The sequence below is a fragment of the Numida meleagris genome, chromosome 3 (genome assembly GCF_002078875.1).
Source record: "Numida meleagris isolate 19003 breed g44 Domestic line chromosome 3, NumMel1.0, whole genome shotgun sequence".
NCBI lineage: Eukaryota > Metazoa > Chordata > Aves > Galliformes > Numididae > Numida > Numida meleagris.
In genome coordinates, this window is record NC_034411.1 from 97,515,410 (window position 1) to 97,587,498 (window position 72,089).

The window sequence follows — 72,089 nt, forward strand, 5'->3', positions numbered from 1 at the left end:
CTGCTCGTGGCTCAGCAGCAGCTGGGGGAGCAGAGGCTGCGATGGGCTGGGGCCTGCCGTACCTTGGCAGGCTCATGTCCGTCAGTGCCACTGCCACGCATCGCCTGAAAACCTGCAGGGATGGAGCCTCCACCATGCCCTGCACAGCTCTTTCCTATGCTCAGCCACCTCTCTGTGAAGAAACTTCCCAATGCCCAAGCTAAACCTCCCCTGGTCCAACCTGGGACATCTTTGATGTCTTCTCTGCCTGGTCTCTGGTGCTGGGGGCTGCAGCACTCCCCCCCCGGCACGTTTGGTAACCTTTCCTGTGCCCTTCAGCAAGGCACTTGTCATCTTCCTTGCCTTTACACTGTGTCTGGCCCACAGCAGCCTGACACGGGTAGGTCAAGGGTACGCCACGGTGCATGGCAGTGAACATGACACATGACAGAGAATCATAGGATCACGAGGGTTGGAAAAGACCTCTAAGATCACCTAGTCCAACTGTCAACCCAGCGCCCCTCAGTGGCACATCTACTCTTCTCTTGAACACTTCCAAGAACAGTGACTCCACCACCTCCCTGGGCAGCCTGTGCCAATGCCTCACCACTCTTTCTGAGAAGAAATGTTTCCTAATATCCAACCTGAACCTCCCCTAGCACAACCTGAGGTCCTTCTTGTACTAGACATCCTGCATGGGTGATCCAGGTAGGTTCCGGTGGTTCCTTGGGATCTGGTTTGTCCCTGCTCTGCCCCAGCACTTGGGATGTGTTTGCATCACAGAAAACAGCAGAACCCTTACAGTCCCCCTCCTCCTCTTCATCTTTCCAGCACTTCCCTGGTCCCCTCTCAGGGTAACTCATAGTTCGTGCTGCAGCTGGTGGCAGGCACAGCACAGGCAGCTCACTCCTCAGGGAAAGGTGAGCACAGAGCAGCTGCATTCATTTGCCATTAATAACCAGAAACAAAACACAAACACTGTGCACTCTTTCCTTGGAGAAAATAAAATAAACTCGGCCAATTCAGATGTCAGTGTTGCACAGCTACGGTTATTCCTCTGCTGCTTCCCTTCTGAATTATTGATATTTGCAAGCACGCCACTCTGGTGCTGCTGAGGGACAAGGGCTGATCTCAGAGCCACCTCTCTGCTGTGCCTTCGGCTGCCACCAGTCCCACTGCCATTGTCCCTGCAGGGCTGAGCAGTCTGGCAGAGCACCACTCCCCTGCCAGGATCTTTTCATCCAAACAGATTTACCTACCTGAGGTGCTCTCTGCTCTGCTGCAGTGTTGGGAGGGCTGCAGATGGGCGGAGCAAGAACAAAGCAGGTTGGATGGACCTCTGGGAGCAGGGTGCCCAGCACCAGGTTCAGGGGCTTTTTGAGAGCTCCCAGGAGGAGATCCTACAGCTCTGGGCTGCCTGTGCTTCATCACCCGCACTGCACATAAGTGCTCCTGGTGCCCAGAGGGAACCTCCTGTGCTCCAGTTTGTGCCCATTGCCCTTTGTCCTGCACCACCCCCACTATGCATGGCAGAGAACATCTGCACAGCAGCGCCAACCCTAAATGCCACAGGAAAGGTTTACAGCTGCCCATTAAAGGGAACAGCAGCAAACTGCTGAAACCGGGAGGTATTCACCTGAGTGTACTAAAAGAGCAGAGTAATGAGAGTGTAACCTCTCGCTTATGGCAGCCCTTGGCAAAAAGGACCTCAAATTATTGTATTTTTTAAATTACTCCAGGGAAGCACAGGGATGCCACACCAGTAAGCCTGAGGTCTGAACCAGAAAACAAAAAGTACAAACTAAAGCAAAGTGCAGACATTGCAGATCCTGGGATAAAAGTGATACATTCTGGAAGAGACAGAATGGGCTCTTACAAATGGGAGTGATGCCTCATAAATCTGTTTTCAAACTCGCAGCAATGCAGCCTTAAGCTGAAAAGGGGCAGAGGAAGACGCAGTGAGACAGAAGTTGCAATCGGTATGGATCTGTCTGGAGCAAAGTGCTGCAGGAGCGCTTTTCAGTGCTGCAACTAGGCAGTGGGAATGTCATAGGATCATGGAAGGATTTGGGCTGGAAGGGACCTCACAGCCCACCCACCCAACCCCTGCCGTGTGCTGCCTGCTCCCCACCAGCTCAGGCTGCCCAGGGCCCACCCAACCCGGCCCTGAGTAGCTCCAGGGATGGGGCACCCACAGCTTCACCCTGGCAGCTGTGCCAGAGCCTCACCGCCCTCAAGGAAAAGAACTTCCTAACTTCTAACTTAAATCTCCCCTCCTTTATCCTAAAGCCATTGTCCCTTGTCTTATCACTACCCTTCCTGATAAAGGTCCCTCTCCATCTTTCCTGTATACCCCCTGCAGTCCTACAGTCCCTACAACCTTGAGTCATAAATAGCCTCTCTCCGGTCATCCTTGCGATACCGGGAGCAGCCAAACCTCGGGCCACGGCCACACGGATCGCCCAGCCCAGTTGTTCGCGTGGCGGCCACCATCTGGAAGGCATCTCAGAGGCAGACTCAGCGGCGCAGCAGAGGGCAGCGAGCACAACCTCCGCGCTGGGACAGCGAGAGGCTGCTGCCCCCTGCAGCCACTCTCCTGTAGCCGTCTCCCTGCAGCCATCTCCCTGCAGCCATCTCCCTGCAGCCATCTCCCTGCAGCCTCTGCCCCGCAGCTCAGTTCATCTGCAGTAGAGTCAAACGCACTGGTTCAGGTAGCTAAGGAGGAATGTGAATGGAAGATATTTGTAATGCGGGTACTGAAACCAAAGCAGAGCCAGGGAGACACCCACTGCCTTCAGACTGCAAATACAGCAATGTGTGGATAAACCCGGGATGCTCCTGGAAAGCGAGTTACTCTTACTTCTGATACTGATTGGTGCTTCTTTCAAGAGAAGATTGAATATAATTACTACTACAATTATTGATGTCCTTTTCCTTCTTGGCAATCAAATAACATTCATCCGAGATCTTCATGCAACACTTTCAGAATCACAGAAACACAGAACAGCTTGGGCTGGAAAGGACCTGAAAGATCATCTGGTTCCAACCTTCGTCTGCAGGCAGGGAGGCCACCCACCAAATCAGGCACTAGATCAGGTTGCCCAAGGCCCCAGCCAACCTGGTCTGATAGCGTTCTCCTTCTGCTCCCATAGAGGGATAGAGCACTCTCCACCCTCACTGTGGTGCTCCCACCTTTCCTCTTCCAGCTGCTAGGATGAGGTATGCAATTTTAGAGGACCAGTTTCTCACTTTTTTAAAATATGAAACCCTATTTGCACCACAGAATGTCAGTTCACTTCCAGTCCAAGCCATGTGTAGCCATAGGTGAGTTGTTTCACATGCTAGCTGGGTTCACTGCTCAGAGAGGAAGAGGGTGATGAAAAGCCATGCCCTCATCAGGCCCTCATAGGTTGCCTGGCCAACATAGTGCCCTTTTATGATGGTGTAATTGCATCAGTGGACAAGGAAAGAGCCACTGACATCATCTATCTGGGCTTCAGTAAGGCCTTTGACATGATCCCCACAACATCCCTCTCTCCAAATTGATGAGCTGTGGATTTGGTGGGTGGACTGTTGGATAGACTTGCACCTGGGTCGAGGCAACCCCCACTACCAGTACCAGCTGGGGGATGTAAGGATAGAGTACTGAAAAGGACCTGGGGTACTGGTGGATGGCAGGATGGACATGAGGCAGCACTGTGCCCTCACAGCCCAGAAAGCCAGCTGTGTCCTGGGCTGCATCAAAAGAAGCATGGCCAGCAGGGCGAGGGAAGTGACCCTACCCCTCTGCTCTGTGCTGTTGAGGCCTCACCTGGAATACTGCATCCAGTTGTGGAATCCTCAGTACAGGAGAGACATGGAGCTGTTAAAGCACACACAGAGGAGGGCCACAAAAATGATCCAAAGGATGGAACACCTCTCCTATGAGGACAGGCTGAGGGAGCTGGGGCTGTTCAGCCTGGAGAAGAGAAGGCTCTGGGGAGACCTGAGAGCAGCCTTTCAGTATTTGAAGGGGGGCTGTAAGAAGGGGACACTCTTTAGCAGGGTCTGTTGTGATAGGACAAAGGGAAATGGATTCAAACTAAAAGAGGGGAGATTTAGACTGGACATAAGGAAAAAGTTTTTTGCAAGGGTGGTGAGGCACTGGCACAGGTTGCCCAGGGAGATGGTGGATGCCCCATCCATGGAGATACCCAAGGTCAGGCTGGACGGGGCTCTGAGCACCTGATGAGCTGTGGGTGTCCCTGTTCACTGCAGGGGAATTGGACTAGGTAACCTTTAAAGGTCCCTTCTGACTCAAATGATTCTATGACTCATCCTGGGGAGATCTTTGTATTCCACTGAGGTATGACGTCCTTTTTCCTTTAGTGATCCCAAAAGACAGACACTGTCACCAATGAGCAGTGACCACCAGCAACATTAGGAGCAGCAAGGCCACAGTCTGCACACAGGCCAGCAAAGCTCATGTGCCCACAGTGTGACAGCACTGTACAGAGCAAGGTGAACTAGAAGAGAGTTGGAAGACATAGGCAACTCTTTTGATCAATTAATGGGGCAAAACTGAGCAAAGGCTTTGACGGCACAAGTCTCGGGGAAGGGAAAGTAAAATAAAACATAGCAGTTTGCTGCTGCTTTTGTTAGATCATTGCTGTGCTACACAGTACTCCCACCAGTGCTAGCCATCAGCAAAACCCATTGGTTTTCACACGAAAGCTGCACAGGAAGGCTGGCAGCTCCCTTTAAACACTAGGTGTTCTCCTCAGACATGTCTAACAGAGCACGAGCTGAGGCTGTGCAGTACCTGCTGTAAAAAAGGACGGTGAGGAGGAGCTGATGTCAGCTGTATCTCCTCCGGGGAACGTTTCTAAGTTCATCATAATGCTCAGCATGTTGCCACTGTCCTGGCTTCCAGCAGAGAGAAGCAGATGGAATTTTGAGACAGAAGGCATTGGTAGTGCTGGAACAACCCACTGAGTTAGCTGCAGATCAAGAAACTCATCGGCAGCCTGCCAAATTCCTCTCAGGCGGCGTATTATTAGCTCCCACACCCTACTGTGCTGACGCTACCTGCTGCAAACGGCCTCCCCTGGCAGGGAGCAGGGGAAGCTGGATGGCAGTGGCTGCCCACAATGGCAGAACAGACCCTGGCACCAGCTGCTGTGCAGATGTTGCCACCCAGAGTCCCATGGCAGCTGCGCCCCTTTCTGGCCCGACCATCCATCCCCACACTGACAGGCTCGCCTACATCTCCTTCAGCCACCTGCAGAACCTCCTAGGAGTACCTCTGTATACCTGCTCATTTTTTTCTTCACGGTTCAGACACACTTAGTTGTCATAGAGGAGCATTTAGTTGTGAAATTGGTACAGTACGATGTTTTGGTTGCCATTCATCACTTTTGCTTTCATATTAAGAACCATCAAGTTCCTATTAATCTGTAGAAGCAATGAGCAAAACCCTGGTTTGATTGCAGGGAGTTTGACACGAGGCGTAGGTTATCACTCCACCATGTGCACATTACTGCAGTTTGCAGCAAGGCGGTCCAGCAGCCTAACAGCTGGTTACTGCATATGGGAGAACAAAGGCAAGCGCTGTTTCAGTTCCAAGCTTGAAACTAGGAGTGAAGGAACTTGAAAAAGCAGCACTTTGCTGCTTCAGGAGAATCAGGAATGTGTAATCATAGCCTCTGTTTACCCAGCTCATGCAGCTGCAGGAGAGCTGAGGCTCCACTGAAAGCAGAGGATGAAGGTTAAACGTTGTTTTACACAGCTGCTTTAGTAGCAGCATAACCCCTTGGATGACCTCTTGGATTTAAGCTAACTTAAAAGACTGACATACTTACTTCCCTGTACAGTACAGAGGCTTACTACGGTATGCCTACAGTGCAAGACTGTCAAGCAAACTGAGCACAGGTGAGACCTGTAGCAAAGTGTTTCTAACCTAAGCTATTTCAGCCCAGCAAGTGGCAATAACCTAGCACCAGGTCAGCTGAAGGTCAGAACACTACTCCAGAAAGAGCAAACTCCTGGCCTCAGCTCCTACTGCTTACTTAGTTGTCACATTTACTCTAAAAACTTTAGTTCAATATTTTCATAAGGCTGAGTAAAAGCTTTGATGGTATCACATGCGTAATGGCCGTATCTCATCTATTCACCATTTTTAACAACACTCTAAAACATGGGTCAGATACCACCTTGCTCTGTGGACAGCCACGTAGTTTCAGCCGCTTTTCTCCTTACATATTTTAACCCTTCTATATGCACGTTGTGCGGAACAAGCAATTGTCAACGTCAGCCATAGAGCCTGTGTCAGATTTTCATTAATAACCTCATATGTTTAAATAGCCAGCAGCTTACAGTAGTTGTAGACTGGAAATAAAATTTGCATATTTGACTTTGCATAGTGCAATGTTAGCCTTGTTGAAAGACATGCAATCCCATGGGAACTTATACTACTGCAGCTGTCAAAACTTTTCCTAATCACAAACGCAGACAGGCTGCTTCCCTACACCACTTCAGTAGTTCAGTAATGATAAGGGTTGAAGAAATGGCTCATATGCTTTGAAAGAGCTCTCCACAACAGGTGAATTTGCTACAGATCAACCAGCACAGGACCAGTTATTTCAATATACTTTTATTTTAAAACAGGTAGGTCACAGAACACTAAGCTTAGCCCATTCTGCCATCCACAAGCTACAAATACTTGTTTGACAGGTGAGGGTCAGTCTTTAGTAGCATGTGAAAAGTGAATAAAAATCCATATAAAACAATATTCAAATAGTTTCCATAGGAACACAGATAAATGTGACCCATCTCCTAGTCATTTTTTGTCGCATTTATGCCAAACCTAAACTTTTAAAAAACACTTAAAAATTCTAGCAAGAATTAAGTTAATGGTCCCCCAAATGCCCTAAATTCAATGACTAAACTTGCAGTTAGTTACTAAGTAATTTATTATTTATACATTAATACTAGCTGAAGCACAAGTTGCTGGATACTCAATTCCACTTTCACAGGCACAGGAGAGGGGCAGACTGGCAACATCCTGCTCCTCCACTTCAGCTAGGAACTCCTGCTCCTTTATCTGTTGCATTAGTTGCCTAGAAAGAAAAACAGCAACAGTCAAAAGAGTATTTCACCACAATATCCTAGAAAAGATGCATGAAATAGTTTGCTTACTGCTACGTAGCTACCAGAACATGAAATCCATGCTTTATAATCCAGACAGTATTACTAGAACAAAACACCAAAGCAGAACAGAGTCTGTGCATGTCATCTGCCGCTGCACAGTCCTTAGAGCAAAAGCCAATATTAAGCTGTTTCACCGTTTCCAAGTAGGATCTGTTACCAGAGATATATATCTCATGACCTCCATTTTTATACTACAGGTTTCATGACTTAGAGGTCATTCCAGAAGGAAAGTCATCGCCCCTTTCCCATGCCATCACATTCTCAGATATCTTGAATTTCCAGTGAGGATAACAGTAGGAATGTAAGGGAGTGGAAGTAACAGTAGGAATTTAAGGCATGGGTAAACCATAACTCCCATCATCCTTAGACACTGTACCAAAACAAGCTCAGAACAGAGTAACTTCAGTTAACTAGTTTTTGGCTACTTATCTTACACTGCACACAATGAAGTTGTGCTTACCACAGGGTTGCCCACATGATATGCACTCTTATCATTTACTCATAGCCTCTTACACATTTCACAGTTAGGTGTGCAGCTGTATTTATGGCTCTATGTATGTAAATTCATATCAAAATGCTTTTGTCTGCGCTGAGAAGACATGCAGCATAACCTCACTAATTTATACCCCCTTCAGGTAAGGGTTAGCATATGACAGCAGAATTTCCTTGTCATAAAGAACAGAACGCTAAGAAGGGGTGGAAAGAACTGTAGCTTTGGACAACAGTTATGCTGGCTTATTTAAGTTCAGTATGCCTCAGCTCAAATATTACATCTTTAACAGAAGTCCAGTGCTGTCTATAGTGACAAAGCCAATTAACACTTCTGCAGAGGCACATTTAGTTTCAGACAAGTCTGGAGTCTTATGGGAAGCCTAAAGCTTCACATGACTTGGGGAATGCTTCAGTTAACTGGAAGTATCACTAAAGGGGAGGAAAAAAGCCAAACAACAATGCAAAGCTTGTTTATTGGAGGCAAGGCTAGTGAAAGAATGGAGAAAACATCCTCTTTTGCAGCTAGAACTCTCCCAGATGCGTTTACAGCAAGTCTCAGAACAACTTGAACCTAGTTAATCATGCTAATACTGCTGCCCAAATACTTTTTACCACTTTTACAGGCACACTTCAGTAGAGATAAGGACTTCCTCTTACATAAGAATCCACTTTTATAGAAGTCCATTAACCTGCTTTGCAGAGAAAGACATCCACAGTACTTTAACTACTGTTTAAAGGTGCAATTTTGCAGTATTCTGGTATTTAAGAAGTAACCTTGCTTTCCTCATCTATTTAAAGGCTTCCTGTGGAGATCCAACAGACTGCAGTAAGCAACAGTCTGGAGCTCAACTTACGCCCACAAACAGCTCTCAAACAGAACATATTGTGAAGCTGCACAATTAAGTTAAGAACTGTTCCTTTATATTCCTACCCCTTACAGTCAGGATTTAGTAGGCTATCAGTTTACAATACAGTATAATATCAAAATGGTGATGGATTTGCCTCGGATCACTGGTCAGAAAAGCTAACTGTAAAGAATCTGAAACTATTTTACGTTGTGCAAGACTGAAAGACAAGCTAGAAATCCAGGTCAGTGAAAGGACTCCTAGCATTTTCTCTTTAAAAGCACTTCTCCTAGAGATAAGTATATTAGAGCAAGAAGTAATTGGTAGTGTTATGACTGTTCTAAAACCATGCAACAACTTTCAGAGGCATTGTTTTCACATAAAAATGTGGTTTTCCAGACAATACAGCAACGCAGCCATGGCACTGTTTGATACAGAACAATCAAAACTGACAAGCTATTCACTACAGTTTCTGTAATGAAAGCACTTGATGGATCAAGTTATTACCATATTTAAATTACTAACCATGCTGGTCTTGACATCACATAATGTATTGTTGGCCTCTGGAATCCGTTGAAAGTAGAAGCTGCTGCAACAGTATAGGCACCCATGTTTTCAAACAGGATCCAGTCACCAACTTGTAACTCTGGCATGTTACAACGCTCAACAATACGATCTAGGCCATCACACGTTGGTCCCCATATGCTGCAGGAGTAGCAGCTGTCATCTGGTTTAGGCCGCTAAAGAGAAGAGTCTGATTAGTTTGACAACCGAAACAGCTTCCAGAAGCAGCATCTGGATTGATGCATGCACAGCACTCTGCCTCTTCCCTATGAGGAGGAAGAACTGATTGCGGGTCCTGCTGCACCCTTGGCTCTGAATTAAGTTCCACTGCACGCCTCCTAAGTTTAATGTCAGATTCTGGCTAAGCAGAGGGAGCAGCGAGCACAAGTGACCTCTATGAGGAAGATTTGTCTTCAGTCAAACTACTAACGTGCAATACTTGTGAACTGCCATACCTTTTGCAGAACTGGTTTAACGTGTGCATGATCATACAAGATGCAATTGAACGATCCATAGACGCCATCATTCACATAATACATAAGTGTTTTGTCATTCACATCATCTTCATCTGGAAGAAGCAGAGACACCAGTAAGAGAGTGCTTGGAAAGAAACATACAGTTAGGCTAGGGGGAAGACCAAGTCTGGATTTACATACCATCAGAACCTGTTTGCTCCTTTAATACAATTTTTTTGGCAATGATATTGACTGCCAGTGTGAATGCTGATGCAACATAGTATCTTCCTGGCTCTGCAATAATAGTTACTTCAGAATCCAAAGGAAAATATTTATCCAGTGCTGGGTTGATTACGCTTGTGATCTAGGAAGGAACACCAGTCGCAAATATTAGTACTTCAGCAGCTACCCAGATGCTCTTTGACTTCATCCCGACATGCATGTCATCCCCTCCATGTTCACAGCAACATACTAGTCAAACACACGGATTAGAATAGACAAGTGCCTTACTATATCTTTGTCTTTGTTATATTTTCAAAGTGTAAGACAATAAAAGCAGACACTTGCAGCTTAAAAATTGAAACATGAACTGTTTGGTCACTTCGGTCTAAGTGAAGTCACCCCCCCCCAGACTCATTAAACCAGCATTAGTGCCCCAAGTGTCAACACCCTTCAACTTCCAATTTCTGGTCTGCTTCTAATTCTGATAATTACACAACATCCTCCACTTTACTGCATCCTAGAGAAGTCATCTCAAAGGATTTTAAGACTACAGAAATCTTTGTCATCATACTGGAAATCGTTGCCTTCACAGCTACTGCCAAGTTATCAGTGATTAAGCTGCCTCTAACTGCTGCATGACTGCCTCATGCCATGGAGCCCACTCACAGCATCATTTGCTCTTGATCTTTCATATAAAGCCAGTACTACACTAGGAAAAGCTGGCTTTCATTAACAGGTATAACGAGTGAGACAACATTAGCCCATATTATTAGCAGATAATTCACTCTGTGGGACTTATTTGATGTCTCCTTGTGTAAATACATAACATCATTTAACATCACTTTAGACTGGTAGGTGTTCTGACAACACTGCTCTGTGTTAAAGTCCTCTTAACACTAAGCCATCTTCTCTTCTGAAAGTAGGTATTTCTATGAAAGCAGACTAGAGAAGTGATCAAACAAAAACCCACACACTCAAATACTAGTTATACACCAGATTAGATACTGATCTGTTTGCTACACCACTGCTCAAAGCCACTCAGAAACACTGTATGGATTCAGGGTTTTCTCATCTTATGTGGGAGCAGCACCAATTCAGAACACCTCAAGTAGATAATCAACTGAAAGAAGTTAATGCCAGTGAAAATCAAGTCTGCAATTAAAACCTGTTTCGCAAGTTTGATATCCCTGCACGTTTATGCACTCATTTAGCTCTATCTTGTGAGACAGACTGATTCTCAGTTTCCAAATACAGTCTCCTCTTTTCTTCTAAATTCCATTTCTGACCAGACTTTCCCTTATGAATGTGTCTATGCCACGAGAAGAGTTAGATTTCAATACAGTTCAATGTCCAGAAAGACTCCACAACCCAGGAAGTTCTTAGCAAAGTTATACCTCTTCAAATTTAAGCTTGACGTCTTCAGAGCCGGGGAAGCCACCACCAATGTCAAGCAGATACATATTGAAGCCAAGTTCAGCCTGAAGTGAAATTAAGTGGAATAGCATTAAGAAAAGCTTTTAGTTTATCATTTTATTTAAAAACAAATAAATCAACAAGCCATTCTATTAAGATTTGAGAACAGAGCTAATTCACTGTGTTCTTGTAATAGTCATCTCAGTTTGAGCTGCTGATTTTACTGCAAAATTGCTAAAGTGAGCCACTAAGACCTCAAAAACACTAACATGAAATGAGCGACTTCAACTTTTAACCCCGTAACAGTTTTACAATTGATTCAGCTTTGCCACAACGGTTAAACAGTAGTTCCAGATTACATAGAATTCTACTACTTACTCCCATATCAAACACACAGCGGGCATCGGAAATAGCCTGCACAAAGGTCTCTGGGTCTGTACATCCACTTCCAACATGGAAACTAGGAAGAGATACAAAATATCAGATGGTCTTCAGTAAGTCACCATACACAAAGGCATACCTATTGCCAGCTACATCACTTAAATCTTACATCGTATGGCTGCATTTAGAAATTGAACTCACCTAACTCCAACAATGGCAAGGTCCAGCTCTTTCGCACGCTCCAGAAGAAGCCTGCTTGTCTTAAGAGTAGCTCCGAATTTAACACTGAGACGACAAACTGCTTTGGAGTCATCAGTTGTGATACGCAACACTAACCTGGAAATAGGGAAGAAACCAAGTTCTAGCATAAGACATCACTATCAGAAAGGTATGATTTTAGAATGAGATAATGATGCAAGAGTTATAAAACAACTAGGATAACTTACTTGGCTTTTGGATGGGCCCTTGCAATTTTCATTAGTTCTACTTCACTATCAAATGTCATCATCTGTACACCACTGCTAGCAGCATGTTTGATTTGAGATAGTTGTTTGCAGGGATTTGCATATATAATTCGCTCAGGAGGTACACCAACACTCTGAACCAGCTGTATTTCCGTCTAGAGAGAACAGGTTACATTAAGGATTTTATTATTTCCAGATGAACGACCAAATTAATCAGAACAAAAGCAACAGTGCGTACTTTTATGCTTAACTGTATACAAACACTTCCCAGCTGAGCATATACCAACATCACAGACCAGAACACAGACAAGGTCTTACCTTACTGGCACAATCAAATCCTGCACCAAGAACAGCAAGAGTCTTCACTACAGCTTCACTGTCATTGCATTTGACAGCGTAGAAGGGGGTTACTCGAGGAAGGGCTTTATGCCACCGCACGTGCTTCTTCACAATATCCCCGAGGTCAGCAACATAGAAGGCATCTTTATCATCCTAGAGCAAACACACATATTGAAGTTACAAACCAGAGATAACAGAATAAGTTTGGTCAGCATTTGAGGAGAGGGTTGCCTTGCAGAAAATCACAGAGGCAAGTTGTTCCATTAGTTTATAAACTTGCAGTGACATGAAATGCAATCATTTTATCGCCATACTTACAGAAGATGACACTTCATTTATTTTTTGGTCAAGGATATCCTTGGCAGTAAAGCCCTCATCAAGGAAGGTGAATTCAAGTTGTTCTTTGCTGAAGCTACCCATGATTCCTGACATTTCAGGTTTATGTGGAAGGACTTGAATGCAAGCTGTTGATTAAAAAAAAAAAGAAAACCACAAACAAATGTTATTTCATTTGAAGTCATACGGTTCACATTCAGTGTTTCAAATTCATGCAGTCATTACATGGTGGTCATATAATTGATAGTTATGATTCCTATAGTGGTTACTGACAACCTTTATTAAACAAGTGACACATTAGGTTTAATCAGAACCAACAAGACACACTATAAAGTAGCCTCACCAGATTGAGGGCAAGTTATTTTCTGTTCAGCAAGTGAATGACACACTGAATCCATCAAAAATCCTATCTATTTACTAGTTGAGTCCATGAATTTTCCACCATCTTTTCCTTTGCCTCCACACTGGAGTTACTGTTAGTTACGGCTAGTGCTGGTGTCAACACAATTACCCCTTTTCTTAAGCACTATGCTAGCTCACCAGCTCCTGGGAGAAAAGTTGACACGTTGTCACTGACACAATCAGAGCACATTGCCTCTGAGCAGTAACAGCTCTCAGTAATTCAAATAAGATGGAATATCTGGCTCTATCAGTGGTTAGGGCTTCCCTGTTCTGTGCACAGCCTCCATGTTACACAAGAAGAAAACTTTAGCTGTCAGGAGCAGCACATACACACTACAACAACAGTTCCTGACTGTGGTATGTATGCATACATTAAATCTTGTGACTAATTCCAAATAACACTTTATAACAGATCTCCAAAGCCAACTAGAAGGCTGACCCTGAGAACCAGAACCAAAAAACAAAAGCACCCAAAACCTGAGTCCAGGGCAAGTTACAGAGGTCACTCTAACCCGGGAGCCAAACAGAGAGAGGCAGCCTGCTCAAACCATGAACTGAAGCAGACTGTGTGCGCTGCTTTTTAAAGACCTCAGCACTGCAAGGTTGCAAGTGAGTCATAGGGAAGATACGGTTTCATGTAACCCCATCCAGCCCTCGGCCTTCCCTCAGCACTTTTTCCACTTTATCTAGTCACGCAGATTAGACCGAAGATTTTCTCAGCTCTAAGTTATTCAGTAACCCTTAGATACACGACTGCTCGCCATTTACAAAAGCACGTTACATTTTACAGCTTTTTTTTTTTTTTTTTTTTTAAGTTAGCAATGTTTTAAGACAGCTCATTCCGCACACCGCGTGCGCTCTTACACTTCAGCCCCTCAACAACTTGCCTTAGTGATTACCGACCTCTCAGCTTCGAGAGACACGCGTCACCGGAACTGCTGCTATCAGGGTCTACCTCGCATTACTCGACCGTTTCTCACTCATCAGACAAACCAGATTAGGGATTCGACCGAGCCTAAGCTTTAACGAAGGAAAACCCGGCAGCCCGACCCGCAGAGCGCTCCGTCCCGCAGCGCCCGGCCGCGGCCGAGTGACGCCCGCGGTCCCCGCGCTCCGTGACCCGGCGGCGCCGCTCACCCCCCGCAGGCCCCGCTCCGCGCCCGGGGCCCGCCGCGCACCTGTCTCCGCCACGCCGCCAACGTGGCCCCGAGCCGGGGATTCCCCGGGAGGAAGGAGGCGGAGGGAGGCCCCGTGCCCGGCGGCGGCAGCCGGCTCCCCGCCCGGCCCGTTGGCAGCGGCCCCGCAGACACGTGGCTCCGCGCCGGCCGGCTTCCGCCCCGCTCCCCTCCCTTCCCCTCTCCTCTCCTCACCTCGGGCGGCCGCCGTCAGAGCCCTCCGGGTGCCCTGGCCCCGGCCTCCTCGGAACCGGGCGGTGCGGAGAGGGCCGGGAGGCGCCCTGCCGCCGGAGGGGAGCGGCCGCGCGGGACTGCGGGCGGAACGGGCGCCGCGGCTGACAAAGCTTCGCCACCGCCGCGGCGCTCCTATTTATAGGGCAGCCGGCGTCGCTATGGCGACGCACCAGCTCAAACCAGCCCCGATCGGCTGGGACCGGGCAGGGATCGCGGCCAGCGCTATTGTGACGTCATCGGAGAGCACGCTCGCGGTGGCCCCGCCCACCGCCCGTACCGCCCCGCCCCGCCCCGCCCCGCCCCTCCCACCGCGGGTGCGCTGAGCGCGTCGGGTCTCTGCGCAGAGGCCGCCGCGGGGACGCGGGCTCGCAGGGGGCACGAGTACTCCGGCGCAGGCTGGGGAAGTTTCTGTGCATCACAGCAAAGCAAATCGTGCGGGAGCCACATCTGCCTGTCCGCAGAACGCTGCTGTCCCCCGCCTCGCTTCACCTTTAGGTGAAACTGAGGGGTTTGCTATGTCCCAGCCATCTAGCCAGGACACAGCGGGGCCTGCGGGCGGGGCTGCACAGATGCAGTTCTGCCGAGGTGTGGAAAAGCGGGAAGCCATCCAGAGGGGAAGGCGAGGGGCTGTGTCCCCCCAGCAGGAGGGCAGCCGCTGGGGGAAAGTGGGGACCTGCCGCCCTCAGCCACCCTCATGGTGGGGACCTCACCACCGCTCTCGTGGTGGGGACCCACTTCCCACAGCCACTATCGCGGTGCTCCTGCTCTTGGCCGCCCTCGTGGTGGGGACCTGCTGCCCACAGCCACTGTCACAGTGTGGACCTTCTTCCTCAGCCACTGTCATGGCGAGGACCCGCCACGTCAGCCTCCCTCATGTCAGGGCCAGGGGCAGGAGGGATGTCCAGATCGTGGTGTCCTGGTCAGGCCTGGATGTGACTGTAGACCCAGGAGCGGGCCCCGGTGCCCCTGCAGCTCCCTTCATGGCTACATCCACCTCATGTGAAGCAGCTGCGTGGGCCAAAGATGCTTTCCAGAAGAGGGCACTGGAAAAGCACGCGTTGTCAGGAGGCTGAGCCACATCTTCCTGGTGCTCCCCTCCCTGGTGCTCCCTTCCTCGCCTGCTGCCCACACAGAGCTCTGGCTGCCGTGTGGGGACAGGACTCAGGAGAGCACACTAGCTGCTGTCTTCTACATGTGTTTGTCCTGTACCCTGCATAGCAGTAACCCCACCGGTGTCCATTTCCACCTGTGTCAGGTGCAGACCTGCTATGAATTGTCTCTGCCGTTCGAAGAATGCCATGAGAGAAAACAATACCCTTCCAGAATTCATTTTGCCACTTTTTTTATTACACACTTCCTGGGCATCTGAATGCAGCTCCTTAACCCTTGGCTGGTGCAAATGCTCTGCGGCTGGGCTTTGAGTCAGAGCAGCAAACTGTAACAGCTCCTTGCAGTGGCAAGGCCAAACGAGGTTGAGTGACCAAAAACCTTGCAAAGCTGGAGAGGTGTTGATGGTTCTGCTTCGCAAGTTGCCTTGGTGAGGTAGCCCTGTGGGCTCCAAACGAGTCACCCACAGACATACGAAGCACATAACTCTGACATTATAGCAAATATTTTGTGTCTGAGGTGTTTGCAGTCTTAATGTTTACAGACTAGAGATTAGAAACAATGAAAAAATCCAGCACTCACACACATCATGGAACAGACAGTACTGCAGTACCTCTGTTGACCTCAGTATGATCTCAGCCCTCACCAGAGGACCAGGCCATGAGCCTCGGCTCCAGTATTTGCTACATATAACACAAGGATTCTGCCTCTATTTGATAGGCAACGTATCATGGCAACATGGGCTTTCTAAGTACTTTGTGTTCTGATGGACCCATCTCATCTTGCTGTCACTGAAGACAATGGCAAAATTCATTGGGAGCCAGGAGGAATGAGAGTAGTTCTGATAAGTGCTTGAGCACTACCTTGAATGTCAGCCTGCTCTGTGGAATTGGGAGAGAAAACCATGGAGGTGACAGGTGGACTTTGTGTGCCCAGCCAGGTGCTTGTACCGGCCAGTGAGGGGGAATGGCCACTTCTGCAGCACAGCCCTCAGAATATGGAGCTCGTTGCTTGTAGGAGGAATCGATAACGTGAAGTGTAGAATGGGATATGCTGGATAATGCATCAAGTCTCTGTCAGACTGTTTGGAAGAAAAGAGAGGCAGGGACAAAATTCAGAAGATTATAAATTCTGGAAGTGTTAAACTTGACCAATGTCCATTCCCTTCTAAGACAATAGGAGGTATATGCTGTAGTCAGCAGTTTCCCAAACTATGAGAACTTCTGAAGGTTTCCATGTCAGGGGGAGGGAATAATGCAGGATCTGGTCAGACCTTTCATTTCTGGAAAGGCTTTCTCACAACAGGAGCATTGTGAGGCTACACATCAAGGGGTAAAAGATTGAGGAGATGGTGTGTTGGCTTCTTACCTTCAGTCCATCTTCAGGGAGATGTAAGAATTGCAGCCTCACCTACACAATGCCCACAGAGGCACTTTACATCTTTCCCAGTGTCATTAACTGCACATGGCAGTGAAACAACATCTCCTCCCAGTTGAAAGCCCCACATTTTGGGTCATGATTGCAGTTTAATCCAGGATTGTTTTACTCTGGGGGAAGAGATGTTGTGATGCAAAGTGCCACACACAGCCCAGCAGCTCTGCCTTTGGTCTGTCCTTCAAGTGTGGCTGGTGAGTGAGACAGATGGATGGCATTCCATGCTGGGGAGGGTCAAAGCTCAGCCCTTGGAACTCAGAATTAGGTGATTTGCTCAGTCCTTTCCTTAGCAAGATGGATGTAACTCCTGGCAGCGGCAGCTTTATGGATTGAGGACAGAACTCATTTATCTCAATGCGAAGCCTGAAGGGTCACAATGGTGTTTTCGTTTTGCAGACACGCTCAGTGTTGCGGTTGTCCCATGCACGGGACCTGTCTGAAGTGAAAGGGAGCTCTGTGCACAAAGTGTTAGAGCAGAAGGAAGGATAAGGGCCTCAGAGGTACATTTTCATCATAATGGTTGAAGATTTACGTGTATAACTACGCAACTTAGGGTGAGACTGTGCCTCTAAGGCAAAACACATGAGCTCATATTAGAAAGTTATCATTATAATAACAATTTGCATTTCTATAGAACCTTTGATCTTAGGATCTCAAAGTGCTTAACAAACACAAATTAATTAATCCTCACAACTCTCCTGCAAGGTAGACATGTATTATGGAGAGACGCTAGCAGCTAGCTTTCCATTATAAGTAAGTCTCATTTTAACTACCTCCTAACTTTGCCAAAACTAAACCAATACATACAAAAATTTCACAAGCATGATCTTGTCTCCTTGGGTAGGAGCTTTTTAGAAATTCTGGGGCAAATAGGATAAGATAATTTAAGATAAGTAGGTTAAATGGGGAGACCAAGAATATATCCCTGAATGAACTAATGCACATACTCCAGCAGTCCAGAGGGGAGGGAAATGCAGAATTTGGGATAGACACTCGCTTCTCCATAATTTGACAGCATGGAGATTCCAAGGTGGTAAATGGTTATTCATTACCTGCAATGCTAGTTATTAAATCAGTGAGCTAGATGAGTGCAGGAGGTGGCCTGCTTTTCTAAACAGAATGGTACCTCTCCAGGAGCTGCTTTTAGCTACAAATATAAAATCACTGAGAAACATGTATTACCTCCCTCATGGAGCTACTCCTTAACATAGAGGAAGAAGCCAGGTGAGCAGACACAGCATCCCAAGATCACCTCCAGGGAGAGCTCAAGCCTGGCAGTACATTTGCATGAGGGATGGAGAGCGAGAATGCATTCTTCCCCAAGAAACAATTCCTGCCAAAAACCTAAAAATAAAACTAGCCCAGGAAAAAACATCTCTGGCTACTCAGAGCTACCCAGACCCGGGGCCCGGGTGTGGAGAAGCAAGCAGGAGCCTTTCATGCTCCCAGCCTCCTGACACAGGTGGTGTAGGTGGACAGCGGGGTGGAGACTCGTCCCTTGGCCATGCAGTGGGGTTAGAAGTCTGTTCCTGCAGGTTTCTGCCAATAGCAAATTGCTGCCACTCCCAGGAGGAAGGAGGAGGACAAGGGATTATGACTCAGGTGTCTTTAGGGTGGTACACCCTCCAGGGACTCTTAGTGAGCTGGTGGAGCCTTTGCCCTGGGCTCAGCCCTGATCAGCATCCAGCCCCCGCAGAAGAAATGGGTGCAGAGCAAAGGCTGTTCCTATTGCTCTGCTTATCAGCTGCAGGCTTGAAGCAGCCTCTAGACTGGAGGCAGTGACTCAGAGCCCACTGCAAGGGACAAAGTTGATGTTCTGCACCAGGACAGCAGGTATTCACATTACAGGGATGCAGCTTTGTCCCACCACGCACTGCTGCTTGGCTTGGACAGTGTGAGCTTTGAGTGACTTGCTTAAAGTCGTGCTTAAAAAAATAAAGCAAAGTCCAAAAATGACTCACAAAGGTTTTGTAACATCTCTGTTAATGAGCTGGTGGTTGGAGTGTTTTTCAAGGGTGGTTAGTATATACAGCAGATAGCATGTGCAGCACTGAAAACATTGTTCATCTTGGGTATGAAGTCATCCGGGAGATCCAGCAGGAACTGACTATTAACAAAAAAGGAGATTTTATTCAAAATGGAGGGCCAGGGAAATTCTGCTCCCAGCACAGAGACCGTTGGATGAAGACAAAAAGAAAAATCCTTTTCACGAAAGCTGTCAAAGCCTAAAATAAAAAGGAAAGAGGGTGGTAGAAAGAAAGCATTGGCTGCGTTTCCCAGGCAGGCAAGTCCTGGGGCACAGACAGACCTGAACCACCCGAGGTGTTCAGGTATGAATTATTTATGACTAAGGACAACAGAAGATTGGTATTGTTGGCTTTGCAGCAGTATACAATCTGATGCCAGTGCTCCACTGTAATTGTGCTCTGCCGGTAGCCAAACTCTTGATGTGTTTTCTTCAGCCGATTGTAAGTGGGTGACCTTGTCCTTACGTGGGTAGGTAACATCTGCCTTTTTGTTCATTGCATTCAGAGCTTTGCAGCAGGTACAACATGGCCCGTTGCTATTAGTGTTGTTACAGTGCTGTTATCATGGGGGAGCAGAAGCATGCTGCAAGACTGAAGTAGTTTTCGGGCTTCTGAGGAATGAAGACCTCGATTCCGTAACATTGCCGTTTACTCTTCAGCTGGTTCCAACAGAATGGGAACAGTGCTACAATCATGTCTTACTGAATTTTAAACAAGTCCTTCAGCAGCCACTTAACTTTGCACATGCACAGGCTCTTTCGTACAAAAGTGGGCAGAAAAAAAAAACACAATAGAAATGAGATGCATGGATTACTCTCTGCTAATCCTTTTGGTCAGTGTGGCAGTGCTGCTTACATCTGGAAGGGATCCACATGTACAACAACGGCAGCAGTCTTCACTGCAGACTGTTCTATTGAGTGCTTTGAATACAGCTTCCACCTTAGGATGAAACCAAGGAGAAATACTCTGAGTTTTAATCTACGAGTATCAACCTATTGAAGCAAGCAGTAGGAAAGTATTATGGTGTAAGCAGCTTTGGTTGTCCTGTTAAACTGTACTGGCTGTTATCTAGCTGCTGTTGTTTCATTGAGTCCTTTCGTGTGTGAGAATGACATATGTCGAATTGATTTCTGTTGTATGACAAAACCTTGGATTTATCTTCTGTTACTCCTTCAACCACAGAGCCTGGTGACTGGAGGGCACACCTACAGAACAGTATAGTGAGATATTTCTCAGCCTGAGGGAGAAGCTTTCTCATTCCTGCTTTCCCTGCTCTCATGCCTGCTTGCACAATTGTGGAGGTTTCACTCTGGTAGGTAGCTCAGCTCCTCCATGCCTTTCTCACTCCTCCTCCTTAAAAAGGACATGGGAGAAAATAGTATGAAAAAAAGAGAGAAGGACGGGGAGATAGATCACCAGTTACCATTACAGGACAATAAGGACTCAGCTTAAGGAGAGTAATTTATTGACTATTACTAAGAGACCAGAGCAGGATTGCTGGCTGCAACTTTAATGGGTTTCATAGAGTAAGTCCTAATGTGGGGGGCATTTAGTAGGTTGGATGCCATTCTGTGTGCGTAAATACAAAGCAGATACAAGAGAGAGACTCCTTTTTTTCACACATGCCTACATTTACATTTATATTAACCTTGACATTAGTATAACTGTCATGTTCAACTGAAGGCCCTACTAAGGCACATGGAAAATAAAGATGAGGTGAGTGATGGTAACCGACATAGCTTCACCAAGAGCAAGTCATGCCTGACAAACTTGGTGGCCTTTTATGATGGAGTTACAGCAGCAATTGATAAAGGAGGAGCAACTGACATCATCCACCTGGACTTGTGCAAAGCGTTTGACACTGTCCCGCATTACATGCTGGTCACTAAATTGGAGAAAAATGGATTTGATGGATGGACCACTCGCTGGGTAAGGAATTGGCTGGATGGTTGCACTCAGAGAGTTACAGTCAATGACTCAATGTCCAAGTGGAGACTGGTGACGAGTGGCGTTCCTCAGGGATCAGTGCTGGGACTGGTGTTATTTGACATCTTTGTAGGCAACATGGACAGTGGGATCGAGTGCACCCTCAGCATGTTTGCAGATGACACCAAGCTGTTTGGTGCAGTTGACACGCCAGAGGTAAGAGATGCTGTCCATAAGGACCTGGACAGGCTTGAGAGGTGGGCCCATGCCAACATCATGAAGTTCAACAAGGCCAAGTGCAAGGTCCTGCACCTGGGTTGGGGCAATCTCAAGCACAGATACAGGTTGGGTGGAGAATGGCTTGAGAGCAGCCCCAAGGAGGAGGATTTGGGAGTATCAATGAGAGATTCAACACAATTCAAATGTGCACTTGCAGCCCAGAAGGCCAACTGTATCCTGGGTTGCATCAAGACAAGTGTGACCAGCAGGTCGAGGGAGGTGATTCTGCCCCTCTACTCTGCTCTTATGAGACCCCACCTGGAGTACTGCATCCAGTTCTGGAGCCCCCAGCATGAGAAGGACATGGAGTTGTTGGAGCAGGTCCAGAGGAGGGTCACAAAGATGATTAGAGGGCTGGAGCACCTCCCCTGCAAGGACAGACTGAGAGAGCTGGGGCTTTTCAGCCTGGAGAAGAGAAGGCTCCAGGGAGACCTAATAGTGGCCTTCCAGTACCTGAAGGAGGCCTACAGAAGAGCTGGGGAGGGACTTTGTGTAAGGGCAGGTAGTGACAGGATGAGGGGAAATGGTTTTAAACTGGAAGAGGGTAGATTTAGACTAGATATTAGGAAGAAATTCTTTATTGTGAGGATGGTGAGGCACTGACACAGGTTGCCCAGTGAGGCTGTGAATGCCCCCACCCTGGAAGCATTCAAGGTCAGGCTGGATGGTGCTTTGAGCATCCTGGTCTAGAAGGAGGTGTCCCTGCCTACAGCAGGGGGTTGGAACCAGATGGTCTTAAAGGTCCCTTCCAACCCAAACCATTCTATCATTCTATGATTCCAAGCATTGGATGAATAACTCCATTATCGCCTCTATTTTAAACATCATGTTTCCTAAGTTTATTTCCTATGTGACAGTCATAGTATTTAAAATATGCTTAGGACAGTGTCTTCCAGAAGAAGTGTCATGAACTGTCATGAGGTTGTGGGAGGGAACGGTGTACCAGAAGTACCTGGGAAAGGCCACCACACCAGGTTGGCTCGTACTGTGGATGAAGTCACTGCCAACAATGCTGCCACCATGAAAGGCAAAGGGCAATAAGGCAATAAGGAAAACACTGGTGATGTTAGCACTGTTTTCAGATGGGAGGAGGTGAATTCAAGGACGTTTCCACTACCAACGATGGTCACGCTTCATGAAGGTTCATGAAGTGGCTGGTGGCTGGTGTGCAGTGCAGGAAGCAGAGCAGGTTGTCAGCTGCCTGAATTTCTTTTTTGTGGCCCAGGATGCTGTGGATCTGTGAAAGGAACATGCTAATAATGCTCTGCTTCCACCATGTATCCCAGCTGTCACATCCCAGGTCATGGACAGACGCAATGCAGCAGTGGGACCTGGAAGGCCAAGTTTCTCAGAGGAGGTAAAACATACAGTTTGGATATTTAGGAAAGCAGAGCTGAAGAGTACGATGAATACACTTTTGTTTCTGTGATTTATCTTCTATGACATCATGCACAGGCAAGCAAAATTTGCTCTGCCACAAACCGAGCATTAAATCTTATCTATGCACAGAACCATGCTAGCCTGGCAGCACTGCTAATGGTGGAAATGTGCTGTCATCATTATTCCAGAAAGTAAAAGAGGGGGAACAGCAGAAGAGTGGGAATCGGGAGGTGGGGCTGTGTTTTGTGCTCTGTCGATGAAGGGGTAGCAATCCTTCATTCACAACTGACTGAATCCACAGCAAGGCACCAGGAGTCTCCTGGATGGACATCCTCTGTGGGAATCACCAAGGGGATATGATTCTTCCAAAAAACAGTTCAGATCTGCTTCATGTACCTTTCTCACTGTCCTCACTGACGTCAGAGGGATTCTAGATGCCTACAATTAGAGGGAACAGCTTGGCCTTTGTCTTTTTTTTTCCCCAACCATAAAACGAGGATAATGGTGCTGACCTTTTTAAAGAGCTTCTGACATTCACAGATGAAAAAAAAAAAAAAACTCGTAAGAGGCTATTATTATTGATATATAATTTTGGATAGAGACAGCTGTGATGTTCCTATGATATTTTACAATCCAAATGAAATACTGCCATAATAAAAATAATGACAAGGATGATCAACAGAGTATGCTTAGTTGAGATACTTGGCAAAATTATATTTTGGCCTACATCTTTTCTTCTGTGTTTCTCACAGAAAGCAAATAAACGAACAACAGCAGCAGCAGGAACAACAACAAAACAGAGAAGAAAAGAATGATTAACACACACCTCTTGCAAATCCTGGAGAAATCAAAACTCCACTGGATTCAACATATCCAGGTGGTAGAGAAAATACACAAGTGAGGTTCTTTCAGAAAGAGATGTTTGAAAGCAGCTCTTTGCAGTTACGGAGAACACTGTTATTACATTGGTAGAGAGCTGGAGCTGAATATGAGATTTGCGTTCCGCAGCGCAGGATGCTTGCACTTGACTCTGGCCTTTTAGAGCAGTAGGGATTGCAAAGGTCTCACGGAATCAATTAGGGAGGGCTCTGCTTTGTGTTGCACCTCCTTCCCATGCACATGCAGATCTTACACTAAGCACAAGCTGACAGAAGGGAGTTGGGGAATGAGGGCACGTAAAAGGACCTGAAGTGTCAGACCAGCGGTCCACCCAAGCACTGCCTGAGGAGAGCAGGAGATGCTATTTCAAGAAAGCACGTTACTGTGGTCACATTCTGTGATTCATAGCCGTATTCAGGCCTGCAGCCCTGTCCAGTCATTTTAACATCCATCTGTGACCCATCACCATGAGATCATCAAATCCCTTTTTGCCCCTGCAGATACTGTCTGCCTCCCAGGCTCACTATGGCAGCAGGTGGAATGAGTCACAATGTTATTGGTTCATAGCCACTTATAGAATGGTTCCACTTTCCAATCCTTTTTAACAGTCTATCTTAGCCATCTTTTCTCCCTGCTTTTTAAAAGCAGGTGTTGCTAGGCTGAATTAGCTTATAAGGAGAACCATGACTTTGCCAAATCTTGAGACACTTACAAGCAATGGATTCCACTAATGAGGCTTAATGTTGTACGTGATCATGAATGTTGTGGCTGGAGAGAAAACATGACTAAAGGTGAGTGCCATGAGGAAGGATCTTATCCTTCTCTAATACCACGTGGCAGAAACCTCTTAGGAAACAGGAAACAGAGGGAGACCACTGGATAAACTAAACATGAAGGTTATTATACGTATAACAGGCTCAATAATACTCAGTGATCTCTGTTATCTCACTGCCAGAAGGTATCAGAAAGGGTGCTGAGATTAAATTTTGCCGGGAAACTCTCATAAAAGTCAGCGCCTTCAAGACTAAGACTCTAATTATCCCCTGACCTCCTCACTGAGTCCTAGCTTAAACCTCACCCAGGTTTCAATTTATGTGCATGGGCTCGTCTCCAGCCATAGCAAGACATTGAAGAGGCAGCAGAGACTTTGGAATGAGGCTTTCCAAAGATTTGCCATATTAGCACTGCACCACCAGGCTTTCCAAAAATGTTACTAACACAGCCGCTATCACCTTCTCCACGTGTGGAGCTGGAGACAAGTAAAAATGATGGTGGAGGGAGCACAGAAGAATAGACATTTCCTCTGCAGTTTCATCAGCATCTTCTGCATTAGAAAATCAATGGGGACATGGGCTGCTTTTCTGTCCTGAGGTCAAGTGAGGGCAAAACCACTCAAGTTTCTGAAACAGGGAGCCTACATTAGGAAAGGAGCTCAGTGCGTAGGAGTTGGTGAGGGAGAGAGAAAGAAAACACAAACCTGGGAAGAGACTGCTAGTGACAGTCCTCAAAAGTTGTTCCTGAACTCCTTGTGTTTGAGTCTTCCCACTCTCCTCTCACTTGCCCCTACCAAATATGGGTCTCCTTGTCCCCTGGGGACAGCTGTCCTGTGCTGCATCCCGCCCTGTGCCCCAGGACAGTGCTTGAGCCGTGCTCTGCCCTGTCAGCTTCTAATCACAGAATCAAAGCATGGCTGAGGTGGGCAGGGACTTATGAGTCCATTCAGCCCAGCCCTGCCCATGCAGGGACACCCAGAGCAGGGTGTCCAGCACCATGTCGAGGCAGCTTTTGGATATCTCCAAGCAGGAAACCCCACACCCTCTGGGATGCCTGTACTCCATCACCCACACTGCACAGAAGTGCTTCTGGTGCTTAGAGGGAACCTCCTGTGTTCTAGTTTGTGCCCACTGCCTCTTGTCCTAGACGTTGATGGGATGTCCCTGAGTCATCTACCCTTCAGTTGTTCACTCTCAGGTGCAGGACTCTGTACTTCTCCTTGTTTAACTTCATGAGATTGTTGCCAGCCCACCTCTCCAGCCTGTCAAGGACTCTCTGGATGGCAGCATGGCCCTCTGGAGAGTCAGCCACCACCCCTAGTTTTGCGACATCTGCAAATTTATTGTGGGAAGTGCCATGAAGAAATGTGCTGCGACTGGGAGGCCTGTGACCTGGGGGTGGCTGTGAAAAAGAAAAGTATGATCCAGGGATGACACAAGTTAGGTATTTCCCTATTAAGCATTAAAATCACAAAAGCTTTTGGAATGATACTGAACTGCACTCATCCTCTGATTTTCCCTCAAACCCAATCATCCTCTGCCAAAGTGCCTGCAAAAAAACCCAAACATATTTATGTTCTTGTGTTAAAATCAACCAGTCTGTCATTCTGACCAGTTCTGCTTAAATTTCCTCCTCATATATCTCCACCTCTTATTTCTTGCCTGACGGTGCTTTGAGGAAAAGATGGGACTTTCTCCTCTGTTTCTCTTTTATATAGTCAGATGAGATCATGATCCATGACTGCACATCCTGGACCCTGGAGTCAGAGCAATAGAAGCGTCTGATGTTGTTCCATGTATTTATCGCTACACTTACATTTACATTACTTACATTTTCCCAGTCATCCAGGCACAATCATTAGGACCTTCATTATGAATATCTAGATGCAGTGTTCATTCAGACAGGAGATTTTTTCCAACCCCGTGTCAAGTTCGTTGTGTCACCCTGCTATGCCATGCCCAATGTCCCTAACTACTTCTTGTCACAACCACCCCATCCCTGTTAATCTTCCCTGCAAGCAAAGCAGCATGTCCTTCTTCCTTGCCCCCTCCATGCTTTCATTTAATCCCTTCTGTCCAAGTACCGTACAACCACCAGCCATCGACCTAGTGCAGAAGAGCACTCAGCTCATGTTGACTTTGACCTTGAGCTCAAGTTCTGTAAGCTATATACTTTTGCACACTTCTGAATGCTGGTTTGAATTGAGTCTTTGGTTCTTTGGATTCTTACCTTCATAATCATTGCAGAGAGATTTGAAGCCTTCCTTCCTGGCCAGTCACCTGCAAGAATCAGCTTCCATCACAGCTGATCATATGGAGGAGCCATAGCCAACACATTCTGGTGGGGTACCTGAAGCAAACATCTGGATGAACATCTGCACTACCTTCCTTCTACCTTTTCCCACTTGCTTTCTGAGATCCTTGCTTTACAGCAGATTCCCCCTTGGCCTTGCAGCCAGAAGTGCATCAGAGGCCCTACGGCTCAACTGTGCACATACAGGGTCAAGAGCACAACTTGGGACATAGCCCAGTGTCGGAAGTTCATGGATCTTGTCGTTGGGGAATTTTGTTTCCTACTCATACATCTGCAGGATCAGGGCCCTTCCAGTGCGGTGGAGATTAGGATCAGGTTCTGTGTGGTATCGCTTGCAGGCCCGCGCCCAATTCCCATCACACCGTTGGGAGCTATGCACTCACCAAAAGGAAGTGCTTGTCTTGGAATGAGCTCATGCGGCTCCTGTTCTGCATGTGTCAGCAGTTTTGTGGATGCTCATGTATGAAGATTTATGAATTATCCCTTGGCAGATGGCAAGCTTCACCCTCCTCTATGTACGCATGTATTTAAGGTGAGTGTAAAAGCACATTTATTGTCGTAAGCTTTTTCAATTATGTTCTTATTCATTTAGGTGGATAAGAAAATAGGCTTTTACATGTGCATGTTGTCAGCACCGGCAAATCATTCTGCTGGGCAGAGGCAATGAAAGGAGAATGGATCGGGTGATCTTCTGAGGTTCCTCCAGCCCTGTAATCCTCTGAAAAGACCAGCGGCAAAGCTGGCCTCATAGTGCCTTAAATAATCATAGTGTTTCTATTATGTAAACCCCTTATTGTGTAAATCAGACAACTGTGGATTTTTTTTTCATATTTGTTATGAAGGCAGCAAACGTATGTTCTATCATCATACACAGATGGCTGTAGGTAAAGGCAAACAAAATCAGCAGGTTGAAATCCTACCACTTACCGCTAACTCGCAGCCATATACAACTTGACCAAAGATAATTCACTTGCTTTCCTTACCACAGGCTATAAACATATTTCTTTTAATGTATATTTATTTATTCATTAGCCTATATGGGATGAGGCCACCTCTGGAGCCTGGCTTTGTCACAGAGTGCTTGGAGCTGCTGATGCCTCTGCGTGCACCAAGGCTGAGCCTCAGGACCCACCATGACCCCAGTGTGAATGTGTGGGACCAGGAGGTGCCCTGGGGCTGCGGGGCACCCACTGGGTGCGTGCAGGGTGCCCGGCCGCACCCCAGCTGCGCGCACGCAGAGCACAGAACACACACCCGGGAGTGCCTCCCTGAGCCTATTAAACTGTTTAACAGGGGAAAAGAAAAGCCTTTAAACCATGATGCTTTAATGACAGATTAATCCACCCAGAACAGTCACAAAGTAAAACAGCTTATAAAATACAACACATCATTAAGTACAAATGGAGTATTAAGTAATAAGGAAGGAAATTCAGGGTGCTGTGTGTGGGACCGACTAGTGCCCCTTTGCCCCAAACCATGGGAGCAGATTTTGCCCCTATCTTTGGAGGCTTCACACCACAAGGGTCCCTTGGCATGGAGAGGGAAGGCTCTGAGAAGGCCTCATTGCAACATTCTAGTACTTTAAGGGAACTTATAAGCAGGAAAGGCAGTGATTTTTTACATGGTCTAAAAGAGACAGAAGAAGGGGAATGGCTTAAGAACTAAAAGAGGGGAGATTTAGGTTAGATTTGGGGAAAAAATTCTTTAATCAGAGAGTGGTGGTGAGGCCCTGGCACAGCTTCCCAAAGAAGCTGTGGGTGCCCTATCCCTTGAGGCGCTCAAGGTCAGGTTGGATGGGTCCAGGGCAGCCTGATCTGGTGGGGGGCAACCAGCTCATGGCAGGGGTTTGGGATAAGATGATCTGTAAGGTCCTTTCCAACCCAAGCCATTCTATGATTCTGTGATTCCATGATTCTATGAACACAAGGCAAGGATGCCTGTAATGAAATAGGCTGTTGACAGACAGGTCATCTGAGCTGCTCAGTTACTACAGATGGGACCTCAGTGCTCTGACTGCAGCTTCATGAACATCCATCCCTTCCTACCATGGCACCAGCTTGCATGGTTTTCTGTCCCATCCCTTTGACTGCACCACTACAATTGCTTTGCGGTGAAAAAATAAGTCGGTGAAGGCCATTTATTTTCTTTTTCTTCTCTTTTTGGCCAGGGAAAGAGGGAACATTTTGAGGGTTGCTGCTTCCAACACAGAAATAACTTGAAGGAATTACAGCTTGAGAAGAGAGAAAGGCGAGAGACCTGCAGGAACAATGTAGTGCAGAACTTATGAATACAGAAAACTGTGGGTGTTAGCAGTGTGTTATCATGTAAATATATATTAATGAGTACATAGTACATGTAAATATACCAGTTAATAATACCCACAGATCTTTGCATTCATTAGTGGATGTAGCTTACAGCGCTGAGGAATGGAGAGGCTCTGGGCTCTTCATTGTTTAGGAGTCACACAACTGAACACCTCTTTAGAGGATCACAGAACAGGAAAGGTGGCTGTATGCTTGTAGGGACCAAGAACAGCAGCCATGTCCTAGACTGGCACCCCAATCCTGTGTAAACACCACTAAGTCATGCAGGCAGCATTACCAGCTGCACTTATCTTATGTACTTGCTGCGTTTTCCCATCTCCCAGGAAGCCTGGCATTGCAGAAGCAAATCTGACCACTTATTTTCTGTGATTCAACTGAAATTCTCTTTTGCCTTTCCCTTTTTTGTCCCACTTGATCCAATGTTGGAAAGAAGCTGCAGATATTCAGAACTCCATCACTAAATCTCAGTCACTGAAAGTTTAATTGCTAACTTCATCCCCTCTACAGGAACATCTTTTCTCATCAGCTCCTGCACAAGGCCCCCCAGCATGGTAGCACTGAGTCAGGTCCCAGGTGGCAGAATCTGCCCCATAGATTTGATGTTGCTGGTGATGATGCACTTGGCAGTGAGAACTCAGCCGAGTTTTGGGAAGTGAAGCCAAGTGTGCTGCAAGGGTGCTCACAGATGACACCGCTTGTAAATGTAAACCCAAGCAAGCAGACTGGTGAGGTCACCAAGACCTTCAGAGAATGAATACTCCTGAAACCCTACAGCCCTATTTTTAAAGCTGTATCCTAGATAAGAGCTCTACATGTTGGACTGGTTCTCTTTGCAGACATGTATTTACCCTTCCATAAGACAATTCTGGTTCTTTCTTTCTTTTTCTTCTGTCAGTCTTCGGGCAACTAGGCAAAAGATCAAAAAGGCTACACCTTGCGAAATAAAAGAAATGTGACTCTTTTTTTTAATTTTAATCTGTAAAGATGTCTTTCCTTGGTTCTAGGTGCCCTGGGAAATATTACAAATGCAAGGTGGGATTTTCACTCCATATCACCTGTCAAGCTGCAGCCGATGACTTCTACTTGTGACTTTTTGCTTTCCGCTTGTGATACTGTATATCTCCTGCTTCAGAAGCAGATAGCCATCCAGCTCTTTCTCAAAACTGTGCTCATACATCTTTCCCTTCCACAGCGTTTCTGCTGGAGGAATTCAGTGTCTTTCAGTGGAATCCAGTGGAATACGTCCATGTCTGAGTTATTCTGGCAATGCTCTTGAGAAGATGATCATTTCCAGTGGCCAACCATGGAACCAGCTGCCAACAGTGAGGCCTTCATGATGGAATGGTAGGGTCATCAGGAGCTCAGTCCCACTGTCACTTTCTGTCCTGCCAACGCTGCACTGTGCTCCAGGCTGGGACTGGCACTCAGCTGGTCAACACACAACTCTCTGTGAATGTGGCCTTCCTTCTTACAGCTGGCTTGCCATACCCTGGGAAAAATGGCAGCCAATGGTAGAGGCCCCCCTGGCTTCCTCATCTTGCATCTTCAGCCCCTGCCTTCTCAGCTACATTCCTCTGGCAGTGATTTGATGTTCCTCATACAATTGGCAAGCAGATTTTCACAGAGTCACAGAATCAAAGCTTCATACGTGTTGGAAGGGACTTCTGGAAATCATCGAGTCCAACCCCCTGCTAAAGCTCGTTCCCTACAGTAGGTTACACAGGAAAGTGTCTGGGTGGGTTTTGAATATCTCCGGAGATGGAGACTCCACAACCTCTCTGGGCAGCCTGTTACAGTGCTCTGTCACCCTCACAGGAAATAAGTTCTTCCTCATGATTGTATGGGACTTCCTGTGTCCCAGTTTGTGCCCATTGCCCCTTTTTCTGTCACTCTGCACAATCAAAAAGATCCTGGCCCCAACCATTTGACTCCTTCCCTTTAGATATTTATAGGCATTGTTAAGATCCCCCTTCATCCTTCTCTTCCCCAGGCTGTACAGCCCCGAGTCTCTCAGCCTGTCCTCATAAGGGAGATGTTCCAGGACCCTTATCATCTTTGTGCCCCTCCACTGGGCTCTCTCCAGTAGTTCCCTGTCATTCTTGATTTGAGGAGCTCAGAACTGGACACAGTACTCCAGATGTGGCCTCACCAGGGCAGAGTAGAGGGGAGGACCTCCTGAAGGGTTTCCACAAAGGCCAGAAACCTATGCCACCAGCAGGCACCAGGGAACTTCTCAGGAGAATGCCATTGGGGATGGCAGGATGTCCCTGGCAGAGGCTCATCCTCTGAACAGAGGGGATGGGGGTGACACGGCTGACAAACCTGGCTGTGAGGGCACTGACGGAGACAACAGCACCTTCAGTGACAACCATTGGGCCAAAAATAAACTCTTAGAAGAATGGTGAAGGTAGGGAATGTAGTGAATCCCACTTGGTAAGAAACAAGAATTTAGCAAGGACACATCCCTCTCACCATTCCTCAGTTTTCACAAAGTGTCATACGTGGTGGCTTTCCATCACCTAGAATCAGAGGGTCACAGAATCACAGAATATCCCCAAGTTAGGAGGATCCCACAGGGATCACTGAGTCCAACTCCCAGCTCCAAACAAGACCATCAAAAATCAGACCATACGACTGAGCATGCTGTCCAAACACTCCTTGAACTCCAGCAGCTTGGGGCCATGACCACTGCCCTGGAGAGTCTGTTCCATGTCCACCACCTCCTGGTGAAGAACCTTTTCCTAACACCCAGCCTGACCATCCCCTGATGTAGCTCCATGCTGTTCCCTCTGGTCATTTCCCCAAAATTATGGTCCCAACAGCAGACTTATCCGGTGCGGATGGAAAAAGAGATGGGCTCTCCCACACACAATCCGCTCTTTCAGGAGGATATTCTAATTGATTGACTCTTATTTGATTGATCCTCTTGACATGGAGGAGAAAACAACGCAGAATGAAAATTATGAATCAGCTGGCAGATGTGTGAATGCCAAAAGGGTGGGTTATGGTGAGTCACCATTACAACCTACTTCTCAGCTCTTCCGTAATCAATCTTTTTGTCTTTTGCATCTTGACAATGAGTCATTCTTCAACATGCCCTTGTAATGCTGCCATGCTGCCTGCCAGCCTCCCACTGCCATTCAGTTGCGGTGCCAGCAGAGCTTAAGAAATGCTGCACCTGATTGCTACCGGAAGACTTCAAGACATGGAGCAAATTGCTCCAATGAAAACATAGGTAAATAACACAGTGGCTCCAAGATGCAAGGGGCACAGACTTGAGAAGTATTTGGTGCAACTCTAAAAGTGCTCTTGAGCACAGCAGAAGGGATACCAGTCAGTAACACTGCATCCCAATGAGCCTTGTGGTCCATGAGCCTCTGCATATCCTGCTGCACCTGCTGCTGGTAAATCCTGCCAGCTGCGGCACTCAGCATCTTCCTTATTTTTTGGGCTAGACTCTGGACTCTGCTCCAATGCTGCCATGCAGATTGGTGCTTTGGGCAGTGCCTTTTGTTGATTCAGTCCGTTCTACAATGTGCTGCCACTTGCTCCTTTTGTCCATTCTTCAGCAAGTCTGCTCAGCACTGGCAGCAGCACTAAGTAGACCTGAGACTGAGAGTAGTCCTTTTTGTCACATTACTCAGCATAGTAGCACACTTGGTATAGATTTCTCCAGACTGCAGCTAATTCAAGGCTTTCCATTCGAGTCTTAGGATCTGGTACTCTTGCCATGGTGTGGGAAGGGACAGTGGTGTCCCAGGCCAAAGCTCACACAGAGCTCACACATCCCTCCCTGCTGGCCTGACTTCCAAGGACACCTAGACAAGCCAGGAGGGATCACGAATGTTCAGATGTGATTTACCTGCTGCCTACTGCCCAACTTTGCCAGCCTCAGAGCCAGTTCTAAGTCAACCTGGCCTTAAAAACAGCACAACTCCACCTGCCCCACTGTGTGGTTTTTCCCATAATGGAGGAAATATCTATGGTTTCAGACTGCAATTTACTTCCCTCTTTCTTCGTAATTTGTTTCATTTCCATCATGTCATGTAGAGCGCGACAAACCTACTTAATAGCTGTTTATGTAACTCTTACCTTTACACCCCAGCTGGGATCAGAAAACTAAACGTGACATCATCTGCTCTACAAGTGTCATGCAAAGGCCAAAATAAATATTTATTATGCTCTTCCTCTGGCTAACATGGCAAAGCCAACTTAGCAAAGCCAGAGTAATCTGAATTACTTTCTGACATATGCTTTCTGCAGAATTATTTATTTATTTGTCAGTGAAGATGGAAATATAAACACCAGAAATGAGAGGGGACACCCATTTCCCAATGCTTTAACAAGTCTACAGAAATAGCTACAGGAAAAACGCTATTTTATTCTACTTACAAACTGGCAAAATTAACTTGTTATTAGAATGTCTTTGCGCTGATGATGGTCATCATCATCATCATATTTCACTAAGGCACTATGTTTTTTTGTCATTCCTGCTACAGTCATTCCTTATGTTAAGTATTTCCCTATGAATTCTCACCCTCCATGGAGGGACTTCTCCCTCCAGCCTATCAGTCCCCGTTCAGCATTCCTGGCTGCCATCCTCTTTTTCACCAGTCCTTTTCCACGCTGTTATGGTCAGTATTATGCTGTTTGGTACCATAACAAAAAACTTTACTGAAGTCCATGTAGGATAGATCTATTGCAGTTCATCTGTAGATAAATCCCTGTAGTACTTTTTCATTTCCATTTACCTGCATGACTTTAATTAGTTTTTCAGTCACACTTTTTTTCTGAAGTCTATATTATTCTGTCATCAGGCTGACTCAAGCTTTCCAGGTGGCTTTTCATCCAAAGGCACATGATGATTGCAATTCTCCAGCCAGAGTGCACCAAGCCGCAGTTGGTAGCCTGCCTTCTTCGCACTGGAACTGCAATTCCACGTGGTAGCTCTTTAATATTGCCAGTTCCCTTTGGTTTGTACACAGCAAAGCCTTTGGATTTTGCTTCCACCATGCCATTGTCCTTTCCGCTTACACAGAGATGCTCTCATTAAACACATCTTTGCCCATAGGTTTTATGCTCATGTCCTCATGAGAAAAATCAAGCAAGATACTCATTTCAATTTGGAGTCAAAATGATACCATCTTTTACCTCTACTGCTTTTCACTGCAAAGCAGGACAACTTCATTTTCCTTGTTCTCTTTTTATTTATAGAGTAAAATCATCTGCCATTGGTTTCAATTTGACTTACAAGGTTGAAATCAGTTTGATTTTAGCAGTTGTCCAGGCACCATTTTCCTTGCTGATCAATACTGTCTTCCATGCTTTACAATCTTACTGCTAACTCCTAATACCATATATTCCATCTAGTCTGGCATCACCCTTGACAGGTATGTGATTTACTCTGGACACCTGTTAAAACTGGCTGTCAAAAATAAGGCCCAGAACAGTTTATGTGGCAAACCAGCATGCTTTGCTGTTCTCTGAACACATGAGACAGCAGAGCAGTTCTTTGTTATCAGTGCCAAGTTGTATAGACCTCCTTTTGCCCGTGCAGAGTAAGTCCTAAATTTTTTTAATATATTCTTTTTCTTCCTATCAGCATGTTGCTCACTACCTCCATTATTTCTTTCTCTCTGTCATGTTGTTGTTACCAAATTTTCCTCAGGTGTTCCTCTCTTACTTCTTGGAGTCTTTCTCCTCCTTGCCTTTATTATTCACTGATACATGCCAAATATACGAACCTGGCTAAGAAGGATAGATGCAACATCATCCCATGGAAAAAACTATCCTATGTGTTTGGGTGTGAGTCACAACTGTTGAAATAGATTTAGAAATCAACCAAGGACACAAGGCATTGAAGATGAAAATCACACCTTCATACTGTTGGTCCAATCCTGTCCTTGTCTCCAAGTCTCTGCAGATCTAAAATACCCTTTGGTCTTCTCTTCCATTACCTTAATAAGGTAGCATTAGTAGCTTAAGAGTTTTTGCCTGTTTAAGCATAGTATATCAACAGTACATTGTCATTTTGACTGTTTTCCCTCTTTCTAAGATCACTGTCATGGTTTTGTGATTTTCGGTTATTGGTATTCCACATCATAACATCATGTAGTGAATGTACCTGGTTCTCAGAAGAGAAGGACTACTACATTCCCCAGGGTACTTTGCTCCTCTGTTACCATTTCCAGCCAGAGGGAAAAGATAAAAACTTGCAGATCACGAGACCTCGTTCCTTCTCTTTCCGCCCATCTCTTGTCCTAGCAGCACCTTGCTCCCCAGCCGTCTTATCATCGGTAGTAGAGTAAGGCCTACCTTGATTTTGGGACATTCTCTCTCGCTGTATTGAATTTATCAGCTTAAATTGTAATTATATTGTATTACAGTGTGTTGTTTTGCATTCCGATGTCTTATTTAGAAAATTAGTTTGTTTCTCCTCAGATTGTTGCCACTGTTTTTGCTCTCAGGCCACTTCCTTACCCTTTTTTCCCTTTTCCCTTTCCCAGGGCGTGGGTCCGTGGGTCCCCCGTCCCCTTTGTCATGAAACTGGGCCGAGCGCCCGTAAACCATTGACAATCACATCTCAGATTGTCTTAGTAGCGGCCATCAGTTCTTCCCAAATGATGTGTCTTCTCTATTATTTTTTTATTACTTATGTTAATGGTTATGATGTATTCAATGCAAAAAAAGTGGAATTAAGGTTCCACAATATCAATCATTTGCTGGGCATAAACATGGGCATACTCTTCCCTTGTCAGTCCTTACCTGGAGTACTGTGTCCAGTTCTAGGCTGCCCGGTACAAAAAAGACAGGGATCTCCTGGAGAGAGTCCAGTGGAGGGCCACAAAGACGATAAAGGGCCTGGAGCACCTCTCTTGTGAGGAAAGGCTGAGCAACCTGGGTCTGTTCAGCCTTGAGAAAAGAAGGCTCAGAGGTGATCTTATTAATGTTTATAAATATCTTAAGTGTGGGAGTCAAAGGGACATGGCCAATTCAGTGGTCTGTGGGGACAGGAAGAGGCGAAATGGCCATTAACAGTAGCACAGGAAGTTCCGTACCAATGTGCGAAGGAACTTCTTCACAGTGAAGGTGACGGAGCACTGGAACAGGCTGCCCAGGGAGGTTGTGGATTCTCCTTCTCTGGAGATATTCAAGACATATCTGGACGCCTACTTGTGCAGCTTGGTCTAGGGAGCCTGCTTTGCAGTGGGGTTGGACTTGATGATCTCTAGAGGTCCATTCCAGCCCCTGCAATTCTGTGATTCTGTGGTTCTGTGATTTAAAACGCAGTGGTGTATAGTAATTCCTACCAGGAAAGAGACATCACCAAAATTCAGCAGTTCTTGTCCTACTGGAATAAGAGAGCAAGAATATGAATGGGATCCTCATAAAATTATGGCAAACAATTGTTTTTCATTACTGACTGTTAGCTTTAGCATTATTTCTATAAAGTAGACCATGAGACAAAAGTTAGTATGAGCATCAGTCCTACTGACCTTCAATCAACTTCAGCACTCCTATAATACATCAGCTTATTGAGACAGGTTCCACCCCAATAAGGCAACAATAATGCCTCAAGATACTGAGGGAAGATTGAAGCAAAGGCTTTTATCTGCCATGAAGGCATTTTTTGCTGGGGGATGGTGGGCACCTGATAGGCGAGTGGGAGACAATTCTAGGAAAAAGGGTGTGGATGAATGATGGTGCCAAGTCAGCAACAAGACACAAAGCCAAGGGAGTGGTTGAAGGGAACAGGTGAGTGTGAGGAAACAGGATCAGGCAAGAGTCTGTGCCAGTGTTGATCCCATTGACATGGATTGATAGTTGCCTTAGAATTTGGTATTTGGCTGACAGCTTAAATTCTGCCTTGAAAAGAAACAGAACAAAAAGTCAGTTCCAAAACATCTGGTTTCATATTTTTCCAATCATAACGTGGATATGTTGATGAAATCAATGGCTCCCAGCACCTAGAATACATTAAGAGATCTTACAAAACTGCAGGTGCTCAGTTTTGGTGGTCTGTCCATACTAACTTACCTGTGGTCCCTGGGAATCCTGGGCCAGCTTTTCACATGTGCTTTAGTGCTGAGTGGTGCAAGTGGACAATTCAAAAGCAGCAACTTCTCTTCAGCATGCTGTTAGAAAACAACAGTATTCACCAATCTGTTTCTTTAGCTACCCAAATAACTTGGAAATGGCCCTAGGGCTTCATTTTAGGCACACACCACTGGGGAAAAAAAAAAAAAAAAAAGACAAGTTTTCTTCAGATTTATTTCTCTTACAAAGTTTTCTGGGTTTGAAGTAATATCCCAACAGTATCTACTGAAAAGCTTCTGAGAAGCCTCATTCCCAAACAATAAAACTAAACTGAACATTCTTGCTTAGCTGCTCCTAGGTAAAAGTACCCAGAATGGGTACATCTTCCTGGAAAGAGGCTGTTTTCCTTTAAATGTCAAAATTTACCTTAATCCAGATAAACTCCTCTTCTTGAGGAGTGACCCACATCCTCGAGGACTGACCCACACTTACTTCCAAGTAGTAAAGATCTTATTGTTTTAATGAGGACAAGATTGTGCCATCAGCAAACATCTCCACCAGAATGGACATGTCTCTGTGGGACAAGAGAGAACAGGACAAGGGAGAATGGGGAAAGCCAGTGAATAGCTGAGTAATTAATGCAAACTTTGACTACATTATCTCTTTAGGGTGATTTCAGGAGAGCATATGGGTTTGCACACTTCAGCGAAACATCCCATCAGTTTCATCAAATTTAATGACAGAACACTAAACTTCAGAACACTAAAGGTTCTCAATGAATGACTAATGTATATAAATGGTTTCGGCAATACCACTGTACCTAGTGGGTCAGTGGAAAAGAGCAAAGGTGAATGAGCTCCTCGTTTGGTGTCAAAGTCAAGGAACAAGACATCAGCAGTTCTGTACTATCTAAATAGCACACGAGTGAACTCCATTTACTGGTCTTACATTATGAGCTGTAGCAGAAGGATTACATCTGAGTTTTTCTACAGCACATCTCTAAGGATCTTCCAGATTGATCCGCAAAGCACTTACGGGAAATCTGCAGTAGAATTGCACTTGAACCAAATGTCCTATTTCCTTTACCTGTCTGCCCCATTTTTCCCATTTCCCACTGTGGATGTACCTACTGCTGTGGTTCCCAGAGAGGCTAAAAGGCATAGCCTGTGGAGATGCTATGGATCTAAAAGCAGTTATAATCTATGCATCTTCCCTCTGTAATCACAAGCCTCGAAGCAACATAATGCCCACAAAAGTGCTTTATTTGCATTGCTATATGAATACAACCTATGGCAGTTATTCAATTCCTGTAATCTGCCAGAAACATCAACACCTTGAAGGCAAGCTCAGATAGGAAATGGGTCATTGACTCACCCTTCTGGCTTGATAATAATAATACTTAGCACTTCTTTAATTCTTTACACACATTAAACAATAAATCAATCCACACTGCGTGACTGTGAAACAGACAGACATCCCGGTTCTGCAGATGGAGAAACCGAAGAAAAGGAGTTCAGTGCTTTGCCCAGCTAAGTTGCCAATGGTTCAACAATTAGCATTCCTGCTCCCTGATCCCATGTGAATTTGGGGGGTTAGAGAAGTCTCCAAAACATGAGTTACTTAGAGCTGATGTTCACACCAGGAGAAAGTCTTTTCCACAACCATAGTTAGCACTGACATTGCATTTATGATTTACATAAATTATCTACACTCAACATAATGTCACCTGGCATCAAGTATTCACTGCCTTTATTTTATACAGGGGAAAGTGGGGGCAGAACATTTAAATTAGTTATACCATATCCTCAAGAGACTCAATATCTAAATCAAAAGAACTCGTGGCCTCTTCCTTCCTTCCGGCGACTGAATTCTGAAAGAAACCACCACCCATTCCAAGCTCCTCTTCAAAAACTCTGATCTTCTAAAGCATTTCACTTGAGCTTGTTTCACAGTGGTTTACATAAGGGATGACCTCTGTTAGTGGCCAACGTGCCACACAGAAGACTCCTCTAGATGGGAGAGAGCGTGTGCATATGTAGTTTGTACATATATTGAGCTCTCATTTAGAGTGTCTCCAGTGGGACATCAGCACCACTGTTACAAAGCACCAGAAGACCACTAGTTCTGGCTGTTCCATGCCCTGGGGCTCAGCTGTCCCAGCCTGCTGTGGTTGGTGCTTGTGTGAGGTTTTCTTGGGCAAAGCAGCCAGCTCCAGGCTCTCTGTTCCGGGTTTGGAGGAGATGCTGCCTATTTCCCTTTGGGATAACCTCACCCACTGAAGGACCCCCACGGCTATTAGGGGCAATTGTTTTGTACCACCCGAAAATGCAGCATCTTTCCCACAGAGAAGCAGCAGTCTCATGGACCCTAGCTCTCCTGGAGTTTCTTTTGTCTTGGCTTTCTGCTCTGGGCTTCTGGCAAGCCAGGCACTTTTGTTCCCAGCTTCAGTTGTGCAAAACATCAGTAGATGACTACAGAAAGAAGGTCTTCTGCTTGGAACAGCAGTTTTTTTTTTTTTTTGCAAGAAGGTAAAACACTCATTGCTACTCACACCAACTGCTCACAAGTGAGAAATAAGTGTTCAGAGAGCAGTTTCTAACACTTCTTCCTCTGAGATGAAGCTATCCTTGATTCAAATTCCCAGACATAGGTTGGACTCCTCAATGTATATATCTCTAAAATATATAATATAATTCTGCACAAATGAATTTTTATAATCCAGCTAGTTCTCTAGCCCTTACACCCTGTGATCAAGTCTTGTTTCAAGAAAGGGTTTAGCTGTTACAAAGCATAACTTGTGTTTCCTTCTAAAATGACAACTTCCATTTCCTAATTTTTGAGCATTCTCACATTTTTCCTCCACCTGGCTGCCTTCTGATCACTTCTTGCCTTGCTGCAGTCGCTTCCTGCGCACTTGATAGGTTTTCTACCAGCCTGTTGGACTGGGGATAATTGTGCTTGGTGGTTTCATGTCAAAGCTTGTATTTCACAGCAATGTGCTTAAAGAGCAAATAGTAGTTCTCAATAATAGGTTTGATATACAAGATCATATGGTTAAGTGCATAACTTTTAGAATCAAAGGATGGAAGTCTTTTTGTCTGCCTTGTTTGAGGGATGCCCTCATTTTGCATCTCTAATGTGGGTCCTGGTCTTTGTTTTTGACAGTAGGAACTTTCCCCAGTACTTCCATTCATTGATCTTTCAGGGTTAGAAGAAAATATCTATTGCTTTTCATATCCCCACATGACTTTCAGGTATGTATTTTTTTTTTTACCAGAAGTCTTTCACAATGAAATCTCCATCTTACTGTCTTTAAACAAAATGTCTCATAGCTTTGAAAATCTCTGCTTACGTTCACAACAAAACAACAGCACGAATGGTCTGTCTTTGTAGCCCTCGGGTCCCACATGTCAAAACACTGTCCTCACTCCACAGTCTCTCACCTAGGTGTGGTGGTACCCTCTGCTTAGGCAATTCCAGTTGATTTGGTAGAGGCTCATGTGGCAAGGCTCAGGAGGAGACTTTGCCCATGCCACTCCTGTCACATTCGCTTTAGGGGTTCCCCTGCCCTAATCCAGTATAGGGGCACCACATGGGCCAAGGGAAGCAGGGATCCCACATGGCTGCCAGGGAAGTGCCCATAGCCAGGCCCATCCCATCACCTCAGCCAGCAGCAGGGCAGCTATGGGCACCAGGCACCTCTCCAGGAACAGGGACAGTGTGGCAATAGCTCTGCCAACCACATAAGAAGTCATGACCTCCAGTCAAAATTAAGTTAATAGGCGTTATCTTTGTGCTCTGTTCAATGCCTTGTGCTCTGTTCAACAGCTCATGAGCTGTTTTCATGTATCATCCAACACTTCTTGCATTAGTCCTCTGTCAGATGAGAGTCACCGACAGTGACCTCCACCTGTTATAATGAAAACTACAATCCAGTGATGCAGATGCAATTGTTGCCAGAAATGCAGCTGTTTCTTGCATGTTTTTCTTCTTCTGGCACCTACTGCTTGACTATATACAACCAAATACAGATTAAATTTTCTATGCTTGTAGAGATGTTCTTTAGATTTCCTATTTTTCTATCTGGGTTCCTTCCTTCCAGGCAAGAATTTTGCAGAATTTATATTTGGGGCCAAATTCAGGCTAAAAACAGAGCAGAATCTGCTCACATTTCCATCTGCCTCTCCTCAAACGTTGCACTGCCATAACGTTTTCCATGGAATTGTCACTATCCAGCCATTGTACTGTGGCTGGTTTCATTCCAGACCTGTTCCTTGTTGGGTCAGTCCATTTCTATCATGAACACACTGGTCCAAGAGCATTCTGACTCTGCATTCAAGGCACCCATGAGTCACCTGTGGGAAAGAATTTTCCTTTCTCCCAGCCTGACACTCACTGCTTCTTTTGTAAATGAGTTTGGTATAGCCTGGTTTACCCTTCCTCCGGACCGGAGGTGGTCCTATCACACCCTAGAGTGGAGAACTACCTACCACCCTGTGAGCTCAAGGGGCAGAAATGACTGAATTATGGCTTTAATATCCTGGAGAAACTTGTAGAGCGCCATGGAGGGGTGGGACACACACCTTCTCAGACTGCTCAGCACCCTCCCTTATCAACACACAGCCAGGGCAGATCCTACCCCATGGCAGCTCCCTGATACAGAAACACAGCTTTTCTGCCCAGAGTAACAGAGAAGGTTCGGCATAGCTCTTCAGTCCTGGGCTTTGAGCAGGAGGCCACCCAAGATAACCACAGTATCTTACAAGCCCAAGGTTGCAAGAGAGGTAATGAGCGAATCCTGAACATGAGGAGGTAAAAGGCAGGGGAGAAAGGGATGGAGAGATATGACAGTACAAATGACAAATGGATTCACCATGTTGCATCACAAACAAAGTTCCTTTTCTACCTTTTCTATTACGAAGTATAAAACTCCTTTGTTTTGCTGAAGAGGGAATCTCCACTACCGTTTCAGTATGCTGCAGTGAACTATATTAGTGTGCAATTAATTATGGTGATTAATCATCAGGCAGTGTTATCAGATGAACATCATGACATACATGAGCATATGCTAACCCCTGGTTCATGCTTTGGCAGGCTGAGGAAATGACTCCTGTATGGATGAGCCAAGATCTCAGGCTGGGTGGCCTCCATCTCTGGGTGACCTTGATCTTTGTGCAGGCTGCCTGCAATTTGTTCAAACACATGGAGCATCTCAGCAGTCCTAAAAACGATGTCATCTCACACGGTGCCTCTTTCCAAAGAAAACCACATTATGGAAAAAAGTGCTGTTACACTGAGCAACACTAAAGGCACACTGTTGATGCAACTCTCATATACACATATTTGGAAAGAAATTTTGAAATATGAGGCTGTGTCTGACTACTGACACTGCGTGACATGCAGTAATGTGTAAAGTTGAATGACTTCATGCAGCTAAATTAGCCTGAACACTGAACTGAGGACATTAACATAGAGAACCATCCAACATGTCTGGCTACCTTAGGCAAGCCCTGCTTGTTTTTCTGGCTGCAGGGCACTCGCTCCTTCAAACGGAAGCATTACTCCTCTTTGCTGGATTGGAGTGATACATGGGCAATTCAGCAGCCATCTGGGGCCAAGATCTACAGAAGGGAGATGCTGTCTGTGCACTGATATACTAAGTAGTCATAGAATGGCTTAGAATCATAGAATGGCTTGGGTTGGAAGGGACCTCAAAGATCACTTAGTTCCAACCACCCAGTCATCTTAACCTTTATCTTGTTTCACTGTCCAGGTAAGATCAGTGGGACCAAATTGGCCAAGAAGGCCAATGGTATCCTGGGATGCATTAAAAAGAATGTGGCCAGCAGGTTGAGGGAGCTGATCCTCTCCCTCTACTCTGCCCTAGTAAGGCCACATTTAGAATACTGTGTCCAGTTCTGGGCTCCGCAGTTCAAAAAAGACAGAGATCTCCTATAAGGAGTCCAGCAGAGGGCCACAAAGATGAAAAAGAGCCTGGAGCACCTCCCTTATGAGGAAAGGCTGAGTAACCTGGGTCTGTTCAGCCTGGGGAAAAGAAGACTCAAAGGGCATCTGATCAGTGTTTGTAAATATCTAAAGGGAGGTGGGAGTCAAATGGATGAGGCCTGGCTCTTCTTGGTGGTGTGTAGCAATAGGACAAGGAGCAATGGCCTAAAACTTGAACACAGGAAGTTCCATACAAACATGCGGAAGAACTTCTTTACAGTAAGAGTGATGGAGCACTGGAACAGGTTGCCCAGAGAGATTGTGGAGACTCCCTCTATGGAGATATTCAAGACCTGGCTGGACGCCTACCTGTGTGACCTATTGTAGGGAACCTACTTTAGCAGGGAGGTTGGACTCAATGATCTCTTAAGGTCCCTTCCAACCCCTGCAGTTCTATGATTCTGTGAAAATACCAAAAGAGACTTCTTTTGCCTTCACATGAAGAAGAAACCTGTATTCCTAAGGAAGCCCATATGTGCCAGATCAATGATGCAACTATCTCAGGATCTTTTCCCTTCCTCGCAAAAAAAGAGATGCCAGAGAAGAGTATAAGAGGACAAACTTGTAATACTGCTGCTCCAGGATGTTCTTCCTGCCTCCATGGATATCCTGGAGCAGAGGTTGTGGTTTTGTATTTAATAACTATCAATGGATATTTCTTCTGAGAATTTGAGCTGGTGTAAACACCTAGCACCTACCGCCCTGGCAACACTGGGTGCTACACCTCCACCTCCTCCCAGTGAGCACAACTGTCTCTGTTCCTTTGCACTGACCTTGCCATCTGGAAGCTTCCATTGCTGTTCCCTGATTCTTTTTCGGGCAAACACAGCAATCTCCTCCATGCTTTCTTCCTGCCACTCATGATTTTGTGGACTTGTACCACATTCTCCTTCAGTTGTTTCTCTTCCCAGTCTATTCAGCCATCTCCTGGTTGGCAGAAGTCTTTCCCTACTTTTGATCAGCCCAGTGGCCCTTTTCATACTTCTCCAGTACTGCTATCCATGCATGAACTTTAAAAAAGCCTTGCAGATGAAGAAGCCAGCCTGGCTATGAAGAGCTGCCAGCACAAGAACCAGTAGGAGCGCATCGAGAGCTGGAGGAGCAGACAGACCTGTCATGCTGAGTGACAGCCACACAGCTGGCTCCCAACCCTCTCCCTTACTCACCTAAGCTCACATTTCACTCTTCAGAAGAGCAGTGCCATGGCTTCTTTTGCCCTGTGACCTCACCCATTCGATGCATGTCATCACCTTCATCTGTGTCCTGCCAGGCAGCTGCTAGGCGTGCTGTCATTGAGGGAAGACAAGATGCTGCTGCTCAGTGTCTCCAGACAGCTTCGCTGGAAGGAGAACCCCCAGTACTGCAGCCTCTCCACTCTCCAAAGCTGAACCAACCAGGACCTCCATTTTACAGGAGAACAATTCATTTTGTTTCAGGTTCAGTGAATCAAACACCAGGATCCTTCATTGCAGACAGCTCTCTAACAGTGTTAAGCCAGAGTCTGACATCCATGTAGTTAAGATTTGTAAGACCAGGAAACTTTCTTAGAAACATGATGAACATGAACATGGATCTGGAGCCATTTAGCCTTCCCCATGTAGAAAGGCTAAACAGTACAGAACCCTGCTGTCTGGAGAACAGAGCAAGGTTTATGAAAGGATGATCTCATGGAGGAGTTGGATTGAGAGCAAGCACTGAGTAAGTATTTTCACAAGGTGAGAACTAAAGACCTATCGGATAAATCATTATGGAGCAGGTCCCAAACAGACACATTACACATTGACTAACTGTATTGTGGAATCCATTTCCACAGTGGAACCTAAAGTCAGGTTCAAAGCAGGGATTTCAAATATGAAATAAATATAATAATAATTATAATAATATAATAATAATAAATAATTAAGTAATAAATAATAAATAAGTAAGTGACTGAGACAAATTCACAGAGGACAGAACCACCCGTTCTACTGGGCCAATTACCTCAAGCTCCAGAACAGAGTCCCTAAAGCACAGATTGCTCATAACTGAGGTGTCCCATATATGTGCTGCTGACCTTCAACTCTATGTCTGGATGGTCACTTGCATCTGGATAGCTCTCAGGTGTTACAGTCAAAAGTAGTTCTTATCTTCTTATGAAGCACTCTGCTCTCAACAAAGCAGCATTTTAATGAATGCTAGCTTGAGTGAAAACACTGCAAAGAAAATTTCCTCTAGAACTTTGCTCCTTCTTGTCCTGCACTGAGGATCTTCAGGTGAACTGCTCCATACTCAGCTCAGCCTCACTGGTACAACTTTGTTTGCATAATGAAAAACACAAACAAATAAATGCATACAGCTTTTCCCCAAAGCCAACAGAAGCTGCGTTTGCCAGCACAGGCTTCTTTGTTGCCTTTTCATGAACGTACACAAACAAATGAGTGATTGCATATACACAGACATGTTTATGGCCAGGTAAGCCACATTCATAATCAGACAGCCCAAGGGAAGGTAGGATAGGGTGGAGCAGAAACCTACACGCCACGGGAGGACGGCAGGAGCCATCTCCAGAACTGCTTGGGGGAGCAGCCACAGAGATTTTAACACCGTCTGCCTCTCTTTTCTCCTGGAGAACCGCAGAGATGTGAGCAGGGAGCCAGATCTCAAAACACTGCTGAAAGCCCTGTGCTCTCAGCTAACCCCAATCTTCTCCTGCTGCCCTTCCTCCCAAACCACTTTCCCACAGCAATCCCACACCTTCACAGCTTCCCTACATCTTCACAGGGTGGGAAGCTGAGTTCTGATGAGTGGGAGAAGGGAGACCACAATTGGGATTGGGCACCTGCAACTTCTGCTGGTTTCAAGCACCAAGGGCTGGGTTAATCCACTTAATGCTCTCCTGTCTGGTTTCTGAGAATATTCATCCTTCTGGTTTATAAACCACACAATCAGAGAAGGCAATAAGGAAAACTTTATGAATTACATAGAAGAGAATTAGTTTTGGTGATATGTCAAATGAGCATACTTAAAACAGGGGGATTATACCAAATTTCCATGTTCTCTATGTTTATAAACAGCCAGAACCACTAACGTAATCCCTGGTGTTGCTTGACCCAGGCAGGCAAGTGTTTTCCCAAGCTCTTCTTGGGTGCAGTCTAGGAGTTCACACGGGCAAGAGATCATTCCTGACAGGTAGTCAGGATGTGGCCGCTGTGGTTTGGAAGCTACAAGAGCCTAGCAGGTGAGGTGGTGGAAGGGCCATAGCAGCCAGCTCCCATGGTAGAGGCCAGCCCTTGGCCTGTTTAGGTTTTTTGAGTAGATTTGAGTAGATTAGGCTTGGGAGTTCCAGCCTTGTTTGGCACTAGAGCTAATTCATCATGCATCATTTAACTTCTGCCTGCCATCCGTCACACAAGTGCCAGCACTGTCAGTCATGCCTGCTGAGATGCGTTTGATTATTGCTGTGCTGTACCAACAAATTTGTGTCATGGAAATCCTTGACCTTCCTTATTTAGCTTTTCCAAATGCTTCATTTACACTTGTATGCACTGTTTTTTCCTGCTTGATACTAAGGTTCCTTGTTTCCACTTTGAGCCCCTTTGTGCGAAGATTTCCTGCCTTTTTGCTGAGTAGCTTTGACCTTCATCCAATAAATCAATAATCTTCACAGAATTTAATAATCACAGCCCCCTCTTATTGCCTCTGCCTTTTGTTCCAGCCCTCACTTTTGGCAATAACTTGGAGTGTTGATGGGATATGTAGTGACTGCATTGCTTTTGGACACAGATTAAATGATTCCTTAACCAGCATTTAACACAGCGGAGCTCACCTGCATCACAGTCAGCTTGTCTCTCCTCTCAGGCAGGTTTGTGAGGGCAGGGCTGGGACCAGGTTGTCAGTGTACTCCAATATCCAGCTCCAAGGGTGAAATGGCACTTTGCTGGAGGTTCCTTCCAGGGATGGACACAAACTCCTTCAGTCTTCCTTAGTCTTCTTCAAAATCTGGACAAAGTGTATAGATTTTGAAGCATGCCCAAGAGAATCACAGTTGGCCCTCTCAGATCAGCCTTCTGCTTTCCCAGTTTTCCCCCATTTTATTGGGAATCTGTTGCCAGCTGCATCCTGCAGCATTCTTGTAAGGGTATCCACTCTCACTGAGCGCTTGGTTTCCCTGAGCAGCCAGATTCAGCAGCCGCTCTTCTCAATCCAATAACCTGAAAGCCCAAGGTGACACACTTGCCAATAAATCTGTAGTGCAAGGCTAATTTCATCACAGGGATATTCTGAGAGTGAGAGGCTCTCAGGGCCAAAGTTTTGGAGCTGATGAAAACAGAAGTCCTATGTTGGCTCTGTAGAAAAGAGCCTGGATAGTCACCTTGGCTGGTTATCCCTGAAGGGCCAGATCTTGAACTCCTGAACAGCTCACAAAGTGAGCAGCAAAAAAAACTTAGCCAAGTTCCTGGGCTAAAGTCTGTTTCATCAGTTCCTCACTGAAACCAGCACATTTCCACAGGTCTGTCTTTTCTGACTGGACAGTCAACACCCAGAAGAAACTTCTCAATTGAAAAGGAAAACATAAAATTCTGAACATTTCTCAGGCTGTTTCTCTTCCTGCAGAAGAACAGATCTTTTCACCTCATACCAGAAGGATGTGTTTTTTTTCAGAGCTCATGCATGGTATTCAAGTAGCAAATTCTCTTCCTTTAGTAGACTGCCTTCCACTTTGACTTAAAAGGGGAAATAGGCTCTCAGCCAAAGGTTAGATCTAAATTCAGATCTACAGAGTGGTGCTGTTTCCATCTTTGTTTGTATTTGGGCCTGTCTGGCTTCCTAGGGTGAAACTCCTCTTCCAGCTCTGCACAGCAAATACCAGCTTTGCTCCTGTGTTCCCTGCTCTCCCTTTGGCATGCAGCTTGCTGGAAATAAGCACATCCAGAGAGATCAGTCCAAACTGCCAAGAGAAACTGGCTATTTTTCTAAAATTCATGATACAGATCAACCACAGGTTGCTACCTAGATTACTAGTTTGTGGTACTCATGAGATCAGACTAGGTGATCAGAAAGGTGCCTTCTGGCTTTCAAATGTATCAGCCTAAATAATGCATTAATGAAGTAACATGGAACGAAGCCACATTTGTTCATGTGTAAGGCATGTTAATGATGTTCCTTTCAAAGATGGGTAGATGGAGCAGTGGATTGATGCACTGAATTTCACCTCTAGGGACTCTGACTTTGGTTACGAGACAAATGAGTTTGATAGCATCAAGTAAATACTCAGTGGATATTCGCCTGCATCCCCAAAACCATCATGCAATTTGGCAGGAGCAGCAGTCTGTGCTCACGAGACGTCTAGAGGTGCTCAGGGCATTGGCAGTCCCTTGGGAGGATGCATCTGACTGCACTGTGCTGGCTTTAGCCAGCACTCTCACCCTCTCGCTTCCCAGTGTGCTGGCAGCACACTTCTCCCCAGAATCACTGCAAAGAAAGCATGAAATTAAAGCTGAATGATGTGGGGAAAGATACTTATTTGGGTTCACAAAGTGAGCTAATGCCGGAGACTGGCAGAACTAGACACTCTATCGACTTTGATGCATTATGAGAATTGTGAAAACTTTCAGTGTTTCAAGGAAAAGATTTTTTCCAGGCACAAGATCAAAGCGAAATCTAAATAATATTGGGTTACAGAAGAGGGAACTTCCAAATGGCTGATCTTGACTGTTTATGTATCCAGAAATGTTGTGATAGGAACAGATCTTTTTTATAAGGCCCAGTAACAACAGCCTAAATCAAGCATTAACCAGAAGTAGACAGCAAATTGACTATTTTTTTCAAAAGACTCCTACTGGAGCTGCTTTTTAGGGAAGGAAAAAAGGAGTTCTGTTTTTAATAGCAGAAGAATAGTCATCCAGGAGGCGCCACTGTATCTTTGTCCCAAAGCATAACAATGTCAGATATAAAACAACAGCTCTGAAACAGCTGATAAAACTGCATACAGACATGTTTTGACCCTGACGTGCTAGGACGCAGCTCAGCGTGAATCCTCTGCCTTGTGTGACAGTTTTTAGCCTCCTTGCAGACAAAAATATTTGTGCTAATAAAAGAGAGATACACATATCTGTGCTCAAGGGGTCATGAAGTTTTGCCTGCAAAAAGTGTCCCTGTTAGAAGAGACTTTTCATTTTAGTGGTCTCTTGGAAACTGAACTGATGACCACAGTAGCCACAGTATGCTCGTGAAACAGCAGCATTCACAGCCACAGGACAACAGGCACACAATGTTCAGAGAGGCATGACAGCAGTAATCTGGGCTCTCACTGCCTGACTGAGAGAATAAAGAAAGAGAGGAAAGGTACAAGAGTAAACACATGAGGCCAACGCTAGAAACACAGGGATGGCTAAATTCTCCTTTCTAAAAGTCAAATATGCAATCTGTTCTAATTGCATATGTTCCCTCTATTAGATATGGCAGAGTCAGACAGACTGAGAGCAAGCCATCCTGTCTTGAGACAGGTGCTTAAGGCAGGGACTCAGCTGCCCCAAAAAGGTGCCTCTTTTCCCTCCACAGCTCCTGGAGCCAAGGTGTCTCGTGGAGCCAAGCCGCCTAATTACCAGGTGGATAAGACAAAGTGAGATGCTTCACCCCCACAGCTAACTTACCTAATCATCATGACTCTTGTTATGTTTCCAGACGGGAAGAACAGCCAAATACTTTCAGTCTTGGATATGTTTATATGAAGGAACACAACAAGAAAGAACAAAAGTAAGGTCTCCCTCCAGGACACGGCTGAAGTTTGTCTTTCTTTTGAACAGCTTTTGGTGAAAAGAGTGAAATGGCTGCTTCCCCAGATGGGGAGAACTTGGTTTTCCACGTAAAGTTAAAAGCCAGCCTTTTGTATAGAGTCAACCTTGCCTGGGTGGCATCGCTATCTGAATGGCACTGTTCGGGCCCATTTGTAAAGCCAAGAAAAAGAAACCTGAAGATCTGTTTCCTCCGTTAATTGCAGACTACCACAGCTTCAGGCCAAATTCAATTGTTGCTGCAAAGAAGAGAATCCAAAAGTAGCACAGACTTTCTTCTTAGCCCATTAAGGAAGCACAGGCTGTTCTGAGGGTGACTTTTTCAACAACAAAGATCAAATCCATAGGAATGAGGAATATATATTTAAAAATATCTCCTAAATTCGAATGTATGCATAAAAAGATGGTGCCCCTCTCTACTTACAGCCAAACTGGTAGGTTCTGAGTAGCAAGCATACCAGGCTTGGTCATCAGCCTGTAATTTTTAACTATGGTGGAAATGATAATCAACCATCAGAACTCAATAAACGTACTTGATAGCTGTGGCCATTATGCCTTACTGTGTCTGGACGTTGACCTCCCAGACATTTACACCTCCAAACTGTTCCATCATGCTGAACATTGCAGACCTGCTATACAAAGCCCTTCTCCCTGGGGATGGAAGAATTGAATGGAACCCCTCTGAATGGGGGCACTGGACTCCACCAAACAGAAGGCCAGCAGCAGAGCTGTGCCTAGGGACCAATGTCCCTTTAGAGTGGGTACAGGTAGATCCTCATGTGCACATGTAGAAGAATAAAAGTCTGCATTCAGGCTATTCACAATGAGATGGTGTTTACTTGTTTCCTGACTGAAGTCTTGGAATGCAAGTCAAGCAATGCCAGAATATTTCAAAAATTTAGTTTCCATGGCAAGAATAGCGTCGTAAAAATATTTGAGCATATATTTACATGAACATATATATAAATACATGCATGCATATTTTGCTGGAATTAGATTCATTCATAAGACATGAGAGGCCAGAAAGAGTGTACCTCCATCTGCACATATACATAGGCACGTACAATTATGATTATCTGTATAAACAAAATAAAATTGTACCTATGGCAGAGATAAAATCTTCTGTGCAATAGATTAGGATTTATGCAATCCAATAAAAGGATTTGTCAGAGAAGTAAAGCAGAAACAAAGGAGGAATGTGAGCACTCTGCTTCACGTTCTTTGAAGTGCTCTTTCTTTTACAAGGGAGTAACCTATCTCACATTTATTCCAGTGTTTTTCTTCCACAGATTTCTCCAGAGATTTTCTTTAAACAATAAATAGGAAATACTCTCACATACATCTGTGCAGGATATCTAGTTTACAAGCCTTTTTTCCAAGGTGGGAGCTTGTTCATTAGGCATCACAGTAATGGAAAATAGAATACTGAACGTGCTCCGGGAAGCAACAATGCTGGCTTTCTAATTTAGCATCCATTCCATACCAAAGTTTATTGGAGCAGATATCCCCAGGTGACTACCTGCATGAAACCTAGATGAATTCTAGCTACAACCATCCAGTGAATGTGCTATCAACCTCCCTGCAGTGGTCACACTAATTTTCACAAGCAGCTGGGCAGGGTAAAATGCTAACCTCCTGAAGCTGCTCTGCAGCAGGACTGAGTCTTGCAAACCATTCATTAGGAATAAAGATGATAACTTGTAAGTTCCTAAGACGGTATTCAGAACATTCTGATCTGGACAGACGTGGAAAAGGTTGGACATGGTCTCAAGTTTAGGGACTAGAAGCTGCTAAAACTCTTTATGGGTCTGATATCACAGAAACATGGTGGGATGACTCACGGAACTGAAATACAGTGATAGATGGCCACGAGCTTTTTAGAACGAATAGGCAAGGTAGGAGAGGTGGGAACTTTTATATTAAGAAGTGGATAGACTGTAAAGAACTGCCCCTGAGAAACAGTCATGAACAGGTTGAGAGCTTGTGGCTTGAAATTAGGGACAGGACCAACAAAGGGCATCTGATGATCGGGGTCTACTACAGGCAACCTGGTTAAGGGGAACCTCTTGATGAGGCCTTCTTGCTTCAGCTACAAGAGGCATCATGCTTGCAGGCTCTCATCCTGATGGGAGATTTCAACCTCCAAGATATCTGCTGGGAAAACAACACGACCACCTATGAGCAGTCGAGGAGACTGCTGGCTTCCATTGACAACAACATTCTGGTTCAGGTATTGGACAGATCCACCAGAGGTGAAGTGTTACTGGACCTGGTGCTCACCAGCGCGGAAGAGATCATAAAAGAGGTCAAGACTGGAGGCAGCCTGGACTGCAACAACCATGTCCTGGTCCAGTTCGTGACTTTGAGGTATGCAAACCTAGCAAAGAGTGGAGTCAGGACCCTGAAATTCAGGAAAGCAAACTTCAAACTGTTGGAGGAACTGCTGGACGAGATGGATGCCTTTCTGGGAGTGCAAGAGCTCTCCATACTCCAGAATAAAAAATCAGGCAGGCAAGACAGGAAACCAGCATGGCTGAGCACGACCTTCTGGTCAGGCTGAGGGAAAAAAAAGGAAAAGTATAAGCAGTGGATGCAAGGCTGGGTGGCCTGGGAAGAATATAGGGATGCTGTCCAGACGTGCAGGGATGGGATCACGAAAGACAAGGTACAGATGGAATCGAACTTGGTGAGGGATGTGAAAAACAACAAGAAGGGATTCTTTAGATACATTGAACAGAAGGGACAGACAAAGGAGAGTGTACCTGATCCAATACATGAAGAGGGAGAGCTGGCCTCCTCAGACATAGAGAAGGCTGAGGTACTTAACAAGTTCTTTGTCTCAGTCTTCAAGGCCAGTCAGGCTTCTCACACCTCTTGTGTCCCTGAAATTCTAAGCTAGAGTCAGGGGGACAAAATCCTTCCCAGTGTAAGAGTGGAGAAAATTTGAGACCTCCTCATGAGGATGAATGTGTATAAGTCTATGGAGCCAGATGACATGTATCCCAGTGCTCTGAATGAACTGGCTGATGTGATTGCCAAGTCACACCCCATCATATTTGAAAAATTGCAGCTCTCAGGCGAAGTATCCAATGACTGGCAAAAGAGAAGCATCACTCCCATATTCAAGAAAGGGAGAAAGGAAGACCTGGGGAACTACAGACTGGTGAACCTTGTGTCTGTGCTTGGAAAGATCATGAAGCAGATCCTCCTGGAAAACATGTGAAGTCACATGTAAGATGTGGAGGTGATCTGAGACAGTCAGAACAGCTTCACTAAAAGCAGGCCATGCCTGACCTATCTGGTGGCCTTCTATGAAGGAGTGACAGCACCAGTGGACAAAGGAATAGCAACTGATGTCAGATATCTGGACTTGTGCAAGGCCTTTGACATGGTCCTGCACCACATCCTTATTCCTAAATTGGAGAGATACGGATTTGAAGGCTGGACTATTTGGTGGATAAATAATTGGTTGGATGGTTGTAGCTAGAGGGTTGTTGTCAATGGCTCTCTGTTCAGGTGGAGGCTGGTCACAAGTGGTACCCTGCCAGGGGCACATCTTAGGGCTGGTGCTCTTCAAGATTTTTATCAGTGACATAGACAGTGGGATCAAGTGTGCCCTCAGCAAATTTGCTGATGACACCAAGCTGAGTGGTGCAGATGACAAAATAGAAGGTTGGGACGCCTTGCAGAGGGACACAGACATAATTGAAAAGTGGGCACACGAGACTCTAATGAGGTTCAACAAGGCCAAGTGCAAGGTGTAGCATTTGGGTCAAGGCAATCCCAAATATGAATACAGACTGGGAGAACACACTGAAAACAGGCCTGTGCAGAAGGACTTGGGGGTCTTGATGGACAAAAAGCTGGACATGAGCCAGCAGTGTGCTCTTGCAGCCCAGGAGGCCAACAGCACCCTGCATCAAAAGATGGGTGGCCAGCAGGGAGAGGGAGGGGATTGTCCCCCTCTACTCTGCCCTTGTGAAGACCCATCTGGAGTAATTTGTTCAGATCAGGAGCCCCCAGTACAGGAAGGATGCGGAACTGTTGGTGGAGGATCTCTGTGGGCGTAATCAATCTTCCTGCACATGGAGGGAACCGTCCTAGCTTCCAGGCTATAACATGAACCTGGCATTCAGAGGAGAGGAAAGAGATAAATGTAATTATTTATTTGTACATATAAAAGATGGGCTATGTGCACCCTGGACTTCAAGACTCATAAAGTCAGAAGGTGACAAAGCAGCTTTGCCATCAGAGGGCCGAGATAGACAAGGCTATGCTTGAGATTGATCACCGAATTGGAAATACAGATGGATAGAAAGCTGGATGTGTTTCTGGACTGTATCTAGCCAGTCTCCATGCAGGATTAGGGGACGGAGGTGAGCCCGAGCCAGCTGGTACTCCCTCCTGTCTAGAGGCAGCACAGCTTGTCATTTCAGATGCCTGGATGGGCTTTATATTAGGCAGGTTTTTAAAGCATGATGCTGTTCTGAAAAGCAAGGAGGTTGAAATGGGTATAGTAGGTCTCTGAGTTGATGCCCTCAGTGACTCAGATCAGGTATGCCCTGCTTGCAAAGGAAGATGAGGAAGAGGTTCTCCCTCACCTTAATCTGGCAGCCAGGTTGGTTATTTTACACTCTAGTCATTAATTCTGCCTGATTTTGCCTTGGGAAAACAGACAGCTATTTATCAAATAGTTATACTGATGATGCAGTAAAGAGCTAAAATAAAGCTTTCTACCTATTGGAGCAGGGGCAGTCCTCCATGGCGAATGTTAGCAAGGAGTGAGTAAATGTGTATTTATGTACAATGTATATATCAAGCAGCACCCTCAACTTACAAAGGATCTGATTTTAAAAAATAGTTATTTTCTTCAGCCACATTTGCAGGAACACTACAATTGTGCATTCAGCTTCAGCTGTGTATTTTCTTCTCTGCAAAGTCTTTGTTCCCTTGCAGCATTTCAAGCTTTGCAAGTACCTGTGGCCCCACAGACCAGGCAGAGGAAGGACTGAGACTGGGTTTAAAGTCCTGAGCCTGGAAACTTGGGGAGGAGGCAGAGGAGCTATCTGTTTGAGCTACATCTGTAGCCAGCCACCCTCTTTTTGAAGCGTTCCTGAAACATTCAGGTAGACATGATTAGCTCTCCTTGCCTGGCTGAAGCTCTTTTGATATATCCCACTAAATTCAGGTGGATTGATGGTGTCAGCTCATTCACCAAACTGCACCAGGCTTTTGCTTGCAGGAAACAAACCAGGCTGGGCAACTGGGTCCCATGCACTGCTAGAGTGGTCCTGCCATGATGGGCCACTGCTGGCTGGGTCTGAGTCTGCTTTCACACCGTGACTACAAAAGGAGAGAAGATAAACCATGCAGGAAGAATATTCTGGCACTGGTTCCTGGCAGGCACCAGGGCCTTGTTTATTATTTCATGCATTTTCTTTCTTCTGCTCATACAGTCAGCTCAGATCACATTTTGTCTTCCAGAGATAAATTAGAACCCGCAGTGGGCTTCAGACCAACCTTGATGGAAGCTGCTTAAACAGAGCATGAATTTGCCCCTCTACCTTTGCTCTGACTTAAGGAAACATGTATGCCCAGATTATTTCACCTGAGGTAGCCAAGCATTAATTAATTACATAAAAGCATTTGTGAACCTGTTAAAACTATCTATTCGATGAGCAGCTCTGCTATCTCCACCATCGTTCTAAACGCTTTAATTAATTTGGGGGAATTTACACATGCATGCTGCCTGCCAAATTCAACAAAACTTGCTTTATAAACTAATAATAGCTTTTGCTTTCACTGTGAAGGAGTTATGCAAGTTCTGTATGTGCATGCAAGTGGAGAGGGTGCCAGGCTCTGCACAGAGCCAACTGCTGCTTGGTGATTTACCAACAAACCATCCTTCTCATCAATATTACTGCCACATTAATGTCAGCAGAGGTGCAGACAAATGTGTGCTTGGTATCTGACAGGATCAAGTCCATCAAAAATAGTCTTCTATTTTCATAGAATCATAGAATTGTTTGAGTTGGAAAGGACTCTTAAAGGCCATCTATGGAATGAACAGGAACACCCACAGCTCCATCAGGTGCTCAGAGCCCCGTCCAGACTCACCTTGGGTGTCTCCAGGGACAGGGCATCCACCACCTCTCTGGGCAACCTGTGCCAGTGCCTCACCACTCTTGTTGTAAAAAAACTTCTTCCTTACATCCAATATAAATCTCTTCTCTTTTAGTTTGAAGCCATTTCCCCTTGTTCTATCACACCAGACCCTGCTAAAGAGTCTGCCCCCTTCTCTCTCATAGCCCCACTTTAGATACTAGATATTTTAATTTGTTTAAAGAAAAATCATGAGTTGCCCTTGCAGAGCTATTGATGGGGCTGCAGTGGCTGGTGCTACCCTCTTTTTCTGCTGCAGTTTTCACACTACATACAGATAACACAATTATAATGGCTGGGAATTAATGGCCAATGCATAATTTTTAAAAGGAAAAAATGACTGCTTTGCTTGGCAGAAGTTAAGAGGATAACTCATTAGCTGAGTAGCCTGAAAAGCTAAATACAATCCTAATCATCTTTGGTGGATTAGCCCCACAGGTCAAGCAGCAAGGCTTGCACAGATGTGAGGAAGCCTTGCTGAACAGTTCCAGCTTGAGGAAGGCCTGCTGCTGTCCTGCCCTGGTGGCACTTTCCTCCATGGCCACAGGAGAAGGGAGCTCTCTATCAGCCGGGCCAGGTGGTATTGCTGCCCACACTGCACATTGGCCATGCTCCTCTGCAGGCCCTACAGTCCTCCTGCCCCGAGGGAGATGGCCTTGTCCCCACACACAGAAGCCTAGTGGCTGCTAGGCCTGAGCATCCTGCAGCCTGTCCTCACACCACCACTGCCTGGTGCCATTCCAGAACATACAGGCATTTTGGGGAGTACTCAGGCATCAAGATAGGACCCAAATTTTCAAAGATGTCAGAGCAGTGCTGTGTTGCAACCTGGGTTAAACCCGCTGCAGCAGGAGCTGAAGTGCCCCTGCACTTGAGGTTTCTCCCCAGTTTAACTCATCACTCTGAATCCACCTAGATAAACCGATACAACTGTTCTTGTATAGACAAGACCATAATCTCTCCATTTCATCTCTTCTTGCTGTTGTTACTCCTGGCCCAGGCCTCCTGGCAGCCCAGAGTACTAATCGCAGTGAGCTACAAGGACTCCTAGGGACAAGCAGAGAACTACCCCGCAAATTCATTCCCACTTACCCCTGGCATGGGGCTGGCACTCCACGTCCCTGAGGCAATATCAGTTTAGATGTTTCCAGCCTGCAAGACTCAAATTTAACATGCAAAACGTATCTCCTTAATTTAATCTCCTTCCCTTGATGTTATCTTCCCCCTGCTCCTTGGTGATTTCTTTGTCATTATACCTACGGTGGTTTTGATGAAGATCCCCCTTCTGCGGCATCCTGGGGTTCGGCACACCACACCATACTGCTGTGCTGTCAGATTGCATCTCCCATCTTTGACAGGACCTACAAGGAGTTTTGTTAGAGAAATGTGGGGAATCCCACCCACCTTCCTGCCTGTTACAGTCCCCAGCACGGCCTGCTTCTGTGTGGTGGTGGTTCTGCTGCGCTGGACGGCTCTTTCCTTCATGGAACAACTGCTTGTGCACCACATATTGTGCACAACTGAGAAGGCCCCAGCCATGCCACACAAGTACTGTGTTAGTTTCCCGTCTTTCCCTACCTCTCTGGCCAATACCGCTTTATCCCCTGCACAACAGGAGCTCCCAGTCCAAGCTAGCCTTCCCCTGCTGCCTCCCACAGCATCATCCCCGCTCCAAATAAAACATGGTTCAGGGAAAAAACAGAAAACAGAAAACAGGAGCTGCAAGAAACAGTAGTTTGGAAGCAGTGTTTTGGAAGCTCTGATGTGGTGTCATCTACTTGCCTGGGGATACTGCTCCTGTGGGAGAAGATGGAATTTGGCTCCCTTGGCTCAAGGTTTTGTGATCCCAAGCATGTTGCTCTGACAGAGCAGGTACAGATCTTCTCATTGGCCATTTTACTTGAGCAGATGATTCTGGCTGTACCAAAACGAGCTTAGAGGTATCTCTTGAGGTAACTGCTGAGCTCTGACCTCCACCGTGTAAAGCAGAGGACACAAGCGGGAGTCAGCATCGGACTTGGGTCAGAGCCTGGCCTGGTGGGAGGCAGAAGCTGTGTTTTATAGAGTCTGCTGTCACAGAGGCTTATAACCAAATCTTCTGGGCCTAGGTTATTACAAGAAAGCAATCAGCATAACCATAACCTTAAAACCAGTCTGTATTTATGCAACCCCCTTGCTCTCCTAGCCTCACTTCCCTTGCAGTGATGTTTCCCAGCAGTACAGACAACTCAGAGTGCAGCTGACACCCTTAGAGAGAGAACAACAATAAGCAAAGATGATTACCATTGAAAGAAGATTTGGAAATCAACTTGGAAATATTCTGTGGGATGGTACCCATATCTCATCAGGCTCATGCTGGATATCAGGAAAAGATTCTTCACCAGAGGGCGGTGGGCATGGAACAGGCTCCCCAGGCAGTGGGCTTCAATCTGCCGGAGTTCAAGGAGTGTTTGGACACAGCTTCCAGTCCTGTGGTCTGATTTCTGGGTGGTCCCAGGAATTTGTGCAGAACTGAGAGTTGAACTTAGACTCAATGATCCTGATGGTCCTTTCCAACTCAGGATATAGTATGATTCTATGATTCTATGATTCTAGGCTATGTTCTAACATCAGGCACAAATGTTCATCTTCAGTTGCGGCTCTTAATAACTCACTGAGACACAGGTAGCAGCTCTCAGGACTGTGTGTGTACCATTTCTCACTTGCAAAACCTCTGGGCTCTCAGCAGGAAACCTTTTGCAGTTGCTTATAAGCTTGGAACAATACACGGCATGCGGTCTGTGGGCCCGTGTGTGTGCATGGAGTCACATCCCCTTCCTCACGCTGTTTCACTGCCTGCAGTTATTTCACTTATCATTATGAACTCGTTCTTCATCCAGATAAATGTGCGCCTGTGCTTGACATACTGTGTCAGCGGGAAATACCAGAAGGGAAATTTGAGCAGACACATCTGCAGGATGTGCAAATCAGCGCAGAAACGAGGAATTTGGCAAGTCTCTCGGAAATGTTGATAGTGGTGTGGGTTTTGTTGTTTTTTTTTCTTACATCTCATGTCTTTTACTCATTCAACTGGGACACTATTTCCTATTTCATGACATTTCCACATTGCGTATCTGCTGGGAATGTAAACACATTCCAGGATTCATCTGCAGCTTTTTCAGGAGAGAAGTCACAAACATCTGCTTTCTAGAGTCACAGCCAGGCAGCCACAGCCTGCGTGGGGAAGCGCTTAGTGCAGTGACGCAGCTTGGGGCAGCCCCGTGCTGGCTGCAGGATGAGCACCACAGCCAGCCTGGGGTTCTACAGGGAGACGGGCTGCTCTGGGACCAGTGGCAAAGCCAGGGCTCACAAATGGAAAAAGCAGGGGTGCTTGTTGACAGCATGGAGGGGGAAAAGGAATGTCACAACCCGCTTGCCACCCAGGATGCTGGAAAAGGTGACAGTAGCTCCATGGGCCAAGATGCAATGTTTCCTGTATGAATTGATGTAACTGACGGGGGAATGAATGCATGCAGGAACTTGTAAAATACACATTGTTTAAGTGCACAGGGATGGTGTCTGATGTGTGGAGGATGGGGATGTGGGGACAAGAACAGCAGGGCCATGGAGGCTTTTCACCGCTGTCCTCATCTTATCATAGAATCATAGAATCATTTGAGTCAGAAGAGACATTTAAGTGCCATCTGGTCCAACTCCCCTGCAATGAACAGGGACACCTACAGCTACATCAGGTTGCCCAGAGCCCTGTCCAGCCTGACCTTGGGTGTCTCCACGAATGGGGCTTTCACCAACTCACTGGGCAACCTGTGCCAGTGCCTCATCACCCTTATTGTAGAAAACTTGTACTGATAGCAGAGGTTGCCAAGACCCAGGTGCAAGACATTGCACTTGGATTTGTTGAACCTCAAAAGGTTCTTCTTCCAGTCAATCCAGTCTAGAGCAAGGAATGAAATCAGTCATGGTCGTTAGCAGAGCAGCATGTTTGCTGATAGCTGATGAGAATCCAAAACTTCAGCAGGGTGTTGCTGTGCTGCCCAGTCTGCCTTCCCCTCTGTAACGATTAAGTTCTCCACACAGAAAATCGAGTGTCCCCAGGCCCTCGTGTGGTTTTCCAGGGGTCAGGAGAAGCACCAAAGGATCCGCCAACCCTCACTGGTGACTTCCTTGAGGATCAGTGAGCCAAGAAAGGAAGGCAGGACAGCCCTCATGCACTCACAGGGCAGTGCAGTCACTCCCTGCAAGATGTCCTTCCTACCCAGGACCACAGTACAAGCCTGCATGCTGTAGCACACACGGGGCAGTGCACAGCCTGTGTAAAGACTTGGTCTTTCTGCTTTGGTTTATAGTTTTCCCCTTATATACAATCTCACTTGGACTCTCCTGCACTCGCCCCAATTTTGTATGATGCTGTCAAAGCCCTTTGTTGTCCTCTTCACAGTCAGTCTTTACGCATATGCTGCCTTCCCTGATACTAAATTTCTGCTGCATTTTACTTCTTCTGCAGAGACATGTTCTTTCCAAGGCACTGCAATGCAATGATGTGGTAAATTTTTGAAGGTTTGTCCCTAAGCACTGGCAAGAAATCCGAGATTGCTATTCCAGCTGACAGCTCTGTCCCCCCCACTCTCCCATGCCTGGTGGACACTTGGTTTGCCTCATGCTGCCCCGTCTCATGGAGGGTTTAATTCAAGATAGTAGTAATGCAGGCTTGGTGAATGCTGGCACTGAGCTGGCTTGAAGAAGGCATGCAAAAAATGAGTGTAGGTACTATCAAAAATTTGTGATGGGCTGATAGATGAACTTCCTGCCATTTGCCATTCTCTAGGAGACGTTACCGCCCCTTGACACTCTGGCCTAAGTACATTGATTCTTCAGCCAATAGAATTTGCAGCCAGATGCCTTAAATTAAGGTTATATCAATCCCTGCTTCAGAAAAAAAACAGCTGGGGATGGTGACCGTGGCCAAAGGAGGGCAGCAGCCTCTCAAAGCACCCCACAAACAAGTCTGTCACTGCTCCAGCCACCACCCAACTGGGCAGCTGTGGTCACCACCACAGGACCTGCTCTAAGCACTTTTAAAAGAACCGAGGTTGAAAACTGAGCACTGCATCTCTCACAGGATGTTAATTACCCACATAAGAGTTAAGTTGTGATAATTAGGAGATCAGACTACAGTGCCTGGGAAACACCAGAAATGTAGGTTCAGTAATGAAATTCATGTTAAATACCCTTAAGTACCTCATTAACATCTGGGGATCACCAGCCTCGGCGTGCTATCTGCAGTAAGACTTGTTGAGCTCCAAGGTGAAATGGACATTTTCTCATCCTTTTTTATATTTTGGCAAATGAATGAAATCACGTGTTTTTCACACAGTTTGCAGTTTTCAACACTGTGAAAATCACTGAGCAACACTCCTTGATGTTAATTAACTTTTTTTCTCTCCCCTCAGAGATGCAGGAAGAACCCAAAGTGCCTTGAAAACCAGGACAAGGAAGAGGATGGGAGGATTTGGCATTAGCGTGGGAGATCTTTTGAAGCCACCAAATGGAGGCTGCCGTGGGAGAGAGACATCATGAAGGTTTTACCTTCAGCTCAAAAGCGTTCAGAAGGAAGTAGCATTGGTGAAATGCATGAAGAGGATAGGAGGGGGTGAAATAAATACATGGTACAATGCACCTGTAGCAGTTAGGATCAAGTTCTCTAAAAAGGAGCAGCTTTTGGAGCAGCTGCTTTTTCTCGTGTACAATTTGTAGCATTTTAAAGAGGCTCCCTTTTCAGAAAGAGCTGGAGCAATGGAACTCCTCTCCAAGGAGGCTGTGGGATCTCCTCCTTGGAGCTCTCCAGTTGCTCCTGGACATTGTGCTGGACACCCTACTCTGGGTGTCTCTGCTGGTGCACGGGGTGGGCCCAATGGACCCAGAGGCCCTTCCCACCTCAGCCATGCTATGACAAAGCTACCTGAAAAATGAGCTAAATTCAGGCAATTAATAATTATTTTGGGAAACTTTGGCCAACCGACAGTAGGAGATTCAGAAAATTAAGTCCTTCATGCCAAGCAGTCTGTAGTTGGTATTAGCAACACTCTAAATATCTATGATTAGAAGAAAGAGTAATCAGAATAACTACATCATAGGTACTAGGCCTCCTTAAACCAAACCAAAGGAAAGAGAGGGGTAGGAACAGCAACCACTGAAGTAAACTGAGAAGTTACCCATCTTTGGAAAAGCTGCAGAGGAGGGATTGAGCACAAAAGCTGAACCCACCCCTGCAAGTTGACTCCCATCTCCAGTTTTCCCCAGCTCCCACTCTGTCTGGCTGCAGGTAAATTTCTCTGAGAGACACAGCTCAGTTTTTTTTATCTAGATACACTACAGACTCCTGAATGGATTCAAATACCGTGCAAGCAAACAAGCAACTACAGCACATAACTAAGGACAAATTCGTAAACAAGCTATCATTGAAGTAGATGGACTGTGGCAAAGGATTTTCCATCTGTATGCGCTCCACAAAATACCTCAAAGACAATGCTATTGTGAGTGTGCATTTGTAGCTGTGCACACAAGACCGTGACGAAGGCCTTTTTCTTGTGTTGAATCCTAAAGTCACTCCCTGGAGAAGAATTTAGTCTTCCTGTCCAAAATGTGGTTAGTAAACTACCAAGCACTTTATAGTTGGGAAAAAGAGTCCATCATGAGTGCTCCTTAAAGCTTCTGAAGACGTAGAAAATGCAGAAAATCCTTTCTTCAATGTCTGTAGATACTGCTTATAGATTAAACTAGGAATATACGCTACAGAGTCATTTGGGGTTTCTCTTAAATCACTGAAGGCTGCTGAGATGCCAAATACTTGCTCTGCTCCGGACATGCATTGATAGCCAACTGGCAGAACATTAGGATTATGGGATAGAGATCAAGATATGTAATTGTTAGCACCATGTGTCTCCAGCCTGTGATTGTAAAGGTAACATCAGTCCATACTTAATTAAAAAGTGATACGATTTCAAACTTGCAAGCCAGTGTTTTGGGTTGGGTGAGATTGCAGAAAGGGTACTTTCCAACTAAAGATTTCTCCTGCTCAGCAGATTTCTGTCCAGAATATTTTGTCTACTTTGCTATTTTTATGAGAGGCCACTGCACTAAAAATATGCCTTGGACAGAACAGAAGCATTTATATATATGAGAATGGTTAGAAACTGGTAAGTTTATAGGTTACAACCTGGTGGACTCCTTGACATTACACAGGGGATCTCTCCATATATAGCTCATTAACTCAGGTTGATAAAACCAAACTACAGTAACACAGAGTGCTTTAGCATCCATGGCACTGTCAAGGCTGTGTCACCCATGTCTCCTAGACCAGAGCAAATCTTTAAAAGTTAAAGCCTCCCGTTCACTTTGAAATAAAACATATCTACATGCTAGATCAAATGTCTTCTTTTCCTGATGTTGCTACAGAAGAGTGGGGGTTGTTGACAAGTAATCCTAATAAAGAAGAGCAAAGTAATCGGATTAGTTCTGCTTCTTAAAAACGGCAGTTCTCAAGAGGCTACAGGAGACCTCAGAAGAAGCTGGAAGTTCCAGCAGGGAAGGGGATCAATGTCTTAGCAGAGAAATGGCCACATCAAAGCAGTCTGTCGCAGAAGAAAGTTTGGTGAGTCAAGGGACATTGCTCTTTACCCCATGAACACCTGAGAAGAAAGTGGGCATGGAACCGCACATGTACATAGAATCATAGAATTGTTAAGGTTGGAAAAGACCTCTAAGATCATCTAGTCCAACCATCTACCTACCACGAGGAGCCGGGCCCATTTATAGGTAAATGCAGTGGATAGGAAATGTGGCATTTAGGAAGTTTGCTAAAATGGGTGAAGAAAAAGATCGCATTGAAGCCTTCTCAGCAGAAGGGAAATGGAAGAGAAGAAAGGTCCCTCACAGTGAATCCAAACACAAGGGCCTGAGGACCATCTACCTATAAGAGCTTTTCCATAAACCCCAGGAGATGAATGCAGACACCAGGTTGGTACCTGTCCTCGGAAGAGAGCCTCAGATGGCCCTGTGCCCAGGGTGTCACTTTGGCTGGCTCTGGGTGCCTCCATCTCAGCCTACCACATCTCTACCAGAGGTACTGGTCCCTCACTTTGGGTTGTGCATGTCTCTGGCTGCTGGTACCAGGCTGCCTGTCTGGTGGGACTGGGCTTGAAAGCCTGGGGATTCTGTAGGTGACTGCCTACAAGCAGCCCACTTCACCTCAGGGAAGCACACGACACTGAGGCAGGCTCATGGCAACAGCAGCACCCCTCACCATGGGCATTGGGATCTATAGACCCAGCATGGGAAGGGAGCTCTCCTTAACACAGACCAAAACGAGGTTGTTTCCAATAGCAGCTCAGTTCTGCAGGACTGGGTTTTAGCACGGTGATCCTCCAGCACTGTCTTCCTAAAATGAACCTCACCATTCCTCTTGTTGCTTTTGGTAAAACTGAAGTACAAGAATGGAAATGAAGCTGTACCTGAGAATGCCTTTGTCAGAAGTTACTGCACATTTGTGTCACGAAACCTAAGGCTGTTTTCAAGAAGATGTCTGGTGCTCTTAGTACAACTTCTGCTGCTCCTAAAGCCTGATGTAGGATACTGGGTTACCATACAAGCTGGCACAGAAATGTAAAGCAATAAAAAGCTTAGCAGTCATAAGGCACTAAGCAGTAGAAAGAAAATTGGCTAATTAAAAGACTTTTTAAGCTATCCTGTCATGGTTGCTTTATTTGAAAGCCATTTACTGAAAATAAGCATTTCCTCTCTAATTTATGCTCCTTCATAGGGGATTATCGTCTCATTGCCATAGTTTGTGCTGCTTGCCCGTGTCTGTGTGATGTGGCAGAGCATGTTTTCATGGCTGCATCATCCACACCAGAGAGGCAACTCGCCAGGCATAGGGAAGGTGGAAGTTCAAACCTGAGCACCCTGAGAACTCACAGGTTTAGTGCTGCCTGGAGCCGCAGCCATCCCACCTCCCCTCTTCTGGGCCACACCAGGGGACACACCACCAAATGGTCCCATATGGAGGAGGGCAGCCACTGAAAGGTCAGGAAATAACGTGACACAAGGACTAAAAGCTTGCTCAGGACTCATGACTCAGTACTTGTGGTGGCTTGTTTAATAGCCCCAAAGGGAGTGCTCCCACTCTTCAAAGGCTATTTCATCTGCCCTTTGAGGATGGGAATGTATGTCTGGGCTTTACTCTTATCTGTGCTGCTGACTTCGTTTCACATCAGACAGCTTTCCACACAGCCTTTCATATCAGGCACGAGGGACTTTTAGTCCTGATCGGGGTGAATCCAGCACAAATGAAGTGCAGGCACCTAGCAGCTGGTTTGGATGGTGGCAGGAGAGCTGCTCCATGTCATGTCAATCTGCAAAAGACTGAAATTCCCTCAGACATAGATCTTCAGAAAAAAGTCTCTGTCCTCAAAGAGCTTGTGTGCTCAGTGGAAGGTTATCTGATCTACTGAGCGCTTCAATTTGTGGATGTTTAGAACTTTGAGAGAGAGAAAGTTGCCTCTTTGTGGGTTTCCAGAATCAGAGCTCTTTCTAAAATGCCTGTGAAGGGATCTTCCACTGTGTGCTCTTCTGGGACAAGTAGGAAAAAGTGTAAGTCTACCCTTACTACTCTTCACAGCCAGGAGTTCTTCATTCATTGTAACTGTGACATACAGTTATACATCCAATACAATATACAGAAAGCAAATAATCCCACAAGCAAGATACATAGTTTTGAGGTCTTAGTCAGCCCTTATCCAGAAAATAACATTTGAACTCTTACCCAGAAGATAACAAACACTGTGCCTGAATGGCAGTGTTACAGAAATGAAGACTTAATGTCCTCTTTTTAAAAAAAATATTTAGCACTTCAGTAGCAACAGGAGACCGCAGTGGAGTCTTGCTCCAGCGCACCAAGAGCTACATTACTAAATACCATGGAGTGGCCCTTACTCCAAAGGAATCCATGCAGATGGACAAGGCACAAGGAGAGATGCAAAGCAAGATTTGGCCACCCCATGGCCAAGCAGTAGGTGGCTGTGGGACAGAGATTTCGCAGCACCATGCTGCTCTCAAGAATAAAAAGTCCTGGCTTTGTGCACCAGGAACTGGCAGCAGTCAACCACAGACCCTTCTTCATATCTGAAAGGCAAAAGGACTCTTTTGCCCCACATTCCATTACTTTTTCAGAGGAATTAGGAGTTGGTTTTTTTTTTTTGTGGTTTTTTTTTTGTCATTGACTCCTTTTTTTTTTCATTTATCTATTTTTTGCTAAGAAGGTTTCCATAACTGATTTACAGACAAAGTAAGACTGTTGTCTAGCTCCAGCTGCTTTATACAGCTGGTTGTATATCCACCATGTGGCCAAAATACAGGTGTTCCTAAAAAACAATGTTTGTGTGCCCACTCCCAGGATGAGACACCAAAATCACCTCTGTTCTGCGTTTCAGTGCACTCTGGGCACAGCCAGCTGTGTAGCACTCACCAGGCAGAGGCACCTGAGTTTTGTAACTTGCCTGTGTACACAGCATGAGTGCAGGCAGAGCAGGAGGCAGAGAGCAGGGACCTACTCTGAGAAACACAGCAGCGTGGCAGCATCCATAGTGCAGTCATTTCTGCTCATTGTATCATTTCACATCCAGTAATCAATTTTTAGGGAAGTCTGCTCCTGAAAACATTTTTACCGCTGTTGACCACAGTCCTTAAGTGTTCTTAGTCTACAGATTGCAGAGTCACGAGGTAGTGCCTCACATTACACCAGGCTCATTGCCAAGGGCACCAACAGAGGGTGAGTTAAGTATAATTGAGTAGCACTGGACCAGCTGTTTTCAGATGTGTATGCCTTATACTGGGTCTTGAATAGCAGGAGTCACTCCTCCATGCACAAAATAAAATAAGCTGTAAGAGTGTGAGGGTATATTAGGGCATCTCTGCAGCCCAAACATGCAAAAAAGTGATTGGTTTTCTTGTGGACATAAATAGCAAGACTAATTAATTGTTACTCCCTCAGTAGGTGCTAACGATACAGATTTCTGGGCACATTCTTGAATAAAAATGAGCATATTATTAATTAACCACAATCAACTTATTAATTACACTATGTGGGACCTATTCTATTGTTCCTTTAAAATCAACTAGAAAATGTGACTGTTGGCAAATCAAGTGGGTTTCTGAAGCAAAGTAAGGTAATTAAGTGCTTTCACCAGATTCCTCTCTGCTTACAATGTGCATATGGGGAGCAAACATGTGGAAGTGCTTACGTGAGGATGTAGATGAAAGACAGGTCTTTAGCCTTCCAGCCATCAGCCCTCCACCTTAAATGACCTGTGAGCCTCATTACACCAGGCAGATTTATAGGGGCAAAGATGCCAAAGTAGCTTGTACAATAGCTAGCTAATACCAGCATGACACTGGAGAATCACCTCACGTGGTGCCTGTCCCAGCCCGCAGCCAGGCAGAGCCCAGCTCCTCCAGGTTGCAGAATGGTGACAACCCGTTAGAGGGTGACTTGAGTTACCAGAGGGCAAGTCTGCAACAGCATGTGTCAAGGTATCAGTCCCAAAGGGGACAAAGGAAATATATAAAATGGAATCACAGTCGTGCAATTAAATTTTCCTCTCATTATCTACATTGCTTTGAACACAGAGTTGCTGAATACAATTGCTACTAGATAAGGAATGACAGTTGTCGTGTGTCACTCCAAATTCTTTTCCAACGCATGCAGGCAAAGGCACAGAAAATAACACCAGTGACAAGGAAGAGAAACAACCAAAAAAAAAAAAGAGAGAGAAAAAAAAAAAAGAGAGAGAGATAAAAGGACTGCTGTATGCATGCAGTCTGAATATAAAAAAAAAGGCACCACAAGTTCATTCATCATAGACGTTTTCCTAGCAGAATGCAAATGATGGATAGAAACATAGAATCATAGAATGGCTTGGGTTGGAGTGGACCTTAAAGATCATCCAGTTCCAGCTCCCTGCCGTGGGCTGGTTTTCCACCTACCGGATCAGGCTGCCCAGGGCCCACCCAACCCGGCCTCGAGTGCCTCCGGGGATGGGGCACCCACAGCTCTCTGGGCAGCTGTGCCAGGGCCTTACCGCCCTCTGAGCAAAGAATTTCCTCCTAACATCTAATCTAAATCTCTCCTCTTTGATTTTAAAACCATTCCCCCTTGTCCTATCGCTGTCAGACCATATAAAAGTCAGTCTCTCTCTTATTTATAAACTCCCTTCAAATACTGGAAGGCCGCAATGAGGTCTCCCAGAGCCTTCCAACCCAAACAAGCATAGCTGCCTCAACCTTTCTTTGTAAGAAAGGTGCTTCAGCGCCAAAAGCTGCACTGAATGCTGGACAGCTGGGTAAAATTCATATTGTCCCTACTCTTGTCAGGAAAATAAGATATTCCCAGTTCAAATCCACTCTTTGCCCCATTCAGCACAGGGCTTCCCACTGAGGTCTGCCATCACAAAACAAACTCTAAGGCATTCTTGTGTAGATAACCTGCAGCCTCTGCTACTCACAGGAGCAGGAACCAGAGCCTAACAATCCCAATCTCATCATTCAAGAGTTAGAATTGCTTTTTTTTTTTTCTCCTGTGGATTAATCATTATTTAAGTTACCTTAGAGAAAGCAGACGTTCCAGCATGAGGGATGAGGGTGCTTGCTGTGTCTTTCTCCAGCTGCTCTGGGAGCACACTAGTTCAGACCTGGTGGCTTGGGCAATGTCCTCATGGGTGGGAGGTGCAGCTTCAGACTCCCTCGGGCAGAGGGATCAGTCAGTCCCTGGGTCTCAGACATCCCAACCACCCACCTTACCCGTGACGGCAAGTGACCATGTGCTGGGCTGTAGTATCTGAGCCTAACCTTGCAAAGATCCTTTAACTCCTCAAACAAAGAACTTCTTTGTGGATGGCTGATCATCTGCTCTTCCCGAAAGGTTAAACAGGGCCTCAACTCCTTCAATTACTTGGCTTGGAGACAATGAGCTTTAGCAGGCTAAGCAAAGCTCTGCATGTGAAAACAACTGAACCGACATGTATTTAGTATATTGCTGGCTTCTCCTCCAGCAGCTTTAATCAATGTTCAGAGAGCAGGTAAAATGCACTTTGCGTGCCCAGAACGAGGATGCCGGTGGCAGTTCCTACAAAGGCACCCAGGCAAAAACTGTTGATCGGACAAAAAGGGAGGTCTGCAATGCAAATAGCAAATACCACACAAATCCTTCCATCTGCTGATCTAAGGAACTCTCTGCTGATGGCTCCTCAGTGAGCCTCGTGGCCACCATGGGAGTAAAGTATTTCCTTCATTTTAAATGCCAAGAGACTGAAGCTGGGAGAAATTTGGCAAAAGCCAAGCAGCAAATCTGCTATACCAGGAAAAAAGCTCTAAACTTTCATTTCTTATTCGAGTTTCAGCTCCTCTGGTCTTACCTGCTGAAAGCACGGACTCTGGTGAAGCTACAAGACTCTAGTGAAGCTGAGAGAACTGGGGTTGCTCAGTCTGGAGAAGAGGAAGCTCAGGGGAGACCTTATCACTCTCTACAACTGCCTGAAAGGTGGTTGTGGTGAGGTGGGGGTCGGCCTCTTCTCCTACATAACTAGTGACAGGACAAGAACTAATGGCCTTAAGTTGTGCCAGGGGAGATTCTGGTTGGATATTAGGAAACATTTATTCTCAGAAAGAGTGGTGAGGCATTGGCACAGGCTGCCCAGGGAGGTGATGGCATCACCGTCCCTGGAGGTGTTCAAGGAACGCCAAGATGTGGCACTGAGGGCTGTGGTCAGTGGGCGTGCTGGGGATGGGTTGTGGTTGGACTAGATGATCTTAGCGGTCTTTCCAACCTTGATGTTTTTATAATTCTATGATTCTTCTTGTAATTATGGCTACAGACCACAGTGTTCCAGCCCTGCTTATCTAACCCTGCCCATCTCCTTTACCCCCTGAGAGCACCACACAGGGTGAGCTCTTGGGTGCAGAAATCACCCAGCAGATGCCTCCTTGGGTTGCCCAAGGACAGCCTGATCTGTCAGGGCTGCCCAATGGCAGTCTGATCTCATGTCTCTGCACAGAGCCTTTGTATTAAAAACATGTTTTTAATATTAAGACAAAATGGGGTGCAGACACTGGAAAAGCAGCAATGCACACACGGGACAAAAAATATCAGCAAACAAAAAATGCCCAGGCCTATTCTTTGATTCTGAGTTTAGAGGACCATGTCTGTCCAGCTTAGCTTCCTGGAGCACAGTGGCCACATACGAACCCCTTCGTGAGACTGGGCCCAAGCTGCTCTCAAGGCCTGGATGAGGAGAAAGTCCAGATGGGGCAGACACATCCAGAGGCTCACAGCATCTTAGTGGAGCTGGGCTGAGTGCAGGTTAAGTTCAGTTGTGGTGGTGATTTGTGGCAAATGGGATTTGGATTGGTATGAACATGAATAAATAGTATCAAACAGACCACTAGAAAGCAACATGATAAAGAGCAGGTTTCAGTCATGACCAATCTGATTTCTGGCCAGATTAGCAAATCAGAGGGTGAAAGGCTCCATATCCCATTACCATCCACCCCTGAAGCTATCTTTAGACACAGCAGGAGCTCTGCCCTCTCTTCAGGCCATCCCAAATCTCTGGGGTGAGCAAGAACAGGAAGGGAGAAATGTACCATGAAAAAGAGTGTACCATGAAAGCATGTTTGGGCTTGTGGCCTGGAAGCAGAAAAAAGATCTTAAAGGATAGCAACCAAAGAGCAGTGACAAAAAAGAAACATTGAACCTTGAAAAGATAAATAGATTTAATGGCACTTTTAATACTCATAAGCAATTTGTGCTGCTTTATAGCTTATGAAGAAGGGTGGATATTTTTTTGGCTATACTTTCTTCCTTCTTTAAACTTATCTTCCCCAGATTTTTTCAGCACATCCTTAAGTAAAACCAAGATCTGAGATCTTACCAAATTAATTTGCAGTGCATCAAAGATGCATTTTATTTTCTGAATTGAGCTGGTCTAATGCAGTGTGAAGAAACAAAAGAATGTATCTGTACAGATTTCTGCACCAACGTAATTACATGCTTCAAAGCATGGTTTAGAAAATCACTTAAGCACAACCATGTTCAAATTGACCAGTTTAAACAGATTAAACCAGTTTAAATATCAGAAAATGAGATTTGTTTAAATAAGCAGAGAGAATTTAGACTGTTTCAATTCCTAACATGATCTAGAAGAAAATCAAGTTTCCAAGAGTGACTCCCTCTCCTTGAAGAGGGGCACACAGTCTGCAGGACAGCTGGCTTGCAGAGTGTGGTTTCATCACAGTCCACTGCTGCTCCCCAAGGGCTTGCCACCCCTGAAGTCACCAATGTGCCTTCCCTTCTGGATCCTTCTGGGCTCTGCAACAAAGCCATTAACCATGATCTGGTCATCACTGTTTTTTGAATGGGACAACAAACAAGGATAGGAAAAATTCAATTAAAACCACTAATCATAGTGTAATGCTTGCACTGTCCAAGGCTGCCAGGCAATCCTCCATGGTGCCATCACAGCACCCTCACTGGTGGAGTGCGGGCAGGGGAGATACATCAACCGGTCAGTCTCCACGCTGACTGTACTTCAGTTCTGGAGGCCTGCTCCTCTGAGTGATTTCACCCAAAACAGAAGTTTTAAAACAGATTAGCAAATTCCTGATCCATCTGTCAGTGATGGTGACTTTGTGGGAGTGCACTGTCACGGCAGCTTTGCGCTAACCTCAAGGAAGGAATTTCTTCCATGGGCAGATCTGCCTACGTGTAGATCCTTGAAAGTTACACACAACAGGATAACGTTTCTCCTTGGTTTTAGGCTGCAGAACCTACAAAAAGCTGAACGTCAGGTGTCTGTGGGAGACACCTAAGGACAAAGGAACCCTGACAAACTCCAGGATTCAAGAAGCGTTTGGACAACACTCTCAGAAATATGGTCTGAATTTTGGGTGGTCCTGTGTGAAGCCAGGAGCTGGACTCAGTGATCCTGATGGGCCCCTTCCAACTGGGGATATTCTGTGATTCTGTAATTGTGTAATTCCTGACACTATGGTGTCTTCACCGCTAGCAAACAGGATGCCCAAGTGCCCCACATACCATCTTTGCCTCTCACGCTTGTTACTTACTCTCAT

General features: G+C 45.8%; 1 protein-coding gene across 2 annotated transcripts; it reads right to left on the reverse strand.

The window, feature by feature from the left end:
- Nucleotides 6,602-14,613, reverse strand: ODC1 (ornithine decarboxylase 1). 2 transcript variants are annotated; one of them, XM_021390001.1, is made up of 11 exons: nucleotides 14,451-14,613; nucleotides 12,661-12,806; nucleotides 12,322-12,495; nucleotides 11,986-12,158; nucleotides 11,741-11,875; nucleotides 11,537-11,618; nucleotides 11,140-11,223; nucleotides 9,725-9,887; nucleotides 9,524-9,636; nucleotides 9,030-9,244; nucleotides 6,602-7,076 (listed from the first exon to the last, which is right to left on the reverse strand). In XM_021390001.1, the coding sequence occupies exons 2-11, from the start codon at nucleotides 12,772-12,774 to the stop codon at nucleotides 6,935-6,937; spliced, it is 1,395 nt and encodes a 464-aa protein (XP_021245676.1). In that variant the 5' UTR covers nucleotides 12,775-12,806; nucleotides 14,451-14,613; the 3' UTR covers nucleotides 6,602-6,934. The 2 variants fall into 2 exon arrangements, with proteins under 2 accessions (XP_021245676.1, XP_021245677.1); XM_021390002.1 differs by lacking the exon at nucleotides 14,451-14,613 and adding an exon at nucleotides 14,259-14,404.

Excerpts from the sequence above, each read along its gene's own strand:
- ODC1 (XM_021390001.1), bottom strand. The coding sequence starts at position 12,774 with ATGTCAGGAATCATGGGTAGCTTCAGCAAAGAACAACTTGAATTCACC. Across the intron at positions 12,159-12,321 it reads GATTTGATTGTGCCAGTAAG|ACGGAAATACAGCTGGTTCA; the intron begins GTAAGACCTTGT and ends TGTTCTCTCTAG. Across the intron at positions 9,245-9,523 it reads TTAAACCAGTTCTGCAAAAG|CGGCCTAAACCAGATGACAG; the intron begins GTATGGCAGTTC and ends TCTTCTCTTTAG.